This window comes from Vidua chalybeata, chromosome 1, assembly GCF_026979565.1.
Source record: "Vidua chalybeata isolate OUT-0048 chromosome 1, bVidCha1 merged haplotype, whole genome shotgun sequence".
Taxonomy (NCBI): Eukaryota; Metazoa; Chordata; class Aves; order Passeriformes; family Viduidae; genus Vidua; species Vidua chalybeata.
In genome coordinates, this window is record NC_071530.1 from 81,473,438 (window position 1) to 81,544,761 (window position 71,324).

Here is a 71,324-nt window from a genome sequence, read left to right on the forward strand (position 1 = left end):
TCATATACCTAGGTATTCACTTAGTGTTAACTCACAGCAGAGATCGATCACTGGACCACAGTGGCAAGGGAAGCTGAAGCTCAGACTCTAGAAGGTCCCTGGTACAGAAAAATTAAGTCTTGAAGGTCTTGAATGTAACAGGTCACTTCTGTGGAACTGAATTTCAAAGTGGCTAAATGAATCTGTTCAATTAATGCACATTTCTTTAGTTTAATATCACCCCCTTGTGCCATTTGGGTAGTTTTCGGGCAGTTTTCGCTGTTATATTTTTCCAAACCAGTCTTGATTTCTTACCTCTTCCCCCCAGTAACCTTGCAGATGTAGTAAGAGACACACCAGCAGCCATGGTCCTGGGAAAGTGACAAAGATTTATTTAGCTCAAGATGTGTATTTGTCAAGATGTATCCCAAGGAGTTGAGGCTTGGGATAAACAATTTTTTAAAGCTTTCTTTTACATCTGTCTGGAAGTCAAAAATGCAGCTACATACAGACAGTGATACAGTTGCTTCTACCTTCCAGCAGCAGAGTGCAATGTTTGGTAGGAACAATTTCACTCCTGATTTGTAGTAGATTGGTGAGAGGGAACAACTTAGTTGGAAGTAAGACCAGACAGATACTTTGAATGTTAATAAGTCACTTGGACTGCATGACATTTGCCTGAAAGTCCTGAAGGAATTCAAATGTGAAACTGCGAACTGCTGGCCAAGCTGCATAACCTGTCTGTCATTAGTATCTCTGTGCCTGAGCACTGATGGACTGCTGGTGTAACTCATTCGCTATTAAAAAATTATTGGTGAGTATGACTTCCATCCATAGTAAGAGACAGGTGTCTATTATAAAAGGTAAGACTGAAGAATGGTCTTGGTGATAGTCTTGTGAGAAAGACACAGTGTGGCTCCTGAAATCCCACATCATTGCCATGATGGTTTCTGTGAGGGTCTCAATAAGCACAGGAAGTTACTAAAGGTTTGGAGGAAAGGTCCTTTTGTGGAATGAAAGCTGAATAAAGGACAAGAAGTAAAAAGGGAGCATGGCACCTTTCTTGGAGAGAAGAGAAGAGAAGAGAAGAGAAGAGAGAGAAGAGAAGAGAAGAGAAGAGAAGAGAAGAGAAGAGAAGAGAAGAGAAGAGAGAAGAGAAGAGAAGAGAAGAGAAGAGAAGAGAAGAGAAGAGAAGGATTATCCAGTCCAACTACCTGACCACTTAAAGGTCAAAGTTAAAGCATGTTATTATGGGCATTGTCCAAATACCTCTTAAATGCTGACAGGCTTGGTGGCAGTGGCCACCTCTCTAGGAACCTGTTCCAGTGGTTTACCACCATCTTGGTAAAGAAATTCTTCTTCATGCCCAGTTTGAACCTACCCTGGCACAGCTTTGAACTGTCCTGTCACTGGAACTAAGGAAGAAGAGATCAGGCCCTCCCCTTCACTTCCCCTCCATAGGAACCTCAAGAGAGCAGTGAGTTTTTCCTCCAAGCATAGCCCATATAGAAGTAGTTTTATTCAGCAGCTTCATGGATGACCTAGGGGAGTGACTGGACTCCCTGCCTCCCTTCCTTGCAATTTTTTGGACAGCCCCAGAGGAGACAAGTGCAATGCCTTGATATTAGACAGATAGCAACACTGGGAATAGTGTCGCAGCAGCAGTGGTCCCTAGGAGCTGACTGGTGGAAGATGTTTTGCAGGGTGCTGGCCTTCTCTGTGCAGATGAAGCTGTAGAAATGAGGTAGGGTTAGCACAGAAGGGGTCAGCCTTCCTCAGGGAATGGGAGCCTTTGCCTTCCAGACCATTGCTACAGGCAGGCAAGAAGCTGCCAAAGAATTGAGAGGTAGGCAGGAACCATCGTTTTGCCTTGCTTCATGGGTATTGGTAAGTTTTGATGGCTCTAACCAGCCTCTCCTCGGTCTTCCACGGCAACATCTTCCCATGGGACCAAGAAACCCATTTCACCTCAACCCTGGGCTTTTAGTCCCTGCCTGAGCTGTAATGTGGTCTATCTTTCCCAGCCATGCATGGCCATATGCACTGTTCATCTGACCCTGGCAAATGAACAGACTTCCTGGCTTGGCCTCATACCTGCCTGGCAATCACTGGATTGTGACTGGCACTGATTGCCACTACCAGGAATGATACTGACCTACAAATCAACTTCTCACCTGGACCTTGGACCTGCTTTGCCACCACAAGCTCACCTGATGATCTGGACTCTCAGTTGAACCCAAGTCCATCCCTGGGCCTGCCTGCTCTCTCCTTGTAGGAAACTGGGACAAGACTTGGCTGGAGAGACCTTGTCCTGCCAGCCTTTTCTCCCTTGCCTCCTGGATCCCAAATGCTTAGGAGCAGTTGTCCCATCTCTCTGCCCAGACAGAAGAAAACTTTCCCAGTAAAATATGTTGTTTTACACCACCCAAGTCCACTCTTCTTATGCAAGTCTATTCTTTCTTCCTGCAAGATCTTACTACTCTTCTCTTCCCAGGATCTGTCATTAAGCCATCTGGAGCCCCAGCCAACTCAGCTCCTGGAGTGGCACTACCTTAAAAGGCTAGGGTGGGAGCTGCTAGCTGAGTTGCCTCCTGAACAGTCCCTACCTGTACCTGTGGTAACAAATAAGCCATTAAGTTTCAGGGAGAAGGCAGATCCACACCATGGTTACAGGATATTTTATATTGCTTTAAGCCCTGGAGAACAGGCTGGGAGAGATGGAAAAGGTTAAAAATACAGGTATTGTGGCTCCCTGTCCCCATGCTGGGGACATTGCTCTGAGCATTGCTCTGAGGCACTGGAATCAGCGCTCATGGATTCCATTAGATTAGCACTGCCTCTTGCAATCATTCTGCACCCAATGCACCTAACAGCAATGTGAAGGCAGTAGGTTGAAGTGGGACTGAGCAGAATGCTTTGATGCAGGTGTGGTGTTCAGTGGATAACCAGAGATTTCAGGTGTGAGGGGTTTTGACAAAGATGGTGAACATAGGTAGGAAGCACTTCTGGGGACCAGGCCCCGGGCTCAGTGTGACTGCTGTGTTAGCTGGGAAGTGAGGTGGGACATTGTACGGCATTGTCAGGAAGGCGGCCAGCAGATTCCTCAGTGATGGGATAGCACTGAATGACCTCAGAGCACAAATGGTCTGTGCAGCTGGTGGACTCCTCTGAGCACCCGGCCTGTGCCAAGGAGAGTTCAGGGCCCCAGCTCTCCTGGGAGGCAGCCCACACCTTGTAGTACCCTGCAGATTGGCTTGCCTGCTGGTCTGCTGAGGCTAGGGGGGAGGAAAGTGTTGGCAGCTCACAGAATTATTAACAGAAGAAGCAGAAGGGAAATGGGGAAAGTCAAAGAGTGGTTTCCCAGTGTCAGGCACAGAACCGGATCTGAAAAAGCTAAGCAAAATTTAGTGCTGGAAATGAAGGGGTCGTGACTACTCTGAAAAGCTGCTCTCACAGATGTCCTGAGTAAATGCTTGTGGTCAGCTTAAAAATATAGAGACAAACAGAACATTGTCATAGACTACAATATTAAAAGAGCAGTGTCATTTTAGTTCCTTTAGGTAAAGGAGCCTGATATTCATATTTCAGCAATTTTCTCTCACACATACCCCTGCTGATAAGCCTCCACACCTTCAAAGATTGCTCTGTTGGGTTCAAATGGCATCAAATCTTCTTCCTCCTCTGGAAGCCTCTGATAATATAGAATGGGAACTAAAGAGCTGTGTGGGGCTGGGTCACCCTGAAACAGGAGTTCAGACCTCACCCAGCTGCTGTGGAAATCATCAGTCATTAGCCAGGAACATTGTGAAAAATGGTTCACACTAAAGCCAACACTTGAGAAACTGAGCGTCCTGCTGAAAGTGTGCTGGGAGAGCTAGTTCCCTCCATGGTTCTTTGGGTACTTGCTGGAAGATGGTGGATTTCTCTTTGGAGGGGCAGTATTCCTTTGCAACCATAAATCTGGCATCATCTGACTATAGAGCACTCTCTATTAGGAGATCAGACCTCATCCTTTAGAGCTGTGTATGCCTGTACTTGGAGAACTGCTGCTGTTCTGATGTGAGTGAAACAGCCTGCTCTGTGTATGCTGAGGATGAGCAATAAGGGAAGAGAAAGAAGGATGAAAAGGAGAACCCTTCTTGATTATGTCCCTTTACTGTAGTTACTTCAGTCCAGCTGTTCTTCATGCACTTGCCACTGCTATGACTTTGTGTCACTGGCTCTTGGAAATTTTCATGCTCTGTTATTTTTCTGTGTACTGCCTATTCTGAGCCAGAGATGCAGGAGACAGGATATTCATCATGCTAAACCAGCCATAATTCAGAGGAGGAAAAGGACATATTTTCATATAGTATTTGTTACATATCATAGGCCATCCCCAATGCTTATGTGTGTCACTGTAATGGGTTGAATGGGTTGACTCTGGCTGGGTGTCAGACACCCACCAAAACTCCTCTATCACTCCCTCTTCACCGCTGGACAGGGGAAAATATAATGAAGGGTTCATGGGTTGAAATACGGACCAGGAGAGATCACTCACCAATAGTGTCACAGGTAAAACATGCTTGAATGAGAGATATTGAGTTTATTGCTAACAAAATCAGAGCAGGATCATGAGAAGTAAAATAAGACCTCAAAAAACACCTTCTCCACAACCCCCCATCCTTCCTAGCTCTACCTCCTCCACAGCCTGGGACCAAACTTTCCAAGACACTAAGGCAGTTTTGGTTACATCATGTTTCCATATTCTGTCAGTGTTGACTTTGACCAACATCTTGTTTGCCAGCTGGACAAAATGTGTGCAGTGTGGATGAGAGAGGTGTAGGTGTTAAATTACGGAGGTCCTGAAATGCACTAGTGTGGACTTCATTAGTAGTGCAGCAGCTCTAGGGCCTCCAACAGCTGTCCTGTGCCCAGTGCTCAGGGAGTGGAGGTCAGGGATTCTCAAATATGCATGTGATACACAGTACGTGACATATTCCCTGTTAATGAGGAATGCAGGACAAGCCCTGCAGATGAATGGCAGATCAGGGAAATGGCTACTTGTCAGTGCACTCCAGGTAAGGCTGTGGAAGAGGTCTCTTTTCTAAACCAAACCCCTCAGCAGGTGCCCATCTCAATAGGAATGGATAAAATAGGGATTCTGTCTCTCAAAAAATAAACTGGAAAATAAGGAATACTGCTGTATTTTGTTCCTATATCTGGAAGCATGTTTAAGATAGTGATTGGAGAGAAGGAGAGAGGGAGTAGGGGAGTCAGGGAACCTGGGCTGCTTTCCCAGTAACTGCATTGTTACTGTAAATTATAGCAAGTCCCCAGGGACATTTTTCAGTTCTGACTTGTCTCTCAAGTAGAGGCAACAGTCTCACACTTTCCACCAGAAGACTAGATTATACAGGGTCCCTGTTCCTGGAGAGCAGTGGTTACACTATACCATTTATCCCAGTGCTGAGTTCTTGGATAGGTTTCTTTGGTACGCTCATATCACCCCTAGCCGTAACGTTCCTTCCTGTAGGGACTTTGCACATTGAAGGCTATTCCCAATCACACTTTTCAGAATGTGTGTGAAGGCACAGGCTTGAATGGCAAAAGACCTTTAGGTCATCAGCAAAACAATCTCACTCCCTACCTCTTATCCAGAAGCACAGGGACAGCTGGGAGCCTGACTGGGCTACTCCTCTTGCCCTCTGATTTGCACCACCTCTGAGTGGTAGCAGACTGGCTCTTCACAGGCCTGGGCCAGCAGTCCAGTGCATCTCACCTTGTTGCCTCTCTGTGAGTGACAAGTGAGGCATGATTATTCTCCCTTCCAAGATCAGATGAGAAGCTTCAGTCCTGTGCTGGAGACCCAGAGTATTTATGTTTATGGGAGCTGCTCTTCTCTCTCCTCTTATACTGTCTTTCACCTCTCCCAGCCTTCCTCCCAGTTCTCTGACCTCAGGGAGTGCCAAGGCTCATCACTACAAGTGCCCATCATGGCTCTGGCTCTAGGGAACAGGGAGGCCAGTGCTGTGGCACACCCATGTCACAGCTGCATGCACTGCTGCTTCAGATACACAAACTGGTCTACTTCCTTGGGAAAAAAAAATAAAAATCAGTGCTTAAGAGCCAAGATTCAGGGCCTGCATGGTGTCCATGTATCCAGGAGCTGTTTTCATCTCCATGCTCAAGTGGAAGAAGGAAGACCTTGGCACAGGAGTATGCTCTGGGGGCAGGTACTGAGAATAGGTAAAATGTTCACAAGTGATCACAGTTATCATTAATAAGTTCAGCTTCACCACCATGCTCTGAAGTACCAGTGTGTGTGAGGACCCTGACCCACTGGCTCCAAGAGGGGTTCTTGAGCTAGCCATGGTTTGTGCCTGGTCTCTGATGCTCACTGGTACAGGCACCTTTGGTAGCCAAGGACAAGCACTGGCAGCCCATGGTCGTTCTGATCCCTGCCATCAGGAACGGACTCCTGCTTGGCACAGCCCTGGAGCAAGGACCTTGTACCAGCCCAGGGAGCTGCTTTGCTCCTTCAGCTGTAATGAGAGCCCGAGCTGGAGCAAAGGGCTGAACAAGGTGGGTCTGCCAGTGGGTTCCTGGGGGTTTATAATGCTATGGCTAGAGCAGAAACTACCCCACCCCGACCCCTGAAACACATCCCCCTCCATTAAGAGGGTAGAAGGATAGTTCTTTCCTCCCCGCTTTCTCGCTCTTTTCCCTCCCGGAGGTCACCTTCAGCAGGGAGGCAGTGTGCCCCCAGGCCCAGAGCCATGGGGACGGGGCGGAGCGTCACGCTTAGCCCCGTAGCTCCTGGCAGCCCCCTCCGGCTGCTGGCGCAGGCTGAGCCCGGCGGCTGTGGCGAGGGGAGCGAGGCAGTCGCGGCTGGCTGGCTGTCCTGCGCTGCTGGAGAAGGTGAGAGGCTTAGTACAGGCGGAAGGGAGAGTGGGAAGGGAAGTTACAGCAGTGGCAGGATGAAAGACACTGGACAGGCATGTAAAAGCGCACCCACCTCTCTCAAACTGGTTTTGGAGACTCGAGCGCGGTGTGCCGGCACAATGCGGAGCGCACCCACTTTCCCCAAGAGGGCTGATGGAGAGCTCGTTGGTGGCTTTGCCCTGGAAGGTCGCTTTGTGTCCACTTGTGGTCGGTGGGATGGTGCTGCGGTCCTGGCGGGCTGGCTGGGAGAAAGGTGTGATGTGGCTTGGTCCCAGTGAGGTTGCTGCCGGTTTCTGTCCGAGGAGGCTGCTGTGCGGAGGCTGTGGTGTGCTGCGTGCTGCCGAGAGCCTTACGGGGCTCTCCGGGGAGACTGCTGGGTGTCTCTGCCCACACCAGCACTAAGGAGTTCTGCTACCGGCACAGTCAGCCGTTCTCTGCAGCGACATTAAGCACTAGCCTGGTGACCAGTTTTAGAAAGAAGCTCATAAATCTACCAGCAATTAGGCCACAAGCAAATGTTGCGATAATCTATTCTTATCCCTTGTTGTATTAAACATGGTTTGCACCACAGTGGACCTTTTAGGGAAAAAAAAAAAAAAAAAGATGCCATTCTTGAACCAAAAGTTACGAAGATGGAAGGATATTCTTCCATAATGTTTGATGAGATTTTTAGGGGCAAATATCCTTCTTCACAGAATCTGCACTACAGCGGAGGTCTGAAATGGCCTCACTTCAGCTTCATCTATTGGTTTTATTATAATGCTTTTACCTAACTGGGAGAGCTCTTTTTAGTGAAATTCTAGTACTCAGAAAGGTGTATACAGATTGCAGAGTAACTTCTTCACACTCTGTTTGATAAGCAATAAAGATAGCAGCCCTGGAAATTTTCCCTGTAAGTTTCAGCCCTCTTGCCACTGTCATGACTTTCCCTTGTCCTTTTTCTGTCAAACTGGGGACACAAGTTTGCTGAACTGTGGGCTCATCGATATCATTAAAAAGATGGAAAACATCCAGTAACTGGTTCTGTTGATCTATCAGCTTCCAGAAGAGTTCAGGAAATTTACCCAGGCTTTCTTCATATCAATATGTTTTTAATATTTCAAGAAACATCATAAAAGGTAAATAAAGAAGAATACAAAGCAGAGCAAATGGAAAAATAAATTTATTATTAAAAATACAAATTCCACTAGTATATGATATTCTCAATTGTAGTGCAGAAGCTGTTAACAGGTGGCCAGCTCTTCAGAAATACAGCTTCCCTAACTCAGCTGATTTTTGGAGATTAAATTTCAGACTGTCTCATTGCATCTGTATGTAGGAACCTCTGCAGAAACTGGAGTTCACTGTAAGAGGCACATCGCCTCAGAACAGATATCTTCTTTTGTTACAATCATCTCAGCCTACGTGAAACTGAACACCTGTCTCTAATTTTTTTTTCTTGTTTGTTTTGTTTTGTTTACGGTGAAGCTTACTTTCTTAATTTAGCATCTGGAGAACGTTAGTTTGCCTCTCACTGCCAATATTTCCTGCATCTGAATCTTTTCAGACATTCTCTTTAGCAGAGTGAATGCAAATGTGGAACCTGTAACATCAGTAACCCTTGATCTGTTATGCTCTTAGACTTGTATCTATAACATTAACACGTGTATCTATATCACTGTAGATTGTTTCTACTGCAATTCTGTATCATCCAATGTCTTAAGGCCTGCAAAGATAGTGAGGCTATACCAAATCTACATTTCTGGATTTACATAGTGCCCATTAAGCAGCATGAAGAACCTAGATGTGTCTGATTAATATGACTTTTTTTTTCCATCACCCATCCAATGCCAGACTAAAATCCTGACTTCTTTTGTCATTTGAAATGCTTTTGTATCTGTGTATGTGCATGCACTAGTTTTACCAAGCAACACAGTCGACCCAAACCCTTTTTGTGCCATTTGCAAATATTTTCTGGATGATTTCAGTGTTTTCTTCTAGATCATTGACAAAGGTAAAAGTATTATAACAGAGTTAGGATTGAAAAAAAATTAATTGTGTAGGGTGAGAGCAACAATAAAATATGGTATTTTCCACTATATACTGGGCTTTTAAATAATTAATTAAAAATGTGTGTCTTCTTGGTTTAGACCAATGCGAGGATGAAGTCGTACAGATAACTTTCAGGAAATGACCAGTGAATGGGACATTTCTGGCAGGTGCTGTATGAACCCATACCAGGATGAGAACTGCTTCAAACCAACAATTTAGAGATTGGTGGGAAGTGCCTGCAGGTGGGGTCCTTACACAGCCCCTAAGCAGAAGTGCGATAACAACTGGGTGAAGTGATCTGAATTACTTGGTACACTGAATACATTTGAGAAAAATGTGCTTTTCTAAACACGGTGCAAAAATATTCATGTGGAAACCAGTTAGGCAGCACTAATAAAGTGACATTAAGAGGAAGTTAATTTCTTCCCCAACATTCCCCAGTAATCTGGAAAAACTCTGGACTCATAATGGATGTATAAGGTAGTGCAGCCTGTGTGTCATTCCTGCAAAAAGAGATCTTGAGGCCACAGCATGAGGCAGGGGGGAATCCTAGCTGGATGTGTAACAGGAGGCATTCCCTCCAAGACAGTTGGGGTTTTAATGTGGGGGATGGGAGGAGAAAAATGATGAGGCTTTAGAAAAGAGCCATGACACAGATCTGAGAGCTGGGGAAGCAGGCTGGACAATCTGAGAGCTTGGTCTGACAATTAGACAGAAAATTATTTGAAGGCACTGAACCAATAAGAAGACTGAGAGGTGTCTTGATCAGAGAGCATAGAGATGCTTATTGTCAATTCAAAATGTGACCACATTTTGTGGCAGCATCATGTCTGTTTTTTAAGTAACTGATGCAGGCACTGCAGAAGGACAGTGTGACAGATGCTTTGCAAAGCCTAAGTAAAGCATCAGTTAAATGCATCACCTAAGCTTCAGTCTGATAGTTTTACACAACCTAATTAATTGAAAATATGTTCTCATAGCCTGTGGTCAAAGGTATGACCACAGTGCATATAAACCCTGCAAGAGTCTGGAGAAATTTAACAAGTATTAGAAACCTCTTTTCTCTATCTGAGAAACTTCAGCAGCAGGTTAGGTAAATTCAAATTCAGATTAGGTTATCATACTAAAACCTAACAGCAAGAATGTTCACACCAGCATTTAGAACTGACCAACCGTCTTTGGATCAAGCCTGAATGACTTTTTGAAAGAGATGCCCCAGATGCTATTTGTTATTTGGTTTGTGTTAAGGCCCTGTAGAAGGTCAGACAAGAAAGTGGACCCCACATGCCATATGCTCAAGGCCATTTTTAATAGAGTATCTTTGATATGAGAAGAGGCTGAAACAGCTGAAACTCTTCAGCTTGAAAAAGAGAAGGCTCAGAGGGGATCTTATTGGTGTATATAAATATCTGATGAGGGTAATGAAGAAAAGGGAGCCAGATTCTTCTAAACAGTGATCATTGATGGGAGTCTCCATCTATGGAGATATTGAAGACCTGGTGGAACACCTTCCTAGACAACCTGTTTCAGTTGCTGCATCTTGAGCAGGGGACTTGGATTAGATGATCTCAAGAGGTCCCTTCCAACCTAAACACCTCTGTGATTCTGTTATCATAGCACTATCTTTGTTATACAGAGATCACACTGTCTTTGGCTTTTGACATGTATGAAGTGTTTTTCTGCACTAAATATATTAATAATTTTGGTTGAAGAACCAGAATAACATTACCTGGACTAAGACATTGTATCTCCATAGGTTAGATCCCCCTCAGCTTCTCATGTGGTTCAGAACTATCTCGTGATGGAGTAAAGAATGTGAGCTTTTTTGCTGCTGTAATTAGAGATTCTTTTGAGGAATTACAGTTTCACACAGTCAGCAGCCTGGAAACAAGAGCTCTAGCAGGGATGAAGCATGGAAAGGACAGTGGAGGAAAGAACAGGTTTCAATAGGACTCTGCCTGCTGCCTTCAGTACAGCACAGCCAAATGGTGAATGCATCCTGGCCAGGGCTCTGGTGAACTCTTCTTCAATGCTTGTCAATCTGCAAAGGAAAAATAATACTTTAGAAGGTATCACAAGCAGGTGCAGAGCACCCAGGCACACTCTATTCAGCAGTGACCCAAATTTGATCCTCACCTTCTTAGCTAATCGCAGTGGCATCTGAAAGAAAGACCTGACAATGTCAGCTATTTTCTCAAGTATGGACTTTCTCTTGTAGTTAATGACTCCAAGGGCAGCAAGGGCCAAAGTCTGCAAACTGTTCTGGAGTGACTGCAGCTGGGGGTTCCTTCATAAGGAACCTTGTGACCCGCAGGTCACAGGCCCTCAAGAAACTCTACCCATATCCTCTGGATGATCTGTTCTTCCAAGCTGGCTCATTCACTTTGTCGCTCTACTCTTGCAGAAAAGTAGGGCCAATTACTTGGCACTTCTGAATTGAACAAGATTTAGGAATGCAGTCTAGAAGAGAAGGAAGGGAAGAAGAACTTTCCCACAAATAGTCCCAGGCTCCTGTAGAAACCCAGCCTTGTCGTGGATTTCCCAGGTTTAAATAATTATTTTTTTCCAAATTTCTTTATTTTGAAGAATGACTGGATTTAGCAGCAGTGGGGTTCCTTTGCAGAAGAGAGATGTGGACATACTGGAACAAATCCAGACTGTGAAGACAGTTAAGATATGGGAGTATCTCTCATAGGAGGAGAGGCTAACAGAGCTGGGACTTCATCAGCCTCATGAAGAGAAGGCTGGAGGGGATCATCTGATCGATGCATATGAATACCTGCAAAAACACACAGCCACGTGTATCACAGTATCAGATGATACTGAGTGACAGAACTAGAGGCAGAAACAGAATTTCTATTTAAGCATAAGTTAAAATCTTTTTTACCACAAAGGTGATTGAACACTGAAACAGGTTACCCACAGCAGCTGTGGAGTCTCTATCCTTGGATTTAAAATGGGGCTGGGCACAGGACAATCTGCTCTAGTTAACCCTCCTCTGAGCAGGACGTTGCAGTAAGAGATATCCAGAAGTACCTTCTGGCATTTACCATCCTGTGACTCTGGTTCTGTGACTTTGCTCCAAGGCCAGGAAGAGCTCCCAGGGCCAAAGTGCCTTGTTCAGAGCACAGGGAGGTAGACAGGGAGAGAGTGCTGCCACAGAGGCCTTAAAATGCTGCCTTGTGGCTGGCTGGGAAAAGTGAAAAATCACTTCTCTGAAATAGGTCTGAAGCAGCTGGCTGTAGCTCAAAATGCCATTGATGTCCTAGGTTACTTCCTGTGTAAGTTACTTGGCTGCACAGATGCGTGACTTTTGGTCAGAAATGTCATCAGGCATGTGAGGTACTGAGTTCCCTTTGGCTTCCTCGGGACACTCTGCCTTTTGTCACATGCCTGTGCCTAAGGGACAGGTCTGTCTTGTCTGCTACCTCAAGGACTTTCTCAATAAGCAGTAGAGGTGGAATTCTGAGTAGAGAGATGAGGTCTTGCTGCAGTAGGCTAAGGAGAGCAAGAGGGGTGACTGGGTCACACTTGAAAATCTTGGACTCTGCCAATGTTTTTCTTGTTGTCTAATATTAGGCAAAAGGATTAGGGGGCTGGAGGAGGTTCCCTTCAATACAGACACCTTTTCTATGATGAGGGGCTTTGCCCAGAGATGTGCTGTATAAAAGTGCAAATTCAATTCTAGCACAGCAGCAAGAGTGCTCAGGCTCCAAGTGGCAGAAATATGCCTTGCCATGGCATGGTTTGTGTTGCATGTTTGATCTGGCTCTCTCTCTGTGTGCTGTGATGTTCCTGATCCTGGCTGTGGTGTTTCTGCAGCACTCAACGATGGCCGAGAGCTCAGCTCTGACTGCAGCAGTGCCAGAGAGAGAAGCACCAACCAAGCTAGAGGAGCTCCTGGAGATCACCGCTCAGAGCCTGGTGCGCGCCGAGGTGGCTGAGCACTATGAGGTTGTTCGGGAGCTGGGCAGGGGCAAGTATGGCCATGTGATGCTAGTGACCCACAGGCAGAGAGGTAAGGAACTGACTGTGCCCTGTGAACTACTGTGCCTTGTGTCCTCTCCACTCACCAGGGCATGGGGCATGGGCTGGGCTGGTGGCACATTGGGGCCAGACACCAGGCATGGCAGGGAGGATCCCCAGGGAGACCAGCAGGATGGGGACCTCCCCAGCCAGGAACCATCCCATTACATCAGCCAGGGACCAGGTGATGACAGGCGGCAGCACAGAATATCTGGCAAGATCATAGTGATAAGACAGGTCCAAGGTCAAGCTGGGAAGTTAACCCACAAGTCAGGATCAAGAGAGTTCAGAGCTACACACCAACACACATGTGATAGAGATGGAAACAGTAATCTCACTACAGGACTCAGTCACAGAGCCCCAGGCCTGAATTGAAGTGGTGCCCTAAGGCCCATGGACAGAGGGTGTGAATGAAGGTCCTGGCTTGGCCATTTGAGTGCCCTGACACTGCTCTTCCCCAGTAGTCCCAGCTCAGACTGATAGGCCCAAGTATCCTGAATGTCTTTACTCTGCCCAGGGCTCCGGTGCAAGCCCAGGGCTCAAAACTCACACCAGCAGCAGTGCCTGTTCCCAGACCTGGTGTCCACAGGGTATACCCACACAAACTTTGGACTAGAGACCTCCCTGCAGCTGTGACTGCCTGGATCTGTGGCTGCTCTGTCTTGCTTTGGTGTGACTTTCAGAGGAGTCAAACTCACTCTTCCCATCCCCAGGGACTCCTATGGCTCTCAAGCTGCTACCCAAAGCCAGTACCAAGCTGCACACCTTCCTGTATGAGTATTGTGTAGCACTGTCCCTCGCCACCCACCCTGCCATCGTCGGCATGTTCGGAATTGCCATTGAGTCCAGCCAGTACTATGGCTTCCTCTATGAACCAGCGCTGCACAAAGACCTCATCTCTATCATCAAACCCCGCGTGAGTGTTGCTACAAGGCCACGGGGACTGGGCTGTAGCATTTGGCCCCTCTAAAGGCTGGCTGGGTCAGAGGGAGGGAGATAAAGGCAATGGGCTGTGGATCTGTCTGGGTCTGCAGCACTGAAGCAGCCTGGGGCTTGCAAGGCGAGGAATGCGAAGGTCTTTCCCAGCACAGAGCACTGAGGTGAGAGTCCATGGGGCAGGGCTGCTGAGGTGCTCTGTGTGTGCCATCCCGCCTGTCTCTCTCCCTGCACAGGATGGGATCCCTGAGCCCGCCGCAAAGCAGTGTGCCAAGCAGCTCGTGAGCGCGCTGGAGTTCATCCACAGCCGGGGGCTGGTGTACCGTGACATCAAGCCCGAGAATGTGCTGCTTTTTGATCCCGACTGCCGGCTCATCAAACTCACTGACTTCGGCCTCACGAGGCCCAAGGGTACCAAGCTCAAGCTGGTGGCCGGGGTAATCCCCTACACTGCCCCCGAGCTGAGCAACACTGCTGATGCCCAGGGGGTGCCCATCGACGCCAGTATGGATGCCTGGGCCTTCGGGGTGCTGCTTTTCTGCCTGCTGACCGGCTACTTCCCCTGGGAGCAGAGCCTGCCAGAGGACCCTTTCTTTGAGGACTTCATGCAGTGGCAGGAGACAGGCCTAGAAAAGGACGTGCCCCGGCACTGGAAGCGCCTGACAGCCGAGGCTGCCGGGATGCTGCGGAGCCTGCTGGCTCTAGATCCCGCCAAGCGTGGCCCCGTCAGCGGGGTGCTGCGCTACGTCCACTGCCCTTGGCGGCTGGAGGGTGGGCGCAGTGAGGAGGCTGCCGTGAAGTCCTAGAGCCTGCTCTCCACGGCAGGAGGGAAGGAGGCTCTCAGCCTGCAAGGGGCTCCAGGGTTTGGGCACCATGGTGGCCTGGGCGTGAGAGGCCATGGTGGCCCAGAGAGCAACTTCTCTGCAGCACTGTCCCTGCTGCCACAGAGCCAAGCTCCTTCCCCAGCTGACGGCCCTCACCCCATGACTCAGTGCTGCCCAGTGCCGCCTCCTTGTGGCTTGAAAACATCTTTCTCCTGAAAATTATTGTGTGTGAAGCATCCGCTTGCTTCCTAGCCACAGGAACTCCAGGGAGTTATTTAGGCTGCAGCACCTGCCGTGCCTCAAAACAGAGCAAAATATGTACTTTTGTGTTTCTGTAAGCGTCTCGTTTCCCCTCATAATAAATGCCTATTGGGACCCACTTGCTTTTGGAAAGCAGGGAGCATGTCAGAACTTGCAGCTATCTCAGGACAAGCTGTCCAAGGCAGAGGCCATCTCTGAATGCTGCCTGTGCCTGTACCAGGACCCCTGTAGGGTGGCTTCAGGCTGGTGGGGTGGAGGGGCTGGGGAGATCCCAGCACGTGGCCATGGATGATGGCTGGGGAACGTACATGGTGTTGATGTTATCTCATGTCAGCCCAAACACATCTCTTCCCTTGCACGTCCTTCAGGTCCTAATACAATGTCCTTCATGCTCTTTTAGATGCCTGGTTACCTCTTTACAAGACTTTCCTTCTTCCCTTTCCTATCACTTCTTTAACCCTTCCCTTGACACACACTTCTCCTAATGCCCCGATAGTCTCCTAGGTGCACATTTTAATCCTGAAAATGAGTAGCAAAGAGGGGGTTATAGGTTAGTAGCCCTTTTTTGCTTTTGTCCCTCTTTTCAATCCCCAGGATTTTGCTGTTGGTAATAATCCCTTTCTGCACTTAACCTGGTCTTTTGCTGGAATCATTCACAGCTCATTTTCCACTCTCAGGGGCTTCATAACTTCTAAAAATGCAATGTCCCAGCACCATACTTTCTAGCATTTCAGGTTTTTTTTCATGTTAGACCCTTTCCTGCACACACTCTTTCTTCTCATGCTTCCCCAACCTCTAGCTTTTTTTTCCCCCAGTTTCTTCTCACCCACTGGCATTTTAGCATTACTTAACTTCTCTACTAACACTACCCATCACCTGGTAAACACCTTTTGCTCACTCCTTTCTCAGCAGCATCACCTCTGGACTACTATTTTGTGCTGTTCCTGCTCCCTACATCACTTATGCCTCGAGTCTTCCTTCCAACTCCCCAACCTAGCTTACCAAACAGCATTATGCTCACACTGTCCAAGATACAGATTTCTTCTGCTTACTTCCATCTCTTAGAATCTTTCATTACTTTAAATCATAATAAATGCTGCTCTACTGCTGCCTGCTGAGATTTGGCTTTAATTACTCTTTAATTGCTGTAGGAATATCAGAGGAATGTTAAGGTGCCAACATAGTTCCTGTATTTAAAGTGGAGAAGCCTTAAGGCCAATGGATCTAAAGGCTATGTAGCTGGCAGCTATCCAGTGAAAAATAATGGAAAATTTATTACAGATGCTTGCTAATGAAGAATTACAGAACAGGGATGTGGCTTTTTGGAAAGAAACATTCAATATTATAATAAAGTTGTGTTTGATACAGTAAATTCATAGTGTTATGGTACAGAGTTTTTGTGAGGCATGACCTATCGATAAAAAGAGAATAGTATGTTGTATTGATTCAGAAGATGCACTATGCAAAGTCCATAAAATATAGATTAAGTGGATTGAGAACTTTCAATAAGCAGAAGAGATAATTGTCTGCTTGGAATGCTCTATTTTGTTTGGTTTCTGCAGGAATCAGTTGTTAAATGAAAACTGGTTAACATTTCCAACCATGATTTTAAGGAAAGTACAAAACAGGTAAAATCCTACAGATGACATAAGCATGAATAGGGTGGTAGCAAGAGGAACAGGCTACTCAAAGAGATCTGGATAACTTGATAGGTTAAGTATATTCAAACAAAATACATTTTCTTACAGGCAGGAGAAACATAATCACATAAGGATAAAAGCTATCCTTACAAAAAGGCCATCCTTAAAAACTTGGCAAGTCACAGAGGATACACAAGATTACATTGTTGTCTTGTTAAAAAAGACAAATGGGCTCCTTGCATGGCTAGAGGTAGACAGTAGGGATGGTGAAATCTTCAGCAAAAATGGCTAACAAGATTCCTGCTGGCCTAAATATGAGTGTGGGAAGTAGGAGTGACCCATCAGTATTTGATACCTCATGGGGAAATCCTGGGTATGGTGCCACAATTACAGGCAAGCTGGAAAACTGGAGATAGCTCAGGAAAAACCATGGTGGGACTGTGGTTTAAGGCTGTAAGAAAGCCTTAAAGAAACTACCGAGTGAAATTATCTAAAATAGGAAGACTGGATGGTGAATTGATTATGGTATAGAATACTGAGAAGAAAATACCACCTACTAATGACCTATTTTAATTTGAGAATGATCCAAGAGCAGCCATGAGACGTTGAAGCCAAACACTCCAGTAGTGAGGTTCTTGCCTACTGACAGAAACCGTCATATGAGCAGAGGCTGAGAGAATGGGGAATATTCAGCCTGGAAGGAAAACAGTTGGGGTGGATCTTATATCTCTTTATACATCCAGGCACAAGTATAAATTGAGAGAGGGGAGGCATTTAAACAAAAGAAAAATAGCTTTATGGTGACGGTGGCCAAACTTTGTAACACTGGTCGTGTGTCTATGGCTTTGGAGATGTTCAAAAGATGATTGGATAAGGCTCTGGTAAACTTTCACCAGTTGTCTGTCTTTTGAAGGAGATTGGTGAAAAGCAATCTTCATACGTCCTGTCTGGTATCAACCATGCTGTGATTCCACAACATTTTTTTATTTTGAAGACACTCTGTGTTGTAGCTAAGGATGTTTAGGGCTCCCAAGTGTGTGTGTGCCATATGCAAAAAAGGCTTGACAAGAAAGGGTTAGCAAGATTTTAGGATTTATTCCAAATTAAAGTAAACCTGAACTGGTGGAAAACTGACATCTTTGGGGAGACAGATCAAGCTGCCCCATGCCATCAAGACCTCGGCTGTTTTTTTTGCAGGAGCCAATTATGCCAATGAGGATCAGGGATTCAGTGCTGCCTGACAAAGGCAATGTGACAGGCTAATGGCAGAAAGAAGTGGCAATAACCAGGATTATTTCTCTGTCTCCTTTGTCACAGAGGCATGAGACTTTGGTAGAAGGGGTTTCTGCTGCCACAAAGTTGTGTAATGCATAGTGAAGTGATGAAATCAGCACTGTGGCTGAAAAATGCATGTGATGGTGGTAGGGACAGGGCTGCAATGAAGCAAGCACAGATTTGAGCACAGTGGCAAAAAGCCCTGCCCTGAGCCAAGTCTGCAACTCAGGCTTCTTTTTTCAGTAACTTGTTCATAATTGCAGCTGGATTTCTTAAATCAATGAATAAATAGACCTGGCAAAGACTATCCCCTGGGGGTATGGAAAAGGATCTGGTTGCCCCCATCACCCCTGGAGCAGCTGTTGGGAGAGGCTGAATGGAACGGAGCTGTGTGCAAACACGCCGGCCCTTTGCACGCGCAGCCTCTGGCTGCAGGAGGGCTGGCCATGTGCCCAGCACTGTAAAGGGCAACCTTTCAGCTAATGTAGGCACGAGGGATGGGGTGGATCTCGTGTCATCCCCAAAGGGGCATCAAGTGGCTCTGAAGAGGAGGGAAAAACGCGGTACTTTGCTCTTCTCTGGGATGGAATGAAGAGATAAATTGGGTAATTACCGAGCTCACCACACTTTTTGAGTTCTGGCTGCAGGTCAGTCCAAGAAGTGTGAATCCAGGCCCTGGTGCCCTGATGCCTGCAGCACACTGCAGTCACGGGCTGAGACCATGGATCCCATGGCTTTTGGTGGGATGCATGCTCTATATTTCTGGATCCCCTTGTGCACCTCACTGTGGATTCTGTTTCCACTTCTGCACTGTACAGTCCACATGGCTCCTCAATAGTTACACTCAGCAGCAGCCCAGGGAATGTGGTGCAGATCAGAGACTGCAGGGTCTAGGGAAAGTAGGGGCCAGCAGTGCAGGTGTAAGGGTGATGGGTTGAGCCTGGATCTGTTAACAGAACAGATAGTTTGATTGTAACTCTTCTCCCAGTTAGAAGTGTTGTTAGGAAGATGTGAGAGTGAAGGCTGTTTGCCAGACAGAGATGTGAAAATTCAGGCAGATTTGAGAGTGATGACCTAAGTTGTGATAATGGTAAACAGTGCCTCAGATGACTCATATGAGATTTAAAATACTGAATGTTAAAGAGAGCCTTTAGGCAAATTATTTGGGCTAACCACAAGTCAGCAGTGTGCCCAGCACAGAGACTGTTTTGTTACACTGGCAGGGTAGGACCAAATTGCATAGTGGAGTCAATGTCATCTCCTCTTTCTACAGGAAGACTAATGAAAGTCACTGTATTGGAAGCTGGAGCAATGACTAAAGGCAGGATAGAGACCCAGCCTTCAAGGATTTAGCAGTTAGGGTTCTGGAGTAATTTCTAGAAGATTGCATATAACTTTCCTTCTGCCTTGTCAACTCCAACGCTACGTTACTTCCATCTCTTCCCACTTAAACCTCTTTAAGTATGATTACTGTGACTAAATCAGTTTCTTAGGAAGGGTGGCATTCTCCAGCATTCCCTGAACAAGACCACAATGCTGACCACCCTGTGTGACCTTTCCCACTCTGAATGAAAATGTCAGGACTTGAGACTGCAAAAGGACTGAGCACCAGTAACCCAAAATGAGTGGGGGAAAGCATCTCAGGCCAGGGAATATGACAGGGCAGATGCAGGACTGTATGATGTGTGAGCCTAACTCTTCCCACACTGCTTGTTCTCAAGTTTTGACTTTCACTTCAAAGACATAGCAGGCCAGAACTTTGTTAAAAACCATAAAATATGGCCCTGTTCTGAGCAACTCTCCTTCTTAGCACAGGAATGGGAAGAAAAAGTAACTAAGGAATAAAAATGGTGGAATTTTTTACCTTTCATTCTTACTCATGTAGGGGCATGTTGGTGACAATTGCAACCCAGCTGATGTCTTCTAGAGCTGCCTGTAGCTGAGAAGCCATGAGAAATCATAAAATGCCATTGTCATGCCAAAGAGCTGCAGGATTGAGAGTGACTGGAGCACAAGATACCTAGTCCCTGACATGGAGTTTCAGCTTTTAGCCTTTTTTTGCTTCTATCCTGTATCTATGGGTGGAGATGCAGAAACCATAGGGAAATACCTTAGACAGGAAGACCAAAGAAACTTCCTCAGTGTTTTTCACATCCTGTAGCTTGCACAGTACCTTGCTACCCCATACTTTAATTTTAGTTCCCCTTGTGCTGTACTGTGTTGCTGCTGACCACAAGAAGAGAAGTGACCACTACTAAATCCCCTAATGGCCAGTATCAGCCAGCATCCTAGACTTCCCTACTTAGGATGCACCGAGGTCTGACAGCCAGGCACACCAGCCAATAATCTGGGCTTGCCCATATACAGGTCTGCCTGTTGCTGTGGTGCATTTGTTTTCTTTCCCCTGGGCTGACAGGCAGCTGGGCATATTTATAAGCCCTGTGCCTTGGCTCAGCTTTGTGCAAGAGAGGGAGGAAAGGGGATTTGGCCTGGCCCAGGGTGGTGACAGAAGGCAGTCACGGCTGTCACACAGACTAATTGCACTTTTAACCCTCTTTGCTGTTTACAAGCTGCCCCCCACCAAGGACTCGTGTCTCTGGCTGGCACCTGTGTCTCAGGGAAGACTCACACAAGGCTCCAGCTTCCCTGGTAGCCACCTTCTGTGTGCTAACTCAGAGTGCAACTTCCACCTGTACTTTGCTGACATTTCTTAGGGGACAGCAGGAAAAATGACTCATGACTGAACAGATTTATTTAGGTGAGGTGCTCAGGAGAAAATTTATCTTAAGGGGTAAAAGACTAGATTTTTAAAGTATGTATCTGACATCTAGGTATACAGAGCTGGCTTCAAGCAAAGCAGTCATGTTACTGTGATTAGAGGTGGTGCAGATGTCTTCATGATGTATGAAGATTGCTTAAACAGTCCTGTGTCCTTGACCCCAGTGTCCCCCAAAGCCTGGCACAGCTGGTTGTCTTCCCTTCCACTGGTGGAGTAGGTGATGGAGGCAGAGCAAGGACTGAGACCTCCAGGCATTGGTTGACATTTGCTGAATCTGCTCTTTCCAAATCCAAGTAGAGAAAAAGTGGCAGCTTTCACATCCCCTTGTTCTGTCACTAACAGTTGTTGCAGCTGACATTTGCTTTGAGATATTATTTTATCTTCTTCTTCAGGACAGTAAATCTCACAGAGATTGCCAAATGCAGAGCTAACTCACAATTGTCTTCCCCAGGGGCATCCTGGTCAGGCTTAACTCCTGACAATTCCTTCAGCAGAGCCTCTCTCTGCTTTACCCTGCACTCCTTTCTGCAGTTGCTTCATGACCTTTGGCTGCTGAGCCCTCTTGGAAGAAACCAAAACACATTTAATTGTTCATACCTTTATGATTGATAAGCCCTTTGTTGCCTACAGGTCAATGCCCTGAGGTGTGGATTTGTTTACCTGTCCAAAGCCCTGGAAGTGAGCAAGATGAGCAAATGGTAGACTTCTATGTCTTTGAACTGAACAGTACAGATTAAGTGCAGGAATTTCACAATACACCAGATTTACATGATGGATCAAGCTACAGACAGACACATGCCTGTCCTAGTCCAGGACGCAGCACTGTTGTGTACAGCCACACATGTATCATGGAGGCATGATAGGAATAGCTGTGCTATCCTCAGAGGTACAGGTTATCTCAGGTGAGTGGTGAGAGCTGCTCCATGGATAGGAGGCTTTAGTGAAATTACAGTGCTCATGCTGCTGTGGACTAACATCTCTTACACTGAAAGAAAGGAAGTTTCCAGGGACTCTTGTCCTCCTTCAGCTCTGAGGAGCTTTCTGAGGAAGGGATTTTCCTTCTGTGATACAGTTTATTTGCTCTCCCTTTCTTGCACTTTTTCAGTCTTTCTCACTCTTTCAGCCCTGTTTCTGCATCATTTGTCCATCCACATTTTCCCCTTGCTGGGGTCATCCTAGTGCAAAAGAAACATCCCTTTATACCAAAACCTGGAAGACTTTATATTCTCAAGAAGCAGCACAGGGCACTCACTATACAACTCAGTAGCTCCTTTCACTGATTTGGGAGAGGTGCCACTCATTTGGATCAGTTCACCTCCTTGCCCCACTGATCTGGGGACTGTAGCAAGTGGCAGCATGCACTCGTGTCCTCAGGGTCCCCTTTCTCACATCCATACTGCTCATAGTACTTCAGAGAAGGCTGCAGTGCCTTTATTCCATCAGGACTGTTTATCCCTCAGCTGGAAACATAAGAGGACACTTGCACAAAGAGCAGCTGCTGTTTGGGTACTGCTGCTAGTGGGGTAGGAGGGGACTTCAGCAGGCAAGTTGGGTGGCTTCTATTCCCAGCGCTGGAGGAGGTGAGTGTGGAGGGAAGCTGAACCTCCTGGTGTTTATCTGTATGTCTTTCAAGGTATCCATTGCCTATCTCTGTTTGAGTTTACTGTTGCTGGGCTGCCCCAGGAGCTGCTGAACTGATTGGTCTTTTCTGTACTGCTCCATAATGGAAATCTGGGGATGGAGTGGGAGCTGTGATAGGCAGCCATTCTGCCCTACCCCTGTGCAGCCTGCCACCCTCCCACTGGCTCCTGGCTACACAAGGGCATGTCAGGAATTGGATAGGGCTGGCAGAGATCTGGCTGTAACAGGATGCCCCTGTCCTTTCCTTTCTTTCTGTGACAGGAGAGAGATGAGTTTATGGCATGTGGTGTGTGGGGGTGCCAAGTGGCACTGGCGGAAGGAATGGTGGCACCTCAAGAGGGTAGCTTGCCACCACCACCACAGATCTGTTTGGTTCAATGAGTGGAAACCTCACTGATAAGCAGTTTGGATACAAAGCAAAGTCTTGAGCTGCAACGTGGGTCACTCATCAGGCTGGAAACAGTATTTTAGTAATCCTGATTTCAGGTCTCATTAATCATTGGATGTATCACTGTTCTTCCAGAGTTAGGCAGAGAATTGCAAGTCATGACCCTGACTGCTCACTTTCCTTTCCACTCATTCATTCCCTTCCTACCTCCTGTTAGGGAAAGTAAGGACAATAGTGTCTGTATGGACCCAGTCCTGTTTCCTGTGTTTCCAGTTTTTGGCATGGCTACTCGTTTTGCCAAGCTTTGATACAGATTTTGTTGTTGCTCTTTAGTGGCTCTTGGGACTGTTTTCATCTTGCTAGCAAGGAGAGGACGGCTGGGTATCATCCTTATGTTAGAATTATGCAGCAGAGAGTAACAGGTCAGGACCAATGCTCAGGTTGGATTAGGCTGGATTTCACATCCCTGCTTCTAAATTTTCAGCTTCTCCTTAAGGTTTGAGGAAAATGGCATGGGGGAACTGCTATATAGGTAATACTAATTAGATGGTAAAGAAAAAGAAAGAGAAATTAGAAACTCTTTGGTAGAGAAGAGGAACCTTTCCTTACCAAGAGCAAAACCAGAGCACTTGCAAAGCTGTCTCACTTTAAGTTGGATACTGTTCTGCTCTTTTTTCTGGCTCTTCCCTTTATTCTGGGGTATCATGGGTACTGGAAGAAATTTCCATGCTGTACGCAAAGCTGTTTCTTTGCAAATCTCCCTCATTAGCTTTAGCTTCATTGTCTTTGTGACTTGAACGTGTGTTTACTTCAGAGGTAAATCTGGTCACCATTTCATTGACAGATAATTTTCTTGCAATTAGGAGGCAAGGGCTACTACCTGGAAGGCTGCAGACAAGGGAAGGGCTTATGAAGACACATACTGCTTAGATTAGAGGAGTAAATCTCACCCTTCTGTATAGTTTGTCAGGCAAGCGTCAGCACACCTGTCATATTTGGGCAGTCACTAAAGCAGACCATTTCTTGCCTGTGTCATGCGGCTGAAAAGAAGCATTTAAAAACAGAAAATCAGGCAATACATGTCTTGAGACAGACTTCATAGCCTCAGAGAAGAAGAATTTATTGGATTTTCTTCACACTCACACATTTTTGTTCCTTATAGTGCTGTCACTATGCTAGTGATATGGGAATAACTGAGAATAGTTGCTGAGGAAGGGGTTTACAGCTTTCTCAAACCTTCTCAATTTTCAGGCCTACAGTTTTGCATCAAGATTTAGTTATGTTAACATGCAGAGAGGAAAAATGTACATGTTTACTATAGGTGAGTAAATTGAACACTAGATAAATTCAGCATTAGATTAGGAGCTGGTAAACTGTGGTAGCATATAAACTGGGGTATGTGTGAACAATTTCCTGCACACCCTTTCTGTATCCCTCCTTCCCGATGGAGCACAGCCTGGGTGTGCACTGTTACTGGTGACTCAGGTCCTGACTTTCACAGAAATCCTGGCACGCAGAGCAGAAGCCAACAGGACCAGGTCTCTGATGTGAACAATCAGGATACCAGATCCACTGAATTACCTTCCCTGTGCTCAACAAGATCTCTGCTATCTCATCTGTGGCACTACTTAAACCCTCATAGGAGCTGGCCTGACTTCCTTTAATGACCTGAAGCAGAGACTACAGCTCAGATTTGGAAGAAAGTATTATACTCCCACACCAGCTACTGGTGGTGTGTGGTCCTGTCCCCATTCTGCCTTATCTGCAGAGTAATTTCTTGGAGGAAGGTATGATCTGATTTTTGCATTACCTTAAAGGGACTGTTTCACTACAGGAATTCTCACTGCCACATCTCAGTCCCTTGGATGCTCACACTGGTGCATTGCAGTAGCTGAAGCTTCCAGAGCTGGGAGGGTGCCAAGGATTCAAACACTCATACCCACTATAACTCCTGCCTCAGGAATCCAGATTTGCCTGGGACTTAGTAACATGACCTGTTTTCCACCACCTCTAAACTGCTCCCTCCAGAACTGAGTTTCATCTTCTCTCATACTTAGTTTCAGCCAAGTAATGAAATCACTGTGACAGCCTGTGAACTTTGTTGTCCCTGTTAACTTCTGCACTTCTACTCAAAAGCATTAATATTCACTGCTCAGTTTTGGAATAGGTACATCCTCTGTTCTCTGCTCTTCCTAAACAATCAGGAGCTGGAGGTTACGTACATACCAAAAGAGAAGAAATTGTGCAAACTTTCTTTTGTCAAGGAAAAGAAGGCAAGGCTGCGATGTTCTGTCCATCTCCTGGGCACTCACATGATCCCTGCATAAAATAGCAAGAGACAGAGCTTGACCCAGATCCTGGGGAGTCAGAAATGGAGCTCCCATGGGATTTGTAGCAGTAGCTTTTCTTAGGAGCGAGTCAACGTAGCTGAAAAGCAAGGCAACATAGCGAGTGTTAAGAGGATGTACCATTGCTACCTTGTATTGAAGTTACTCAGCTAAGGATGTTTCCTAAGTGGATTTTCAGTCATTTCAGTCACTCCTTATTCCCCACTGCTTACTGCACGTCATCCTCTGTCCCTCTGTGCTCACTCCCAATCACTAGCGCTTGCACTCACTTAACCTTAACCATTAGTGCTGCCCTTAAATCAAAGGCAGTGCTGGAAACTTGCCTTTCCCAGCCTTTGGCCTTCCTCCAATTACAGCGGACCTGTTAATGAGAAGACCTCATATCTAACTGTCTAGTCAAGGCACTTGCAAAATGCCAGCCAGCACAGTAGCTGGATGTGGAAAACAGAAACCAGCTAATGTCAGCTCAGAGCAAGACTCAAATTCAGAGCAGCAGAGGGCAGGGAGAATCCATGACCACTGGGGGTGAGCACATCAAGACATGGTTCGAGAGTCCTTGGAGAAGTGTTATTTTCATTGGAAAACCCAGCTGAGGGTGGGGACCATCAGCTCCTGCCAGTGGGTTTTGGGTACACACACCTGGCAGCAGGCAGCTGGGAGTTAGTGGTCCACATGTGGGGGAATGGTCTGGAGGTTGCAGAGGACTTCTCACTTGTGAGCTGGGTGATGAGAACGGTCAGTGAGTGATGAGTACAAGCAGCTGGTAGAGTTTCACCATGAGACAGTTCAGTTTAGAGAGTGGGAACTCAGCAATTTTAATGTTGGGCAGTTTTTTATGATACTCTGAGAACTAGGTGCCATAAGGCACATAAATCAAATCTTGAAACTGAGACAGTGTGAGACCCTGATGCCTGATACCCTGATGTGAGACCCTGATGCTCTGAGATCAGAGCAGCTGAGGTGACACTAGATAGTTCCCTGTGTCCAAGGACTCTGTGCCAGCAGGGAAACCACTCCCTCATGATCTGGAGTGAAAAGATAAATTACATTTTTTAGGAATCAGCTTGGTTACTTGTGAATTTTAGAGAAATAGACGATTTTCTTCACATGCTATAAAAAGGCACCAGACTGCACGAGAAATTAACTAGAAATTAACGAGTAACTAGGGTCAGTGAAAAGTCAAGATCATCAGGCAAGTCCAGCTTAATAAGGTAGGACTGAGGACAAGCCAGAAAGTCAAACCAGCATCATAAGTATCAAGGCACTGGCATAGCTGAGACATAGTTCAGGCAAGAAGCAAGGGCATGGGCTGAGTTTAAATGCAGCTCTGGAGCAAAAGAGGAAGAGCTTCTCCCCAGCTCTCTCTCACCCCCAGCATTTTCCCATGTTCAGTGAGCACTCAGGCACCAGAGCTGGCAGGGATCTGTTTCTCTCAGTGCCTGTGCTGCCATGAGCCAGGAGCCTCACCCCAACACAACTACTGGTCCCAAATAGCTCGGGGAGAAATTTCACTAGGAGCACGGATTCTAGTGCATGTACACTCGGCAGGTATCACAGCGCCCGTGTCTTACAGAGAATGTACTAAAGCTTTACTCTATAGTCACTTGAGTTTAACAAAGTGTCTCTCTTGTGTCACAGAGAGGAGCTGCTTATAAAGCAAACACTCGGTCCACTTAATTAGCTCTTTAACATTGTGAGAAATGTTCCCTGGCAGAGAGCTTCTGGGAAACCCTCCAAGACATGACATGAAGAGGTACTTCTGTGCAGGGAAGACCAACAAAGCTAGTCTCCCAGACCCAAACCTCACAACTGAATCATTGCTCCTCAGATGATGGTAAGTCCAGAGGGTGTAATAACTATCCCCATGGCCTAGGTACCAGCAATTTTTAATACTGTGAGGTGTTGGAATCCTAGATACTGAGAATTTTAAACTTTCTGTGCTGAAAGGCACAGACTCACAAGAGAGCACTGCATTTGACCTGAGGCTGTAGAGAAGGCTTCCAAAATTGATTAATAACACTGCGATTACGGGTGTGTAGTTATTTAGAAATGTGTAGTATCACAAGGTGGAAAACTTAAGAGTTTGGGGGTTTTGAATATAAAAATAAATATGAAGCAAGATGGAGGCTTTAGGGCAGAGGCAAGTTGTTCTTCTTCACCTTCTTCTTCATAGGTTTAGGTGATGTTTTGTAATTAGACAGAAAATTCCACATTGCAAGCTTTGAATAATCAGTTATTAGGTTAAAAGAGAAAATAATCTAAGTGTCATTTCTTAATTAGATAGTTTAGTCTTAAAAGACCTTGTAACAAGAGATAGTTAGCCATTTTGTATCTTGTTAATGAAAAGCTGCAGAACTCATAGTTGTGAAGCTGACAAGAAATAATAAACACCTGAGTCTGAACATGAAATGCTGTCTCAAGTACCTTCAATCCCAACCTTGGCAGAAGTGAAAAAAAAACAAGCAGAGAACCTACAGTGAGCAACAGTTCTGCCATCCTACCACAGAGTAGAGCAGCTGCCATGGTGCCCCCCTGTCTGTGCAGACCTAGCACAAGGACATACAGCCCAGGTAGGTTCTGCAGCCACTCTGATTAGATTAGGTAAGTAGGTATCCTAATATCCAAATGCTTGGTATCAGAGGGAGAGCTAACAGACCTGTGGACTGGCAAGACCTGCTTGACTTGCTCCACTAAAGATCCTATCCATAACCTGGTCACATTGGATCATTGGGATGGGAACTGTTCACATTATAAAGGCATCTTTCCCCACACAGTATGCAGAAATGATCAAAAAGTGAGTTATTCCCTCAACACAGAAAGAATGCATTTGTATCAAAAAGTGTCTGTAGAGAAAAAAAATTGCTTCACATCTCTGCTTAACCCTATTCCTGAAAAAAATCCACTGAGACTGTGGTGCATCCGAAGTCAAAAGCTCAGTCCCGAATGTATGGCCCCCCCAACTGCTGCAGTCTGAGGGAGTGAGAAGTGCCTTTGTGCTCCTGGCAGCCTTGCCTTGTGCCCCTGCAAAGACAAGTGTGTCAGCAGAGAGGTGTGAGATCAGGAGGAAAGGAGCCCAGGCTTGGGGACGCTGCAGGAGAGACCAACAGATGAGGCTGGGAAAAGGCAGCTGGTAACGGGGGAACTAGAAGTAGCAGGACATACAGGCAGGGCCAGGTTAAGGGTCCTAGAAAGATGTGAAAACTTGGATCTAAAAGGACACATGGAACTTAGTACTGAAATTAGTTAAAGTAACTAAGCCCTTGAGGAGAAGTTGTAAAGATTCATCTCTTATTGATGACATCTGTGTGCCATGCCAGTGATGCTGGGAAAGACCTGCTGGCTGCTTCAGCTTGCTTTTAGAAAATACAGATGCAGTCTGCTATAGCAGTGATGGGTGGATGTTGCCCTCCCGTGGTGAACCCAGCATTTTCCCAGGAGTCATGGAGCTCATGGACCTCATTTCCAAACACACGATCTGGCCAGGCTTTTATTTCCCAGTGCTTAGAAACGGACCATGATTAATTTGAACATCAGTGTTTGCCTCCCCCAACCTTGTTGTTTATTCAGATGTTTCCTGTTTTGTTTGACCAAACACATGCACAACTTCACTATGAGGTGAAAGGGGTACATTAGTACAAGAACACTGCTCCTTTTTAAGTTTTAGCTACAGCTGTTTTCCTTTTGTATTAGCAAACAAAGTAAGAGATGGCTCTACATGAGCCCAAGTATTTATGGGTTTTTAGAGTCACACTTACAACCCTGAACAGATTCAGGAGTCCAGAGCTTGGCAGCAGTAAAACTGAAACTGTGGTCCATTGAACTGCATCTAAATGAAGCTAGTTTGGGAAGAAGTAAAAGAGTAATGATGAAACACCCACTACTAATTCTTTATCAATGACAATAAAGCTTTGCAAAGCTTTGCTTTGCTTTTTTTATCTCAAACAGTTCTAGAAATAAAACTAGTCCTTTAATTAGTAAACTTGTTGTTTCTACTGTTCTTCTTCTACCAACACTCACTGAAGGGTTTTGTTTGACTCAAATTAGATAGTCACAGCAAAAACCAATTAGAACATGACCTGCTAGCAAACACTGGCCAGTAAAGAGCTTCCTCTGCCCTATGCAACACAAGTAATGCTGAGTTGGTATTTGTAGCATTTCTCTCACTTTTGAAATCTTTCAAAGAAATTGTACATTAGTTTTGGTCTACCACTTGTTTCTTGCTGATTGTTTCACAGGCAAGGCACCTTACTAATCAATTTTACTCTACTACTCTCAGGTCATACTGGGGACCTTTAGAGTAAGTGCACTCAACTGTGGTACTATAGACAAAGTTCTGGGAAAAACCCTCAGTTGGCTGAATGTGTATACCCCTGGAAAAAAGCCTTTCTTAACCCTCATACATCAGGAAGAGGACAAGGAGAAAAAAAACTGAAGCAACTGGGAGCATGGAATACAGTTCCTTTAAATCTTCAGACTGAAACGTCATACTTAATATATTTAACATATGAGAATTACTGGAGGCTATAATAAGTGGTTAATATTTAATTAATTAGTTTAAAAAGTGACAGACCTCCTAAAATGAGAATCTCTGGGCTTTCCCCATAAGGAACAATGGAAAATTACCCATTCAATTTTACTGCTACATTAATTATGCTTTCCCTATACATTCAGGAAGTATTTTCTATGAGTATTTACACCTATCTAAGAAAAGATGCAACAATACTTCTGAAACAAGTCTTGAAATCACCAGTGCTAAATTGTTTTATTTCCAACAACTAGCCATTACAGTATGTGAAACAAAAAGTGTCCAGAATAAATAGCTGAAGATGAAGCATCAGAATACTACCGTCTTCGCTACTGCTGTGGCCCCTTAATGTTTCTTGCTTTTCAACCTTCACTCTTCAGATTCTCCAGGCCTACGGATGTCATCAATCTTCAGGATCATTCTAACAACCTGAGTTGCCAGAGAAATCTGCTGTTTCTTACCAATCAAGGTTTCTATAACATGCTGCTGCTTCATATCTGCCAAAAGGAAGCAGAAGAATTAGACATCCTCATGATATCCATATGTAACACTTAACCTGTAAGTAATTAGTAATAGTAAATTTGACATAATTTCAAAGAACACTTTGAAATTACTACACTTGGCCACTGTCAACAAACACAATTTGTTTACATAAACATAATTAGTTTATGTTTACAAACATAATTTGTACAAACTAGAGTTTTACATCTGGGTTCTTACCAAAGATCCTAGGACATTAAGATACAACTCTTTTCCCAAGTAGATTGTGCTTTTCAAAAAAGTAATGCAGAATGGTAAAAAACTAAATTTCCATACACATATATTAAAAGCACCCTAAAGGCTGAGCAAATGCTAAAGAAGTGAAAGGTCAAATGCCATCAAACAGGAACATCTAATCAAAAAAGGGTTATGAATGCACAAATTACAGTTTGCCACAGTCTTTTCTTAAAAAAACAACAGAGTAAGAAGGTGAAAAGTGTAGATCCAGTTGAGAATAAGGTTTTATACACTGCCTTCTTAGTCTTCATATATTTGCTCCCAGCTTATATATGCTGCCATATTGGTGTGAACATCATTGTCTACAAGTATTTCCAGCCCTTTGTTTACTTCTTCACAAGCTGTTTCTCAAAACAACTGTTTTTATGACTGCAGGGTAACCTGGATCACTAAAATGGCAGTATTTAAAGCACAGTTTGCTCGCCTCATCCTAACAGCAGCCTTCTTTCCTGTACTATCAGTCAACAATATCAGTCAACATCTTCAGTTAATCTTGCCACCAAACAGAGGTTTTGAGACAATTAAATATTTTCCTCCTGGTAGACATAGATACACTCTCCAAGCACATTCCCATTTATTATGGCAAGGCACAAGAGTTAGAATAAATCAAGTGATGCACAGGTTTAAAAAAAAAACAGTGAGCATTTTGAGCTTTTGAGAAAGAAAAGCTTTTATGCTCTTCCTTCTCTACATTGCAGTTCTTACCATTTGTTCCTTTCTGCAAACAGTCAATGCCCAGGGCAGGATTATTTTCTTTCACCTGCCTTGCCCGCACTTCGGTCATTGTCTGTATTGGATTCATACCACTGTTCTCCGAGAGGGCCATGGGAATTACCTCCAGGGCATCTGCAAAAGCTCTCACAGCATACTGTTCCAAAGATGGGCACTAGAGGAAAAGAAATTCAAATTCATAAGCTATTAAGCTCCAATGTTAGTAAAAGCAGATTTTCATACTAGATATAAAATACATACACACAACAAACAGATTTTATTTGGTATATAGTAGCTAAACAAATACCTCTGAATGATAACCACTTGAAAATTAAAAAAAAATTAAACTGCTCCTAGCACAAAAGGAAAAAAAGTACTGGTAATGACTTTTTACAGAGACAGGAAGGACAACTTCTAACACTGGTTATCAGGGAATGTCAGAAAGCGCATTTTACGTAACTTTCTGAAAAAATCTTTGAAGCTCTTCTGGACTCTCTTAAGGCAGGCTCAATCCTTCATACATTAAAGGAAATCTTAACTGTTCCTTTCTTACCTTATCTGCTGCCTCACTGACTGCCAAGGCACAAGATATTTCAGCTGCGCCACCACCGTACACAATACGATTGTCACGAACGAGATTCCGGATTACACACAAGGCATCATGAAGAGAACGCTTTGCTTCCTCGATGATCTGGAATTACAGAACAGCGTGTGTTTGACAATACACACATCTGAAGGCTGTGAAGATGTGGAAACTGCAAATAAACCCTACGATTTTTTCATGGCTCCAGTGCAGTTCTACTATTGCTATGTTATACTACTTAAAACTAGAGAATGTTAGACATCCAGTGGCAAAGAATAAAAATACACACAAAACCACACCATTATTTGTTAAACCTGTAATTTGAAATAACAAAAACTGAAAAAAGTTCTTAATCTTGCATATTTACAAGACACAAAACACTGAACTTTAAATGCCAACATTATTGTCAGACTGCAGTTTCTGTCCACTTCTCACTTGATGTAGGAGATTTAACAAAAACGCTGACCTTTAAAACAGCATTTCTGCTTTTTTAGAAGAAAATTTCAGACTAGAGTATGCTCTTTTTTTCCAAAGGTTTTTCATTTAAAGTAGGACTTGACCTATAGTAAATATAATTTAACACTAAGTGTAACCAAAATCCAGTTTAAGTACGTAAGCATTTAAAGTGGTCTCAGTTCAAGGGGAGTGGGGGATATACGGTGTGGGGATATACAGTTTGCAGTAGTTTGGGGTTTTTATTTAAAATTATCTTAACTGGACTAAATCAGAAGTAATACAACTAGGTCTACAATAAAACCAAATCTGTCAAAGATGCTAATATATCTATACTCATAAAAGTGACCCTCTCATGAGAAAAAAAAATTAAAGACCATCCACAGGAAAAAGCATTTCTGTATTTATGAACTATATGGTCTAACTGAGAAAAAAGTAAAGTTTTAGTTTAAAACCATAGGATGCAAATCTAACAAGTTACTTCTGACACACAGTCCTGACTGCCTACAAGCCTTACCACCCTTTTCCTATTTGACGGTACTTCAAGGAAAATGTAGATAAAGTCAAGAAGAGTAAAACGCTTTACAAAGGACACATTCTGCAACTATGTATCAAAGCAAGCATCTCACCATTTTATTTCCTCCTCTAATGAAAATGGTCACAGCTCTGGAGTTCTGACACTGTTCGATGAGGAGCATCCTGTCCTTGGTTGTTCCAAAGGAGATCTCTCGGACGACGCCTGCAAAGCCCAGTTTCTCTGCCGTGAGCTCGCAGAAGCGAGGCACGATGCGCCCTCCCGTCGCAATGGCGATTAACTGAAGTTAAACAGCCACGAGTTACTTTAAGAGGATTTTTCCATGGTGCATTTCACAACACAAAATAGTGGAAAAGCATCTGTCAAATGCCTACTCCAAAAGGTTATCTTCCCATCTCTTCGAAGTACTTCAGCCAATGTTTTGTTTCTGCCAACAGCAGGACTAAAGCAGAAACCTTCCTAGACACCTAAAACTTTTATTAAGTAATATACATATGCTCCAATTATAAACCATAATCCCCTCCATGGTAGGTTTTTCTCTCAAATCCCCAGTGATTTTTCTCCAAATCCCACCCGTATACGCAATTACGCAGTGATACTCAGAAAGCCTGAACTTTTAGCTGGTACAGCTTATTACTTCATAAATGTTTTAACAACTGGTACAAAGCCCAGTTTTACTTACTTCTATTTCAGGTCCACCAACCCAACGAACAGCGGGCAGCTCATTCTGGAGCAGCAAGTGATTTGCCTCATCATCAAAACCCCACTGGCAAATCGCAAGGTTCGCACCAGTGTCTTTTATCTAAAAGCAACACGAATCATCAACCTTCTGATCAGAACTAACAAAGGAATGAAAAACACTCTTCATGGTTTTAATTCTCCCAATTTTCTCAAAAGACAATTCTCAAGAAGAACCCTCTGGCACACAGAGAGATCAAAATATATTTTAAACCAAGCTGGTATCTCTTTCTTACATTACATTATCTTTGATTCACAGCATTACAATTGCTTGTATGTTGCTTCCCACCAGGATTAGCAGCTCATTTGCAGGAACAAATCAATGCACTATGCTGTTTTTTTCTAAAGGCTATGAAAGACAAAGAATCAGAAATAAACCTAAAGGCTACCTGCTTCACCATCTCTTCAAACTTCTCTTTTTCATATTTCTGCAGTGCCTTGTAATCATCCACAGATGTGACATCAAGCTTATGTTTGGTTTTAGGCTTAGGTGGTTCAAATGGACAAGTAAGGATTGCAATTTTAGCATCTTTTAGCTCCTGGACAATTAAAAAAAAAATATTATTTTTGATCTCATGAACATCTATTTCTTGTATATGCAAAACATACACATGTATCTTTATAAACATAAACATATGAACAAATGTGAAGATCAATTGACTTATTCTAAAGTTAACTAAGTATAACTAAATAGTTCTGTCAATAGTCTCAATAAACCACTTAGAACAAATTCCATAGCTCCAAGACACTGTTTAAGCCCTTAATAATCTTTACCAGTCATGCCTTTTTATGGTTTAATGTTTAAAAAACAAAAGAAAAATTCAATTAAACCATCCCTATCCACTGCAACCACTGAGAACACTACTGGTCTTTGTAACAACTTTTCAACTATTACATGACTGTTATTTTCCACTAGTCTTCCTTTCTACAGGATAAACATTGTCACCTGCTAGATAAATATTTTAGAACAGTAGTTTTCTTGAAGTACACTGCCCAAAGACTTGGAGACCTTACCTACACCAAACATAAAACAAGGACAGTTTCTGGGGACTGTTTCAGGACAACATGGCAATTCACAAAGATTAAGAATCTTGACACTGCATTGCACTAAGCATATTAAGCATATCACACCCCAGCAATAATTATTTCTACGTAACACAGAATCCTGCACCTGTCCTCACTTAGCAGTACAGTAATTCCTCCCTTCCACCACAATTTCTCAATATTGTTGTAAATTCTAACTTGATCTCTTCCAATGTGAAAAATTTCATGCTCCTTGCCCCTTCCTCTGCTGATATATGTGTGAAAAGCCAAGCTAAACCACAAGACTGGGTAAACACTTAAGTGCTAGGGCGAAATTTGAGGTAGGCTAGACACTCTTACTTAAGTCATTACACACAAGACACACACAAGGACAGCACTTACTTTAGGCATCTGTGGATGACTGAAATCTTTATCCACAATCACTCCTTTAACCAACTGTGTATCTTCCAGTCTACCACCCACTTTGCCTTGCACTTTGATCAGCTCAAAATCAACATCTTTACGTTCCATGTCTGCTACTGTCAGTACAGCATTCACGGCAATCTCTGCCATTTGCCTGTGACAGCGGTTCACTCTAGGTTTGAAAAAGATACAATCAAGTTGTACTCCATTTCCACCATTTGGAAGGAAAAAGTGATTCTATCAATAGATCTTAAACAGCAAGAAGTACCACTACAGCAATCAACTTTTGCACGCTATATTAAAAGAGGGGGTCCTGCTTGTTTGTTCAGAGAAACAGAAGGTGCTGGCTATGGCAGAAAACCAAACACACAGTATGGCTGCTGTTAGGAGTCTTTGCCAATGGGGTCTCAACACAGATTTGGAACAAGTCAGGAGAACTAAACTACTAAGAACATTCAAGAAACAAACCACACGTAAGACAACTCTGCAAGGGAAACCCTTCCAGTGTCTAAATTTATGAACTACACATAGAACCCATAAAGGAAAATGAACTTCTGGAACCATCCTAAGTTAAATTTTTTTAGCAGGAAAAAACCCAAAAGATGACATGTTGTTATTTTTAACAGATTCAGATTACTTTTGGAACCTGCTATGATGCAGAAACCTGGAACTAACAGGTTAGAATGAAATTGATGCTGCAGCTATTCAATTTCATGGAATTGACCCTTTGGAGAAAAAGGATTCACAATTTCTTATCCTGAGACAGGAGTCCATGGAGGAATTAGCTAAAACAAAACACACAAGAGCCTTCAGCAGCACTCCAATAACACAAACACCAAGATTTCTCCTTTCCATGCAGAGGGTTTTCAATGGAAGGGTAAATATTCATTCAATATTCAGTTTTTGTGACTTACACTTTAGAGCCCAGAGTTGTCTTTGCTGTCTGGATCAGAGGCTCAATGTTCTGTGGATCAACTGGGAAGCTGTCACTGATTTTGTCTAGATGCTCAATAGCAATGCGTGCTGCCTGCTCATAACCATCAGCTATTCTGATGGGGTGAATGCCTCGGTCTAGCAACTGCTCAGCCTGTTCCAATAATGCCCCAGCCAGAACTATTAAAAAAAAAAAAAAAAAAAGAACTTTTATTCTTGATTGAAACATAATTTAAAGTACATTAACAGATTAAAAAACACATTTTCTGATTTTTCTGCAATATTTTAATAGTTCAAGGTTTCCTAAATAACAAAAAAACATGAAAACTCCTACTTGCTTTGCTTAGCAAGAGAACCTATGTTTAGGTTCTTAACCTACGTTAAAACCAACATTATGTTAAGACCAAAATGAAGTACAGGCATCAAGGCAAGACAAACAGACTACATAAGAAAATTATGCAAAAAAATTTTGAAAGTATCAAAGGGGCTCTCAGCACTACCTTAAAACGTAACCAGACTTCAAAAAGACACAAAAGACTTCTTCCCGATTAGAAGACTTCTCATACAAGAACTGACAGGAATACTGCAACAATAAATACTCCAAAAGAAGTGCTAAAGAAAAGCTACTGTTATTTCTCACAATTTTTTAATAGCTGAAGCAGCTTGATTTTAAACTTGAAAAGGGAAGCTAAATTTAAAACACTATCTTACCAACGACTCCAGTAGTTCCATCCCCAATCTCATCATCTTGAGATTTAGCCAGCTCCACCATAAGTTTGGCTATCTGGTGATCCACATCCATCATATTCAGGATGGTAGCACCATCATTTGTCACAGTCACCTCACCATCCTTGTCCACCATCATTTTATCCAAGCCTAAAAAACATACGTTCAAAGGATTAAGGAAAATTTTGAAAATTCCCCCACAACAATTACTAAGAGAGAACCACAAAATCTTTTTCATTGTTACCATTGGGCCCAAGGGATGTTCTCAGAGTACTTGCTACAGCCTTTGCTGCCATTATGTGAGACTGTAAAACAAAGGATAACAAAGACAGAAGTTAAATCATTATCACACATTCCAAAATCACAATATTAAGCTAAGGAAGACACAGGGAGTAGTGCAAATGTTGTAATTTAACTGACAACAACTACGATTGAAAAAGAATTAGTATGTGTGAATTGGTCTTATGACACAAACATTTCCTATGCCTTTTCTTGTATTGCTTGTGCTGGCTCTGCTAAAGCATGCAAAAGCAGAGCAGCCAAATGACAAACCAAACGCTCAAAGCAGGGAGCAACAGAAGCCGGCAACGCTAAAAAGAGAAGGCAGTGCCATTTTACCCATGACAGAATCACCACAGGATGGTTTGCCTTGGAAGGGACCTCGAAGATCATCCAGGTCCCACCGCCTGTCAGAGGCAGGAACACCTTCCACTAGACCAGGTTGCTCAGCGCCCCATACAACCTTCCCTTGAACACTGCCAGGAACGGGGCATCCACAACCTCTCTGTTCCAGTGTCCGCTCCCTTCTTCCGTCGGGATTTGTACCACCCGCACTCAGCCCCGGCCTTTCTTCGGCAGCCGAGCTTCAGGCGGCAGTCTAAGGGAGGGGGCAGTGGGGACCTGCGCAGGAGCCATGAGGAGGGCGCGCTGCGCCCACGGGGGTGACGGCCCCAAAGCCCCGCAGCTCCGGGGCGGATCCACGCCGTGCCGCGGATTCCCAGCCCCGGGGCGATGCCTTCTCTCCTCCTCCATCTCTCTCCCGCTTACGGGCCTAGTCCAGGCTCCATCCGCCCTGCGCCTCGGGCGGGGCTGGCGCTGAGCGCGGCAGCGCCTCGTCCCAGGGGCTCCATCCTCCCGCCGCTCGCGGCAGCACGGCACGGTACAGCACAGCATGGCATGGTACAGCACAGCATGGCATGGTACGGCGCAGCACGGCACGGTACAGCGCAGCACGGCATGGCACAATACAGCATGGCATGGCACAGCACGGCATGGCGCGGCGCGGCGCGGCCCAGCCAGCGCGGGCCCGCGGGCGGCCCCGGCAGCCGCCCCGCTCGCTCACCTTGAGCGCCTCCAACCCCATGAGGCGCGTCTTGCGCTCCTGGTCCTTAAGGATGAGGAAGGGCCGCCCATACTCGTCAAACGCCAGAGTGCCCATGGCCGACATGGCTGCACCGCCTGCTCCGACCGCCGCCGCTCGCGCGCACCTCCCGGAAGTCGCCGCGCCCGCCGCGACACCGCGCGCCGCCCCGCGCCTGCGCGGCCGCTACACCCGCGCCTTATTTCACGGGCGGGAGCTTTGTGGCGCCCCCAGCGGAGCCTTCTGGAAGCCGCCCGGCGCCGGGGGAGGAGCGCGGCGCTCGCGGCCGCACGCCCGGCTCACGGGGGCAGGGAGGGAAGGAGGGAGGATGTGCCGAATGGGCGGAGTACGGGCGTCCGGCGGGGCGGCAGCGGGCTGCGCCGGCTTACGTGAGTGCGGAGGAGGGAAGACAGACTCACGGTGGAAAAGTGTGCGCGGTGCTTCTCTCCGGGGCGCCTTCGGAAAGGTTTCGGTTCCCCCACCCCTTCATAGTGAACTGGTACAGCCCTTCCCTATGACTGTTACAGGCCGAGCGTAAGGCTGGGTTTGTCATTGGCGAGTCGGGGTGTGTGGTGGCGGGTGTCGCTGTGTCCCAGGGAAAAGTTCCTCCGCAAAGGAGGAGCAGTAACTCCAGCACGTGTCCCCGTGGCGGGGAGTTCCCTGCCTGCGCCGCCCCGGAGCCAGGGCTTTAAATGGGAACCGCGTTCCTGCCCCCGCGTCCCTCAGCTTTTCAGACGCTGTAGCGTTTCCTTGGGATTGGCTGAAGTGTTGTGGTGGTTTTTTTTCCCCCATCTCTTAACGTCGTAGCTCTTTGCTACAAGATTTGTCTCAAATCTTGAGCGAGAACACTGTCTGTCCGTCCCCAGGCGCGATGACCCAGGCGCTTGCGAAGGAGGTCCCGCAGGAGGAGGGCGAGGGCGGCTCCCGGAGGAGCAGCTGGGGCCTGCTGCTCACGGCCGGTCTGGGAGGGACCTTGGTGGCCCTCTACGCTGTGGCCACCCCCTTCGTGACTCCGGCCCTGAGGAAGGTGTGCCTGCCCTTCGTTCCTGCCACCGCCGCTCAGATCCAGAATGTGCTGAGAATGTTGGAAAACAGAAGTGGCTCCCTAGTTGACATTGGTAGCGGGGATGGCCGCATTGTAAGTTATGGATGTTGCCTTCCTTTTAGATCACCTCTTAAACAAGTGCCAAAAGTGCTGGGGCTGCGTTTTCTCACACTTAAAAATGTCTTGTCTTTGACATCCGGTGGTTGTCTCTGAGTCTTATGGAAAGGAACAAATCTGAGAAAGGTTTACATTCAGTTTTGATGAGTAATAAATAGTTTTTGCTGCAGTCTTACCTGTAGCTTGACCAAGGTAGGGGAGAAAATGGCATTGTGGTGACTGGAGGAAATCACAATACATTCACTTGAAAAGATGCTATCAGAGTCTTGGTACTGATTGACAAAGAGCTGTGATTCTACAAAGGTGTGTAGCTACAGCAAGTGAGGTTGTGAGATGCTTAACGTATAAAGGTGATAGAAGTGTAAAAAGAAATGGGCAGTGAGCAATGGATTATAAAAATAAAAATCCTGGTGTGGTTAGAACTGTAGTCTTCAAACCTTTGTGCACTGCTGGCTTCCCCACTTCTGAATCCATGTGGTAAAACTAGAATAAACACCAAGAGAAATGGTGAGAATCATGAAAGGAAAAGTGATACTGTGTTTCCAGGGTATTGCTTGAGCCCCAGTTTGTGAAATGTCGTGAGGATATAGTGGAAAATTGCATGATTTGGTTTTTCTTTTGTTGCTGTGACATTTTGTATGCTTTTTTGTAACTATCTGCTTCAAGTCAGATTTGCCAACAGGGTGGTGGTTTTTGATGGAAACACATGAGTTCTTGAATGCTACCTTTGTCCATGTTTTATGTGAATGAGTCAGCTATTTGTCCATGTAAAAAAAAAAATTGATTTGGAACCCCAAGTGTGTGAAGATTGCTTGAATTGTGCCTCAGTAGGAAAAAGACCAAAAAACTTAGGCATGAGGTAACTGCAATTTCTGATGCCCTCTCTGTTCATCATTGTGGCTGCTGATTCTCATCAGAGGTATTTAATTTCAATAGGTACTGTGTCATTGATTCTGATATATAGGTGCCTAAATGGAGACTGAAGACTATTTGGAAAGCCAGGTGCCTAAAAATGAATGCTTGGTGCTTCCTTGATGCATATGTCCTGAAAAAGTCTGTTCAAATGCTTTTAATTATTTAGCACTTACACAGGTGTAATCAGTAGATAAACATGAAGATATTTACCACACTTCCAAGTGTGGTAAAAATGTCAAATTCTTTCGGTCAATTTGCAAGTGCTCAGTGTGTGATGGAAGATGCATTATTTTAACAGTGTGAAATATACAGTCCAGGTAAAGCTGTTTGAGAAGTTCTGTTAAGAAATGTGTACTTTCTGATTTCACCTTGCTTGTTTTGTAATTGATGGTTCATCAGGCGACTGCTGATTAGAAGTCTGCAGTAGCCTTTTAAATTATGTCTTAAACCTTTATTCTAGAAATCAGTGCATTTTTTGATTTTTTTTTCCAGTGTAGATCAAGATTGCTTTCACACTCTTTCTATTGGTATGTAATTTTGGCTCTGATTCAGGAGCTGCTCAAGTGCCTATCCCTCACTGGTTTTCAAATAAGTGGTCTAATTTTGAGTGTTTTTGCTTGTGAGTTTCACTGTTCTCTCTGTGATCAATGTTGGTTCTCTTTAATTCCAAGACACTGTAATGAATGTGTTAAATTAAACTTTTATATGGATCACAGATGTACTGCAAGCTCACAGCTTTGCCCTGTGACTGTTTGTTTTCATTTTGTTTGCCTGACTATATTTCAGTTGGACTAGTAATAATAGTAAAATGTAGTTTTGAATTTTTGTTCACTATACAGCTGTCCTGTTGGGCGTTAAACCCAGAGTGACTTAGGAAAATGCTTTCCTTTGATTTATATTTTAAATAAAACTGTGAGCTTCTCCTTAGGTGAATAGACTTTTTATGTTTCAAAGTGAAGATTTATTTTCTTCCTTGTAGGTGATAGCAGCTGCAAAAAAGGGATTCCAGGCTGTCGGTTATGAATTGAATCCCTGGCTAGTCTGGTACTCCAGATATCGTGCCTGGAGAGATGGAGTACATCAGAACACCAAATTCTATATTTCAGACTTATGGAAGGTGGGTGGTGAATTACATAAGACTGGATCTAGGATGATTGAGAGATTTTATAAGTTTGGAAATACTTTTCTGAAAAAGCTGAAATGCTGTCTGACCACAAGGTGCTCTACTGGACTTGGAGCAAAGTACTTGTGCTGGGAATCTGGTTTCTTTGGGCTCAGTATGCTGTTCTGCTGCTTTTGTGCTTTATTCAAGTAGCACCTGAATAAAGTACTTCCTTTATCAGTAGAGGTTCCTTGAGCAAGCCTGGGCCTGATGAATTATGTGGGAGGGTTTATTTTGGCTGTGGGGGTGTTTGTGTTCAGAAAAGAACATAGGAGAACTTCATGGCACTGAGTGGAAGAACTCGATCATTAGAATGCCTAGGAAGTTTTTATAGCTAGCTGACATTGAACAGAAGAAGGGGCAAATTTAAAGCATACATGATTTTATCATATACAGGAGTTGTGAAAATAACCCTTCAGTTATTAGTAAAGTCATGTAGGTATTTTCTTAATTAATGCTTTCTGTGCTTCTAGAATTGCTATTCCATAGTCTTGGCCAGACAGTAGAAGTTTTTTGCTGTTCGGCAGTATAAAGTTTTCTTTATGTGAAAATTCTTGTGATGAAAAGTTGGTAAGGGATCTCCTTACATATTTTTGATCTAAATCCCTATTGAAAGAAGTGCAACTAGAGGGATTAGGAGAAAAGAATGGTGAGAATTTCTCTAAGTGCCATTTTCAATAAGATTTGTTCTAAATTTTATTTTAGGTTTCTTTTTCTCATTATAGAAATGTTGTTGTTTTTGGAGTACCTCAAATGGTAAGCTTGCTATTTATTTTTTGTTTTTCTTTGTTACTGTATTTTGTTTATTATACTAATTAATTATTTGTTACAATGTTTATTTATTTTAATGCCAAGGCATTCAGTGTCAGTACGTTAATCTGCAAAATGAATCAACCTACAGATGGTCAAAGGTAGTCAGTACTAATCATAGAATCATAGAATATTAAGGATTGGGAGGGACCTTAAACATCATCAACTCCAACCCTCCCTGTGCATGGGATACCTCCCACTAGACCAGGTTGCTCAAGGCCTTATCCAGCCTGGCTTTGAACACTGCCAGGGTTGGGGCATCCAAAAACTCCCTGGGCAACCTGTTCCAGTGTCTCACCACCCTCATAGTAAAGAATTTCTTCTTAATGTCTAACCTAAATTTCCCCTTTCAGTTTTTTTCCATTCTCCATTGTCCTATCTCTGCAGTTCCTGATGAAGCAACCCTCTCCAGCTTCATCAGGAGATTCTTCTCTGTAGGCTCCCTTCTGATATTGGAAGGTTGCTATGAGGTCTGCATGCAGCCTTCTCTTCTCTAGTTCCAACTCCCCTGCCATAAGCAGGGACACTTGACCAGGTTCCTCAGAGCTCCATCCAACCTGGTTTGAACAATTCCATGGCTGGGGCATCCACAACTTCTCTGGGCAACCTGTTCCATTGCCTCACCACCCTCATGTGAAGAATGTCTTTGTAATACCAATCTAACTCTCTTTCAGTTTGAAGCTCTTCCCCCTTGTCCTGTCACTACATGTGCCTGTAGAAGGTCCCTCTCCATCTTCCATCTTGTAGGCTCCCTTCAGGTACTGAGAGGCTGCAGTTAGGTTCCCCTGAAGCTGTCTCTTTTCCAGGCTGAAGAAACCCAATCCTGTCGTCCTGTGCTTGTGTATTGCTTGTTCCTTTGCTAAGGCAGGTGTGAGATGGAGTGAGTGAAGAGCTTTATGTGATGCTACACCATACAGCATACACTGAAAACATTTCTGCAGCAGTAACAGGAAGTGTTAAATCTTCCTATTCTGTGCTTTTTTGTTTGCTTGTTTGTTTTTTCAACGGCACCAGAAGTAAATCTCTACTTCAGATTTCAGTTGTAGTCCGTATTGGAAACTGGAGTGGGTATGGGTGGGATATTAGTGAGCTCCGGGATGTTCCTCGTGCTGCCAGCCCTGGCTGCTCCCTTGCCTGAGTTCCAGCAGGGGGCACTGGAGACGTTTGGATTTGCGATCAGGAATTCTGCCGTTGCACCGAGGGGAAAAGTGCTGGTGAGGAAAGCTGGCTCAGTAAACTAGGAATAAACAAATGCCCTGGAAAAATGTGACTAAACCCAGCAGACATACTGAATTAACTTTTAAATGTAATAAAGTGGGATACATTAGTAACAGCTGTGATAGAAACGGTAGCTGTAGGGCTCAGAATAACTTTTGTATATCCAGTAAATACTAAGTTAAATTCTTTCAGCAAAAGTACTGTCATAAATGCAACAGATGCAGACATATGAACCTCTGTGTTTCCTGAGCATTCGTTTGCTTATGATCCCCTTTGAATTTACTTTGGAAGTTCTTAATGCTCAGCCTCCTGAATGACTAAATTAATTTTCTAGAAACCTTAATGCATTTCTTCTTTTTTTACTGAGGAACAATAGATCTCTTTAGCCTTTTTAATAATGCTGGTCTGACTTGATGCTTTCACACAGTGCTTTTATTTCATATCCAAGATTAGCTTTAAAAACCTGAATTTATTGATCTTCAGGGAAGACTAAGACCTCTCTTGTTCCTGCTAGCATCTGGGGGGAAGGTGTGTTTGTTTCGGAGTAATTGTAGAGAGAGACTTACTTGTTCAGGGGAGGATGATGGAATTCTTGCCAGGTGTTCATGTTTGCAGCTCTTGTGTATTTTAACTGATTATATACTGTACAAAAGGTTTACTAAACTATGTATCTATGTTGACACACCAAAAAATTCCCCCAAACCCTGGCTTCACATAAGATACAGTATGATTATAACACCTAATGTAAATTATATATTTAGCTTAAAAACTAGTTTGACTGCTTCAAGGCTAGGATTCTTTTTGGCTAAACTTGGCTGAACTATTAATGATGTTTTCCAATTTGTGCTAATATGGACATGCAGTGTCACTAATTTTCACAATTACTCCTAAAAAATTAGTCCATGTTTATATTTATATTTTCTGTAACAAAAATTTTTCTGGTGCCTCAACTCAGTTTTAGACAGCAAAGTAGGCTTATTTTTCTAGTTTAAGTTGCTAGTAGGCTTATTTCTCTAGATGTTTAAGGCAGGAAAAGTGTTTAAATGCATTTGCAGTGTGGCTGAAATGAGATAAAATATTAAAAATATTTGGAGGTAACTCTTTGGTTTATTAGATCTATGACTGCAATTTTCCTAAAATATTCCATTGTTAGCTTAAATGTAGCTATAATAGGATATCATATCAAAGGCACACCCTGCATGTATGTGATAGTGGAAGCTCTTTACAGCCTTTGGTAATACCTTTTCTTTAGTCAGTCTTATTTTCTAATAATGTTCTTTTGGGTTTTGTTTCTTCTATCTTTTTTGTGAAATTTTGTGTATTTTTGTCTTTGTGACTTAAATTCAGCTATATTTGTAAATAGCTACTGCCCTTTTAATTCTTTTTAATATTTAAACATTACATCATGATAACCAAAGTAAATAGTGTTTTACATGTAACATAAGTAGCCTGTATAGTTTGCTGTTAAAATTTCTCATTCAGATATATACAATGTATAAGAATAAAAGGAACTCCAAATGGATGTGCACTGCTGATCTGCTTAAACATACCATCAAACTTTTCCAAAGGACAGATGTGGCAAAATCTGTTAGGTTTCTTTTTATTTCTTGGACATAATCACTATCTGGGATGGAAAAGAAATTTCTTTTAAAGTCTTTGTGTGTTAATTTATTTCTCACTTAATTCATGGCAGAATTTGCAAAGCACTTATTAGAAAAAGAGCATCTGACTGGTCAGGGGGTTGCTCTGTTCTAGAAAAGTAGTGATATTTCCCCTGACTTTCATATCTTGTCAGTCTTTGTGAATAGAGAAAAGCTAGACTGTAGGTATTCAACTAAGGACAGTTGTCACATTCAAAATGTGACACAGTTCCCCTCAGCATCCTGCTCTCTAGAGTGGGGAAGAGATGGATTTGGTGGATGGACAGTTCAGTAGATAAGGAGTTGTCTAGATAGCTGCATTCAGAGGGTAATGGTCTCAATGTCCAGATGAAGATCAGTTACAATTGGTGTCCTTCAGGGGTCTGTATTAGAGCAGTCCTGCTTAATATCTTCATCAATGGCATAAAGCACTGGGGTTGAGTGAACTCTCAGAAAAGTTTGCAGATGCACCAAGCTGAGTGGTGCAGTTGATGTGCCTGAAGGACAGGATGGCATCCAGAGAGACCTGGACAAGAAGTGGGCCCATGGGAATATTACAAGGTTTAACAAGACCAAGTGCAAGGTGCTGCACCTGGGTTAGGGTAGCTCTAAGTACCAACACAGGCTGGGGAATGAACAGATCAGAGCAGCCCTGCCCAGAAGGACTTGGGGATGCTGGTGCATGAGAGGCTGGACATGACCCAGCTGTGGGCACTCACAGCCCAGAAATCCTCACAGCCCTCACAATCCTGAGCTGCATCCAAGGCAGTGTGACCAGCAGGGCCAGGGAGGGCATTCTGCCACCCCTACTCTGCTCTGGTGGGACCCTACTTGGAGTGCTGCGTCCAGCTCTGGGCACCCCATCAAAAGAGGGATGGGGACCTGTTGGAGTGGGCTCAGAGGAGCTCCTTTGCTATGAAGGCAAGCTGAGAGAATTTGGGTTATTCAGCCTAGAGAAGACTTGACTCTGGGGAGACCTTATTGTGGCCTTTTGGTACTTGAAGGGGGCTTATAAACAAGATGGGGACAGACTTTTTAGTAGGGCCTGTAGGGACAGGACAAGGGGTAATAGTTTTAAACTAAAAGAGGGCAGATTCATATTAGATACAAGTAAGAAAAAATTTATTAATAGGATGGTGGAACACTGGAACGGGTTGCTAAGAGAGACAGTAGATGGGGACTGGATGGGGCTCTGAGCAACCTGATCTAGTTAAAGATGTCCCAGCCCAGGGCAGGGGTGTTTAACTAGACTACCTTTAAAAGTCCCTTACAATCCAAACCATTCCATGATTCTACGTTCTCTTTCATGGAATGCTGCTGAAGGGATTCACATGCCTATGTTAATGGGGTGTGGATTCAACTAAGCTCAATTTCAATATTATTTAACGTAACAGTATTTTACCATAGACTGACAGCAGAATGTTTGTTTTGGGTTGTTGTCTGTGTGATGTTTTGAGTGTCCCAGGATTGGTCTTGGTGTTAGATTGTAAATTTTGAGCCGTGATGACCTTTGAGTATCACACAATAGCTCATGAACCTTGGGGCGTCATAAATAGCATAAATTCAGGGGGCTGAACTTTCATTCCCTCAGAGAAGAATCCCACTGAAGAGAATCATGAATTGGAGCATGCAAAGTCTTTTTCCCAGCAGTTTTAGTTGTGATTTTTTTTTTTTTAATTTAAGCATTTAGCATTTTAATTTATGGGTTTTGATTTAATTTGAATTTGAAAATAACCATTTTCTGGTTTTAGATATTCTTTGTCAAGGCATCAAAGCCAAAATATATATCACGAATACTTTCCAAAGATTAAAAAAAAAAAAAAAATTACTCAAATAATGGATTTCTCTTGAACACCTGAATTAGACTCTAAAGAGAATGCTTCTGTTTTTTACTGTTTCTGAGAGGTCTTTCTTGTAACTCAACAGATGCCTCAGCTGGAGAAGAAGCTGGAAGAAGAACTTGAATGTAATGCGAGAATCATTGCCTGTCGCTTTCCTTTCCCTTGCTGGATTCCAGATCATACTACTGGAGAGGGAATAGACACTGTGTGGGCCTATGATTTGAAACATTCTAGAGGATGTGAAACAAAAAGCTTGGAAGTTACACCAGAGACAGAATCTTAAACATTTGGTTTCTTACAGACATTTTTAGCTTTGACTGGACCTATTGAAGATAAGATTAATGTGGAGAGAGCCCTGGCATATGAAGATGTGTGTTCACTATAAGAACTGAAGTACAGTGGTTGTCTGAAAGCACACAAGGTTACTGAAAGGTGTAGCTAAATGGCTTAATATGGTGTCCCAATTTAACTCCATCTAGCAGCGGAGTACCACACAGATGTTCACTCACCAAAGTCTGCAGACTCCCCCAGAAGGATAGGAAAGAAAACTGAACAAAAGGTCATACCCATGACCATGGATTGACATAGGAATAGTTTAATAATTGAAATAAATTTACTGATAGTAACAACAGCAACAAGAAGAGAGGAGTAGAACCCAAGAAAGATGAGAGATGCACAATACCCTTGCTCACCACCCACTGATGGATACACACCCCATCCCAGAGCAGCAACTGGTCCCTCCTTGCCAACTCTTCCCCAGTTTATATACTGGACATGATGTTCTGTGGTGTGGAATAGCTCTTTGGCCAGCTCAGCTCAGCTGTCCTGGCCATGCTTCCTCCTGGCTTCTTGCACACCTTCTTGCTAGCAGAATGTGAGAAACAAAGAAGTCCTTGGCTTGGAGTAAGCACTGCTCAGCATCAACTAAAACCATTAGTGTATTATCAGTGTTAGTCTTTTTTAAATCCAAACCACAGTGCTGTACCAGCTAATAGGAAGAAAATCAACTCCCAGATGAAAGCAGAATATGTTGTTAGTCAAAATTATGAAAAAATTTTTATAGAAGAGGAAAACTTCAGTATGGAAAAGGGTTTAGATCATCATTCACTACAGTTAAGGGGAATATATAAGTTTAAATGCTCAAATTTGTGAACTTAATATATTCATTCTTTCTGACCTTACAGAGCATTTGGTATTGGTGTTGGAATGATGTGCAAGTGTCTTCTCAAATGAGCTGTATTTCCAAAATGTCTGAATTTTGTGTGCCAAGTACATAGTGCTGCATTGACAAAACTGGTCCAGATGGAGTATGATGATGACACCAGTGTTTCACACCACAGCCTTGAATGTGTACTTTTAAAAGTTGACTATGACAAAATGGGCAAATATAATAAGTTGTTTGTTCATTAACACAAGTGCTGCCTCTGATTATATTAATGTTTTTTTTATTTAACTTGTGTTCTGTTTTAGCATCTGCTGGAAAATAAACTCCAAGTAAGCCACTTGTCCTTTACTTCTTTCAGTAAGGGAGGGGCAAAAGCAGAACTTGTGGGTTGAGGTAGCAATTTACTGAAAGCACAAAGCAAGAATAAGACATGGCACAGTAACAATAGCAATATTAATAGTAAAAGGATAGGTATTTTAGTGACAAAAATGGGTGTTCACCACTGGGAACAGGAATAATGGTGGATGCTTCCAGTAGATTGTGTCCTCAGACAAAGGCAGCATGATGGCTGGGCAGGCAAAATGGCCAACTCCCAGTGGAGCACCAGGGTTTTCCTTTGGAAACCATACCCTCCACTGATGGCATGTATGGTGCAGAACAACAACCTGGTCACAATGCTAAGCTCTGACCCCTTTTTGCAACCAGGACAACTTGTTACAGGAACACAAAACTGCAGGAGGATGCTTTTACTGAACTCTTACTGGTGTAGGCTTTTGTAGATGACCATAGGTTTTCCTAATCTTTCTGATTTAGGAAGGGTTTCAAAAGTTATTTACTTCACAGTGAAGTTCTGTCTGCTCAAACTTTGGATAAAGGTACAGATAAGAGTTGTCCACTTGAACACTTGAAGGCTGTCTCTGATTCCAGAGCTAGTTGTTCTGGCTAGTTTGGTTAAATCTGATTAAATTTCATTTAATTTATAGTGAGATGAGAAGGAAATTTTTCAATCAGACTTGTTTTCCCTTATATTTTTCCATACCATCTGATGAGATCTCATAAACTCATGGTGTCACTGTGTGTAGCTTTTCCTTGTAAGTGAACCAAGTTCTCCCTGTCCTTTTGTTTGCAGTGGGATACTGTCACTGCATTGGTGGTTTCCTTTCCTGCCATAGTTACAACACTTTTCTGTTGTATAGTGGTCTGCTTACTTGTTCTGTTTATCTGGTTCTCAGGTAGAGTTTTAATGTTTTCACCCATTAGCAATTAGTCAAAGCTCATAGTCAGCCTCCCCTGGTCCCAGTTAGCATACAGCCCGTTTGTTAAACAGTAACGCTGTACGTTTGTCTTTGCATATATGCTACCCATGGGATGAAGCTAAAACAAGCTGGGCATTGTCACCTGACTTCAGGGCAGTCATTACCACAGCTGAAATTAGCTCAGTCCAAGAGAAGTACTGAGACCCTAGAATTTGAGATAAAAACAAAGTTCTGACATTTTATCAGGTGTTGGGAAAGGAAATTCGGCTGGTGTATAGAATCTGACTTGAAGAGAAGTTGGGTGCTATTTGGAATGTGTAGTCTACAGTGATGTCTGTACCCATGCTTTTTGTTTTTGATGTGAGGGACAGGAAGAAGTTAAAATATAAACCCTGAGGATTTGAAATGGAGCATGGTTTTGTCCTGAAAATGTACACAAAACAGGAGAAGAAAGTGGCAAATGTGTCTGTAGTGTGCAAAGGAGAGGTGATTTCAGCCTTGCATGGCAAGGCACACCTGTGAACATGGAGACTGTGTGTACTGAAGAACACTGTCTGGTAAGCAGTTTGACAGCCTTTCACTGCAAGAATGCATAAACTATCTTGTAAAATTGCACTAAATGCTTTCTGTAATGATTTAAGTGTTGCAATCATTACATGGAGATAGAGTGACAGGACAGGGATAGAGTGGCTTATTCTAAAATGCCTGAGTTGAATACTCCAAGGCCATGAAACTGGGACCTCAGACAAATCTGAAATAATTTCTAACAAAAAGAGACTAATGAAGGGGAAATTAGCTAATTAAGCAAAGTTCTTCCCTGAATGATCATAAAGGAAAAGAGGAGGCAAAATATTTTGATTCATTGAATTGTGTGTGACTCTTCTGCAGTGCAGTGATTTGACCCAGGTTTCTACAATCTGCTTTCACTAAATTTAGTTTGTAGGAAATGAAGCAGTTATTTACTTTTCTCCTGTGTTTGACTATATATTTTTCTATTGCATTAACCTTTGCCTGTTAAAAGGTAAAACTGAATTTCTCATTTTTGCCTGTGATAAAAGTTTTGGGATGTGCACTTCCTAGTTACCACCTATTGCTCCAGGAATACTTTTTGAGGAGGGCACAATAGAATTAATGACATGATGACCTGAGCTTTAGGAGTACTAAATGCTGTCCTCCAGGCAAGGAGAGATTTATCAATGTTTCAAAGTAAAGCAGAGAGCTGTTTCTTGCTCTGGCTATTTACTTTTGGGGGCCTACACTGAATTAGGCAGTAGTCTGAAGGTTTGGGATTCCTTATGATATAAAGAAATGTGCTGTATTTCCTGTTTCTGCGGCTTAAGTATGAAATGGAAAGCAAAGTGTTCTAATTTGCACAGGAGGACTGGGAGATCATTTTGTTGACATATTGTCCTTTTCTATCACTTGCTATAGCAAGATATTCATTTGATAGTTTTTGAGATTAAATACTTAACTGTGACTTCAGTTATCACTGTATGGATTATTATGTTGATACACTTCCAATTGCTAATGTAATGTATTATGATTTTGTTGATATGATACTTCAGAATGAAAAATTGTTTCTTCTGAAAACCAGGAAAGAGAATTATCATAATCAAATTACAGTGTAGGTCTAAAGCCAAAAGGAGGAAACATTCAAGCTAGACATGCTGTTCAATACCAAAGTAATTTAGATACACAGAAAAACCTATAGTTTATCTTCATTTGTATCTTCTAGTAGAATCACTTGCCTTTTAGGAGGTGTGTTATTTTTTTCCTTGCCCTGCCAGATTTTAGCAAAAAAAGGTGTTACATTACTGAATGCCTAATGCTTTCCTGATATAGTGTAGAATTTTATTTGTTTGTAAATAGTAAAGGTCAGGGTCATACTTACAAATGTTTTCTTTGTTCTTTCCCCCCTCTTTTTTTTTTTTTTTTTTGTAGTGAGACACATTATGTTCATACAGGTTTTGTGATGCAAGATGAATTGAATAAATGCAGCATCTTAGTGCTGCAATTCTAATTTTGTAATGTTCCATTTCCATTTTGCAGAAATTGGCTTTGTAGAGAGAAGGAGGCAGGTATGGCTCATGGCAAGACAGCTATGAGACAAGCAGCTTGCTCAGTGAACTGCAGAGTCACTACAGCCACACAGCAGTGTCAGCCAAATTTGACCAGATTTGTTTGGGAAATGTACACTTATTTTGTGGGTTTTAGGCATTTCTGTATCACTGGGCATATTGAATTTCTTGATTTATCCTCTGGTCTGATTATATGCTTCTACTTAATCTAGTACTGCTCCAAGGAAGTTAATCCTCTGTCTCTGAGCTGCTGTTTGTTTCTGATTCATGAGTTGTAGCCAGGTAAGAAGATACAGAATCTGGTTTCAAATTAAGCACAAGCCAGTTGAGTAAGTATGGTCTGTGGAAAAAGAGTTCCAAATCCCAGGCTTTGGGGAAGTCTAATCTTTCATGAAGGACACAGCTCAGAAAGCAGCAGAGATCTCCTGAATTCATTTAACAATGACTTGGGCTTTGCTTTTCTCACGTGTGTGTTCTTCAAAAAGTTTGCTATAATACCATTTTAAGATCCGTAGGACAAGTAAGCAAAGGCAGCATTTTGGTTACCATTTGTATTTGGAGCTAAGGGAGGAAAGGAGAAAGGGGATTGCCCCAAGTAGGGCAATTTATTTTGATCTGTTTCTAAAGCATCATCCGTGTGTACATCTCACTGCATCGGAGAATCCATGCCACGACTGGGCTGTGAGCATTCACTCAGAGATGGGTTCATGTCTGATGCCATTGCTCTCGGATGAACACTAAGTATCGATAGATGGCCTCATACTTCTGCAGTTTAATTTTCTGTGGTTTACAGTTACTGAAGCATTTATTCAAGAAAGGATGTGAGTCCTTCAAATTCATAGTTGAATTTTGGATTGGCCTGTGCAGGGCCAGGAGTTGGACTTCAACAATCCTTGTGGGTCTCTTCCAGCTTAGGATATTCAATGGTTCTGTGGTTGAAGTGGGCAGCCTAACATCAGATTTAATGCCAGTAAATTCTGCTGTGAGTGAATTATTTTCTTTTACATTTGCCAAGATTGCAGTTCTGTAGTTTTAAAATGTAGCCCCAACTTGCTTTTCAGAAATAATATACATTTCTTCTAGAAGGTTTCTTGAATTCTTAGTAAGACAGCGTGGCATCTATGTTTAACTTAAAAATCACCCTTAAGCAAGATTAATGAAAATGTTAATTCTGCAGCTTTTTTCTTTGCATGATAATCTTTCTGTTAATCCTTGTACGTTTTACTGAGGGAGACGTACATGGAAAACTACTACTTTTTCCCCATTCTTTTTCTGAATTCTCCCTTGTGTTTAAGTGTTTGCTTTGATTTTTCATATTCTCTTTTCACAATTTTACTGACTTCATAAATGAATTGGTCTTCAAATTTCCTTTACAGTTTTTCCCCTGTAAATTAGTTTCCTTTCTTTTTTTTCTTTTCCTAGCCACTTTGCAGTAAGACTAAATATGTTAAGGAATGTTCTTTTTCTCTCTAATGTTTTAACATGTATTGAACAGACCTTGATTTATTTAGCAGTCTATACTGACATAGCCTGACTTTTGTTTCCAGTGAATGAAAGAAAAACACATCCACACCAATGGTATTTAGACTGAAAAATAGCCTTGGTCTATAACAATTCTGGCTATTAAGTAGTTCTAAGTACCTAATTTCACATTTTTATTGTATTTTATCACATGGCAAATGAATACAGGCCTTTTATCCCTTTGGTAGTTCTTTGGATTTGGGTTATTTGTTCAGGTGTGACTTTTGCTGATTTCTTTTTCTTAGTATAATGTTGGTATTTCTATTAGAGGCTTTGGTTGAAATGTCAGATGGGTGTTTATTCTGCAGGTTGGTGTGTAGAGCTGGAGCAATCACTGTGATGTACTCCTATGAATTGCTGGCATTGGTAAAAATTATGTGAAACCTTCTTACCAGTAAATGCACAGGGATATTTTTCAGCTTACTGTGTATGTTGTGGTTTTTTTTAAAGTAAAGGAGGTTCTTGAAGATCATATAAAACTTGTGGAAGAAAGAGGTCTTTGCAAGGTCAGAAGCAGTAAATTACAGGCTTTCAACCTGAGGTTTGTGGCTACCTTCTAAGGAATCCACAAAGAGTAATTTAAAAAGTAGATCTACTCTCAGCAGATACATTCGCTACCCGTGGTTGTGTTCTTCCACTGGAAAATTTTAATGTGTCTGAAATTATCATTTGAGAATCCCTGAAATAAAAATGTGGGTTTAGATAAGATACTAGCTCAGTGGAAAGAACTTATCAAAGTGAGGGAGGTTTTTTTCCCCTTCTTTCTGTTGTTGCTTGCCTGGATTGTTGAGCTTTGAACCTCTGCAGTGTACAAGCCTCTCTGTCTGTTCTGATGAGCATGTAATTTCCTATTCTGCTACATGAGAGCAGTCTCATGGTTTTGCATGTTCCCATTGCATTCTAATAATTCTTGCTTTTCAGGTAATTATATTTTTTGGTTTAGGATCTGCTTAAACGTTAAAATTACATCTTCAAAACACCTGATGAACTGCCACTGAAGCCTGTCTGAAAAGCCAACAGAGTCTGTGAAACTCCTTAATGCTGTAATGTCAGCAGCTGTCCACACCAAAGCTTTGGTTCAGAGAGGCAGAAACGTGTATCACTCTTGCATATGCTCCCTTGATTCTTGACATTTTTTGAAAATGTAGGTGTGAGGAGAAGACACAAAAGGAGTTATCAGGAGGATCAGTGTGAGACAAAAGAATGAGTGGTGAGTGATATAGCTAAAATCTGTGCCTTCTCTGTCCCTCCAGCCCTTAAGGTTTAATGCTGTCTTTTTTTTTAATTTCCCCTGAATTTTGTGTTGCTCTTCTTGAAAGTATACTTTTTTCTTTCTTTCTTTCCTATTCTTTTTTTCAGTATTTCAGAGTGTACATAAATCAAAGTAATCTATGTGTCCAAATGTGCCATTCCCTAAATTGTGCACAGGAACCCTCATCATCTGTGTTCATGTATATTTTATTGCTGCTTCCTTCTTTTCAGTACCCAGAAACCAGACTTATACTCTGAATACCTTTATGTCAATACATAAATAAGCCTTGTGGGTGTGATCAATACCAATTAAGTTTATTTGCAAGCACAGGTCTCATACTGAATCATTCTAAAAAGAGTTTGAGCAGGAATGGGACAAATAGCGGTCATCATGGGAAAATACTAGCCTTACTTAGAGATGGTGATGGAAGAGTCTTCTGCCACTGAGGTACTTTTAATTTCAGTGGGCAGTCTGATGTGTCAAGCCAAGTCAGGGAATGAAAAGGTAGTAGAAAAACAGCATTGTGTGGGGTGCTTTAAAAGACATTTATTTTTAAAGCTGCCTTCAGAGGCTGCCTTCTGCCTTCATCTAAGTTTTTAAGTACAGTTGTTGTTCTGATAAAGAGTATGTTGGTAGGAGAGTATTATTGGCTGAGCTAATATAGCTAGTAGGCATGTTGAGATATTTGTCCTGTAAATAAATAGATAAAAAATTCAGATGATTTCTTACCCTTTCCCCCATCCCACAAATGAAAAAAAACCAAAAAACAACAGCCCTTTAGAGTGACAACTTTGCTGAATTAAAACGGAAATTACCTTTATCATCCTAGAAATTAAATAGAAGGAAAAAAACTTTTAATATGAAAAAGTTGTCAACTTCAGCAGCTGGCTCTTATTTACTGGAGAGCATTAAATATAATATAGATCAGATCTAGAATTACTTAACAAATGGTTTAAGTTACTTAGAAGAAGTTACTGCTTCTTGTGAGTCTCCTGGACATACACTCTGAATTAGGCTGTTTGCTTATTCTAATAAAAACACAGATCAAATAGCACTCTTCTCAGTATTATTTGTCTACTGCAGGAAAATTAAGTAGTCTAAGCACTTTCCATGCACAGGAAACCTGCATGCTGGATCTGTCATGAAGTTTTATCTGTAGCTGTTTTCCTCATGCTCCTTTGTACTTTGTGAAATCAGATGATTGGAGTGAGGACATTTTTCCACTTGGGTCATACTTGCATATGTAAGGACAAATTAGATATTGAGCATACCTTTAATCTCTTTCAGAATATGTGATCAATAGTGATCCATTTTCTAGTATTGTTTTAGTCTGAATGGTAAAATTTTCATTTCCACAGGCATTAAACCAAATATTGCTAATCATTCATCTTTCTATTCTGTCATATGCCTGAAGAATCTATGTTGGCAATACAAGTGTATTTCCATTTCTGTGCAAAATACCCAGGAGATGTTTTATTGTCCTTGAGCACCTTTATTACTGTGCTGAGACAGTGTTTCTGTCCTGGTATTGCATATGCAGGTCGTTCACTGTCTGAGCTTGTAAATACTCATATTGTGAATGCTGCTGCTTTCTTGTTGGAGTGCTCCAAGCAGCACTAAACCCAGGATACTGGAGCTCAAGCTCCACAGCAGATAATCCAATAAAAGTTCGAACTTTGCTTTGTATTTATTGTTGTTAGGTCCTCCCTGATCACTACACCCCATCCCTCCTCCCCTCCACGAATAAACAGCCCCCCGCCCCAACCTCATCCATCAGAATGTGTTCATTTGCTGTTCAGCTGCTGGTACAAAGGAGCACATTCCTTTCCAGCTTTGTCTAGGCCATGGGCCTACTGAGACCTGCTCAGTTTATGTTTTGATAAGTAAGCTCAGTTTTAGCTTCAGCTGTCTCAATCAAGGGTCTGCCTAAGAAATCCTCAAAATCTTTGAAGGCACTGCAATGAGTGAGCTCAGGGTGCTGAAGATTTCCTGGAGCTTAGCATGATGGAACACAGCACCGATGTAGGCACACAGTTTGTGGTACCTGGGAGTGGGGCCGTGGCAGAGCCTCATCCCCAGTGGGCAACAGCTGTGCAGGACAGGTGACCAGCATTGAAGGTGGTGAGATATGGAGTGCTGAGTGCTGACCAATCACCAAAGGGTGCAGAGGCACACAGGTGTAAGACATGTAAGATGAAGGGTATTGAAGGTTGGACTGAAGAGCAATAAAGAGCAGATGCTTGAAGCCTTCTGAAGTGGTGTTACTCTGTATGGGCTGATGCTTTTTGCTATTGTATGGTGATTCTCTGTGTATTATGGCTGTCTCAACTGCAATACGTGCTGCGACATACCAACGATTTTCATAGGCTTTTATAAAGACTGCTTTAGTGCTTTTGAATTTTCTCTCTCTGCCCCGTTTAGCAACTCTGCTAAGCAAAGGCAAAATTCACTCTACTCTGACTAATAGTGGTAGAATACAATTCCTTAATTTTACACTGCTCTTAGTTTTTGGCATAGTCTATTTATAAACTTTCCTTCACTGGAGGGCAAGACCCTGGAATCCTTCTATTCAGCACAAACTTATGAGCAAGGCTCTTGGACTGAGGGACTTCCCTTTTTCTCTTTGGAAAGTCTCTCAGCAGCACAAAGATTTCTATACCACTAGAGACTGGAAGGCTTTCTCTTTAATTCCTGTTGCTGATACAGATGCTTTTTGTCAGGACCACAATTAGGAACATCTTGGTTTTCCACCAAGACTTTGTATAATTACCTATGGCTTAAGGTTAGTCCAAGGGGGTTGATACTGGGTGTGCTATGGAGTCTTGGAGTAGCAGAACTTCATCTATTTGCCTTTTGGGTGAATGTTGAAAACCAAGTTTTGGTCCTCACAATAGCATATTTTTTTTTATATGTCAGTAAAAATATCCTAATGTATTGATATAATGAAAATACAAGAATAACCTCCTGATACTAATACTCTGGGAATAGACTAAGCTAAATACTACTCAGTAGAGATTTCTAGGTTGGAGAAAGAAATTTCTAGGTTTCCCTTCAGTAAGTATGTGTTAAACCTATTAACTTTAGGGAATTTGTTTGTATGTATTTAAAAGAAATAAAAGTAGATGTAGAAGACAACAGTTGGAATGCTAATTATTTGTTTGCATTCAGCCCTGAAGTAAAATGCAATGTTTATACAGCAGTATTTATTTTCAAACTGCTACTGAGTAATAAATCTGGAAACACATTTTTTTCGGATTGGTTCATATTATCTTCACCCTTTACAACTGCAAAAATTGTAGCAAAGAGCTAATTTGTTCAAGAACACAAAAGAAATTGGTGGCAATGCTGTGATTAAAATGAAGCCAGTAACTGCATGCCTGTGTCTGCAGCTGGAAGAACATGTTTTATAAATTGCTGCTCCTGAGGGTGGCAGTACCTGTGCGCTTTCACAACTGATGGAGACATGGAAAAGGCAGATGCTCACTTATGCCACATAGTGCTTTCTTACTGTTTACATCTACAAGACAAACCATCTACAGTGGTTGTCTCTGTCAGATTCATCATCGTGGTTTTGTTTCTTTGGTCTTATCTTTTTATTAGCTCTTACTAGATTGGATGTCTCATAGTTACTGCTTTTAACTGCGTTTGGAGTCTTCTGTCATTGTTTAGACTTGCTACTTCACAGCTAAAGTTATTATTTGTACTGAAGTGTACAACTTTGTGTTTTGTACGACATCCTGGTCTTTTTTTGTGCGAAACTTTTTTAGATTAGATTATTTCTATCTTTTGTGACAGAAAAGTTCCAGACTTAAATCTGTTGTTAATGGAAGTATTAAACATAAATTGTCTCCAATCCAGCATAGGTGTTATGATTTTTGTATATTGCTATTTTACTTGCCTTATAATTTTTTTTTTGACCTTTTTGCATGGGCTGTGTCTTAATTCCCTGAGGATACTTCACTATACATAAATGAAACTTGATTTTGATGAAGTCATTAGATGTGCCATGGCTGATGGTAGTTGCGCCTGGCTCTCGGTGGCCACGGGATGGAGGTTGGCTGGCTTGCTGTCCCGCTTGTGGCTGCAGGGCAGGCACGTGCGTGGCCACTCCCGAGTTTCTGCCGAGACTGTCGCGGGTGGCGGTGATTGCTGCGGCGTGGGTAGCGCAGCAGAGGCACAGGGCACGAGGACACCGAGGCAGAGGAATAAGGGAAGGACACTTGTCTGAGTCTCCAAAGATTTAATCTCGAAGTGGGGCAGAGCAAGTGACAAATCTGAACCTGAAGGGGCTACTTTTATAGGGTAGAGGGAACATAGGGAGGACACAAACTTTGACCAATAGGAGGGCATTAGGGGAGGGATGCAGGGTAAGGGCTCCCCAGTAGAAACCAACATGGGGAGGGAGCAAACCTTACAACCCAATTCTGCTTTGAGGAAGGGATGAAAGACAGGGAACAATCCAGAACCAAAGGAGTGTGCTATCTTTGACAGACAGGGGTAAGACAAGGGAACAAGGGAGGTATACAGGTGGATTGACATGTGGATTGACATACATTTTGGCGGGGAAAACTGTGGTAAACAACTCAGGACTGAACCATTAGGGAAGCCAAATGGGGTACATAGAATGAAGCATTACAAACTTGTAACAAGGAATATTAAAACCTACTGCAGAAGAACAAACTGTAAAATAACAGACTACCACAGTTAGTAAGTCTACATGTTCTTACTACTTGTTTTTATTTCTATATTTGTTTGTGGGTACAAATGAGATGATCTGAGAGAAGAACTATTTTCCTTAGACCTTTAATAACTTTATCCTTTGTCAAAATGACATGTGAAATGGAATAAAAAAAATTTGTGTTGGTGTGACTCATCAACAGTTCTTGCTGATGTAACTTTCTGTCATGACAATTCCAAACTCATTTTTACCTGACATAAGCATCGATTTTAAGTACAGTTACTATCTTGATCTTCTGGTTTAGGAGTGATCAGCTTAAGCATCACAAAGCCAGCACTGGAAAAACAGGCTGCTGACATGATGTGTGGAATCTGGCTAGATTATTTGGTTTTTCTGATTTTTCTAAAGTAAGACACAACAATTTGACACAATTTCTAAATATGAACAAGCTCAAGACAAAATACTTTCTTTACCATTCCCATGAAAATGCATAGTAAGCAATACATTAACAAATACACTACCTCTACCATGGCAATCAAATACCTTGTCTATTAATTAAGTAAGCATAGTCAAAGTTTGTTAGTGCAGAAACAATGCAGCAAAAAACATTGCTGATTTCAGCATCTGATCACTGAATCCCAAAAGCAATCACAGATCAGTCATGCCAAATAAAAAAGCACTTCAGAATGGGTATATAAAAATGCTTCTGGAGACTGTTTTCTATGCAGTAACATGAATTATTTGGTTGAGGCTTTTTCCCCCCTGATTGAAAGATCAGTGACAATGCTTCCCCAGCCCTGAGACTGAAAGATTTTCCTCTGCATCACGTTATGCAGCATACTACTTTTGTTCAATATGTTAATAAATGTAATTAATATCACTAGAATTACATTAAATAGGAAAAGTTGCTGGGGAGAACAGTAGTTACTGACAATTAGGTGGTGTTCTCTAGCCATTATAAGTCTTGGGTGTTCAGCCTGTACTTCTGTCATGCCACATCAGTACAGCCAGAGCGCTAAGATCAAATAAAAATCAATATGCTTTTTCAGCCAGGGCCAAGATGGAATGGGCAATGCAAAAAGTCCAGCTGAACTGAGAAACATTAAATCTTCCCTGAAGAGCAAGAACCTTCTATGGTAGCTGCTTTCAAAATGTTTATTGAAAAGTGATAGAGAAGAAATGTGTATCTCTTCATTTAAAGTGTTTTCCTTATTACAAAATTGTTACACCATCTATTATATCTATATGCTTTAGGGAGTATCCTTTCTGAAGGATTTGATAAATATATATATTATATATGTTATATATATATTATATATAATATAATATATATATTATATATATTATAATATAATATATAATATATATATTATAATATATATATATATTATAATATATATTTAATAAATGCTTTAATAGTGATTATGCTGATTAAAACTATTTGAAAAAAAGTGTCCTACAGTTTGCATAAAAAACTGCTAGAGCAGTTGAAAGCCTCAGTCCAATGCATATACAACAAATGAGGAGAATCCATTTGCTCACACAGGGTTTTCATATGGGCATCTGCCTCTTCTGGAAGGATCAAGTTCTTTTAACTGATGTCTCCTCCTATTTTTTGAAACAAGCTGGGTGTGTGTCAGCAGGCCAAATCCAAACATGAGATGTGGTTACAAATACTACAAGATATTATGAGAAGGCTCAGCCTTCTCTAAAGACCATGCAGCAGAACTGGCTAACAATGTGCCAGTGGGTTCAGAGCCTTTTTCTTGCTAGTGGTAAGACACTTATAGTGGGCAGTGTTCTTGTGACTTACAAAGGAGAATTAGCTTTCTGTCTCCTGAAATAAATCTAGGTGGAGTCAAGGTATTAATTAGCCTTTCCTAGTGATAAATCCCCCTGAAGTGTCATTGGTCTGGACCTACTGCTCTTTCATATTTGCTGGCTTTTAGCTGATTGAACAGTTCCTTAGCCTTTGGCCTATTGAAATTGAAGCTGATCTCAGTACCAAGGTTGAAGACAGCTGCTGTGCATAGGGATTTACATGATCACATGCAGCTATGCTGAATCCTACTGAGCTATAGTGAAGTCCTCAGATTACTCTGTCAGAATTCAGTGGAACTGTAACAAATTGGAAATCCCACATCTCAGTAATCGGTACTGAAGGACAGCTTTCGCAAAAGGATTCTAACCAATGATGAAGAAATTTCTCTGCCACCAGAGGAGTAATCTTCTTTCACCCCTTGTTTCCCCTGTGTTCCCCATATGTTCAGCAGCTCAGGCTGTCCATGCATTATTGTGGTGTAGAAGGGATATGGAAACTTCTCTATCCTAGAGAGGCTTTGCTCCAGCATTTCCATCATGTTAAGGAAACTTCCGTGTCTGATCATCCAGGAATCACGCTGTCAGTCATTCTCACACCATCTGACTGGGACTGAGGTCCCTTCTCCACTACACATCCCACACCCACACAGTCAGACCAGGTTTCCTTATCTGCTCAACCCCTGGTTTCCTTCAGCAGTCTCAGATGCCCAGATCCTTCAAATAGCTTAATCTGAGGAGGGACCCAGAACACAGGGCTACCTGCACTACACTTACTCCTCAAAACTTCACTCCCATGGTGGGTGAGGAATGCAGGAAAAGGTTTCCACCAACACTGGGCGTGGTTGTCCTTGTTTTGTCCAGGTCTCAGATTTTAATGATGCTGTTGGTGATGAGGGCAAACTTCTTCCTGAGACTATTTACAGAGCTGCACAAGCTGCTTGTTCAGGCTGTGGGAGGAGATCCACAGAATCACAGAACATCCTGAGTTGGAAGGGAGCCACAAGGATCACCAAGTCCAGCTCCCATCTGAATGGTCCATTACAAGCATCAAATCCACAACCATGGCATTATTAGTACCATGCTCTAACCAAACCTGTTGACTTTATGTCTGTCAACAGTTTAGGCAACACTAAGGCCGTGTTTTCTGTCACAGTAAGTCTTTCACTTTTGATTTAAATGACAAACAAGAGACAGATAAATGTGTTGCTGTCCAGTAAAGTGTCACTTTGGATCATGCCCTAAATTCATATAGCTCTGACTACCAATTATGTGGTATGTTTAAACTGGAAAAGTAATCCTCATCGCCTGATCTTACAGTATGAATAAAATACTCAATATAAAAACTTAAATATGGAACATTAATAAAAGCTTCTTAATATGCAGTCCTTTATTATGTGTTTTATTTTACAGTCTCTTGCAATGCATAACTCAGTAATAAGTCATTGTAGCACAGTGAAAACTTGCAAGTGTACTTATTGTAGTCCACTATATTTTAAATATGTGGAATTTTTTCTTTCGCTTTTGAAATAATTTATTTTTTTAATGAGTTTTGGGATGACAGAGACTAAAACGTGACAAAACTTTAACTACTACAGTGTTACAGCTGGAAACATTCCAATTTGTAGTAGTTAACTGAAAAGTCTGTTAGTTCATCTTCAAAATTATTTGTGATACTATCAAATATCTAACCTTTTTGAGGCAAGAGAGTGATGAATTTTGATTGAATGTGTTTGATCAGTAGATGGAACTAGGGTGCCTGTTTATTATTTACACAAGTTTGCATCTTATATTCGTACCAAGAAGGTGAATGAAGTATTTCATATTTCATGTAATTTACTTGAAAACTTTCAACAGTTTATCATCAATTCCTTTCCACAAATTGAATTCAAAATCTGTGATTGAACGACACTCAAAACCATGATGTTGCTTTGTGAAGATGGATGTTATTTGAAAATTAATAAACCCTGATGCTAAAGAGAAGAGAGTTTGAGGTAAAAATTGAAAGACTGAGAAGTATGTTAAGATTTCAAATTGCAGTTATTGTAGCAATGATGTGACTCTGTGAAGCAAACAGAATTTCAGAGTAAATATGCTCGTCACATCAATGTAAATGATAAGAGAACAAAACCAGAATAATTCCAAGAAGGCTATAATTTGAAAATAAATATTGCATCTCAGTTCCTGTGTGCTGTAGTGCTTGCTATTTCTTATGTGTTCCTATGTAAATCCATTTATAGCATAACTATTTTCACTTAATTTGCTCATCTGACAAAGACTTTCTCGTTGAGCATTTGCACATCATGAAAAAGCAATGAGGATTTGTTTACAGAGTCATATTTTTTTTTCTGCAATTATTGATAAAAATCTGCAGTTGCAAGGTTTTCAAGCAGTTACGCCTTTTGGATTGTTTTTCTTTAAATGAAAAGTCAGTAAGTGTAAATGTATTTCTAAAATAGAAGTATTCATGCAGTTTATCACCTCATGTTTTAGTCTTCTGGTAAACAGCTTTTTCCAAAATGAAATATTAAGGAAACCTTTGCCGTAACAGCAATGATCTGAGGTTATGTATACGTATACTTGCAAAAAGTTCATTTCAACCATTGCCTGCTCAGTTGCATTTTTTGTAGTTTATTTTCCATGAAATTGTGAAACCACATTGACTTCAAACAATTTACTGCATTCAAATATGATACACAAGGAAAGGTGTCTGTTTTGATGTTGGTGCAGGGAAACAAAGGATTGTTATTTCTGAAGAGCAATTTCAGTAAGGTGATTTTTCTGTCTAAGTTGTTAAGTTGTCCTTGTAAGCACAACAGTTGGAAAGAGTTGTTGATTTTCTCTCTGCAGAAAAATCAATGGGTGCAACTTAAAAAAAGTAAAGTTTAAATATCAGCTTCCACATGAGATTCCTTTAAATTTTTGTCAAGTTACTTTTTGTACTTTTTCAAAAAGTATGTTCAGTTCTAAAAAAGTGAATAACCACTTTTTTATGGTTATTAAGGTTTTATGAATAACCATAAAAAATAAGGATGACATTATAATGAGGACAAAAATAAGAACTTTAAGGTTTTTTCCCTGGAATGATGGAAGCTTATCACAATATCTTCTAAATAATGCAAATTTTATAACACCAGCTGTTGTTTTCTTAGTACGCTTGAGGATAATCTTTGATATAACCAGAAATCAAAGCTTTTAGTTGTATTTTGGAGATATGAGCTTAGCCAGTGATAGATATCATCTGTTTTTAACAAAATGGTTGTCTGTCAGAAAGCAGTTGTGTCTGTGTTAATGCTCTATACTTTCATGCAATCATCAGAACATTTCAAGCATGTTTAATCTTTGAGTGCAAAAATGCATACAAGTAAATAAAGAGATAACTCTGTGAGCTTATTGGAAAAGTGAATAGAGATCATCATCTGAACTCAGTAAACTGTCAATAAGGTGTATGATTATTGAGTTTGTGTTTATTTTATTAGTTTAATTTATTTTTAAAGATGAAGATAGAAGATTACTTTATGCTACTGCAGGCGGGTGAATGCACGTCAAGTAAACCATTAGTAGTATCAGATGATTACTGAGATAGTGCTATGTCTTGCAATTTGTAGTCTGAGAGGATAGTAATTAGTAATTAATTTAAAAAATATAATTGCTCTTCATATGTCTTGAATTTAATTATGTAAGTATGGATAAAATTATACTGAAGTTCTTAGGTTCATTATTTTTTAAAGGCCTAAATTTCAGCTGTGGGCAAATAACTCCAAAAAGCATAACAGCAAATACTTAACTACTTGCATATGTTTTTGTCTTTCATTTTTTTACAACTTATCTTTGACATAGTTCTATAAAAGTCCAGTGTTTTTCTTATGCGCTCATTAATTTATTTTACTTGGACCTCTATTAGGATGGTTGGTAATTCTTTGGACATTTTAAACTGTAGTGGTACTTGCAGAGAACACAAAGGTTATTGAAGGTTTAGCATCCTCTTCAGGAGTGATAAGCATTAAACTCTCCACAGTGCCTTCTGACTGCTGTAAAAAATCTGCAGAGGCATATCCAACGGGAATTACAGGTATTTCTTTGGCAACCATTGGTTTGTGGTGCAAGTTCTGTCAGTCTCCTCTGTGAAAGCCTCTTGCTTTGGTCATTTAACAGTCTGCTCCAAAGATTCTGCTGCCCACTCTTTGATTCTGTTGTGGTACCATGGGGTATGTGGAGAGCACACAGCCTGTGACACACAGATTTGAAAACAGGAAAATTTTGGGACACTATGTTTAAATGCAGGAGTAAATGGTCTAGCAATTATATTTAGACAAGCGTTTTCCTGCGCTGATTATGATATATGTTAAATGTTATACTTGGCTTAATTTCACACACCACCAGGAGCTTTATGTTTTGTCAAGTACTTTGAGAGGCTGGAAATAATTCTCACCTTTTATTGAGAGCTATGTATCCCTCTTTGAAGGGATGAGAGTGCCCCAGCTTCCACTGACATCAACTGAAACTGTGAAAACCAATACTCAGTCATAAATGTAATGTATTTTACAAATTTTACATGCCCAATGGAACCAGGTTCAGGATTAATTTGAATAGTCAAGGGGAAGCATGGCCTTACTAAACAAATCTTCAATTAAAACATAGGTATCTGGAAAAAAAGTCATTTGGGAAAGCAAAACCTCTTGCCTCAATATAAGATTATATCCTTTAATATATAGAAGATAAATTCTGATCTGTAACCAGCAAAATCGAATGATAGACGTGTTTACATAGTTCATGCATGTACAGTTTTTGTCTGATTACTTTGATTTTTTTTTCTTAAGATGGATTTTCTAACACCATTTCACTGATGTTTTATTAAATTCCAGGTAATAGGAATTTAACTACAAACTTTTTGCCCTTCTCTTCTTATATTATTCTTCATTATTTTCCTTCTTTACTGTGCTTGCCTTTTACTAAGGAGCCTCCAACTCTTCCAGTCAGTAAGATGCTGTGCATCTTGAAACAATGGGACAGCTACAACTAGGCCAGGCCATGGCCATTTGCCAGGCCTTGAAGTCAGTAAAACTGACTTCAGTGAGACTGTGTGCAGTGTCCAGCAATGAATTTGAGTGAGCCAAGGTGGCTGTGCGTTACTCCAGGATGCAACAAGCCAACGCCAAAGATTTCCAAATGCATTTAAATATAGATATATATATTTGTTTGTTTGTTTTGTAGATACATTAGTCTGTTGTATGTAGTCTTCTGCTAAGAGAAATAGTTCAGATTTTAGCAGAAGCTTTAGCCCAGCTAAGCTCTTGCTTTTTCTTCTGAAGATTGTCATGGGAAGGGGAAAGGTTCTTGAAATTCTTTGCAGCTGGAAGATGTGCTGTTGAAATGTTAAGTGAGATTTTCCTCTTAAACCTAGAATGTTCTAATTGAGTTTTCCTTTTAAAGGTCTCTAGAAAGATTTACTGGTGGTGGTTAGCATGAGACAGAGTAGATGCACTCAGCTCTTTGAACCACAGTTAACAGCCTAAGACCAGAGAATGACAGGATCTTGCTGGCATTGACTCCCACAGCATATCCATTTCGTGGTAATTAATACAACACTTTCCATTTAGTTTTCTGTCAGTGCAGTGCTATTGCCTGAGGCTTCATTTGCCATGCTGCTCAATCTTAAGAGCAGCTGCAGCCCAGCTCGCAGCTTTCTTGCTGCAATTTTCTGATCAGTTTGTGGGACAGGAATGGGCTTGCAGAAACCTCAGTATTCCTGATCTCTTGAGAAAAGGGTAAATTTATACTTGGAAAGCAAACTCATTTTCCTGATTCAGCTTCCTTATTTCCCCTATTCTTATTTTGCTTGCAACCAGCATTCAGCTGGAACACAGAGACTTGTCTATATATTTGAACTTTGCCTTTCCTACAACCCTTTTTACTCCTGGGTTTTTATAGCATATATTTTATAGTATATTTCTGTGTTCCTGTAATTTCTATTCCTACTTGTTTCTATGTTCTTTGCTTAGATTCTGAATCTTCATCTTCCAAAATGCTTTGGTTTCTCCAAAACATTTACATTTTCATCTAAAAATATCTTTTGAATACTTTCCAGTGTTCTGCTTTTTCTTAGAGCTATGTGTCTGTGGAGACCATTAAATGCTTCCCTCAGGTGTTTGTAGAGCTCATTTCTTCATCATCTTTGTTTGCTTCAAGTAAGATAATGACACTAGTAGAAATTTGACTTCTAAGTTCATCTACATTTCAAAAATTATGTCTGTGACACCCACACTTGCAAACCAAACCAGGAGTTGCTATTGTCTGGCACCACAAACTAATTGCTGAGGAGCACAACATGTTAGCATTGATGGTATAAATAATAATGTTAGGTGAAGAGAATAACTTTTTAAACTCCAAAATGTCTAAATTCCACAAAAGGTTATGTTTGGTGTGAGATTCATCACATGTGATTTCAGACTGGTGTAATGTTTCTTTTAAAATTTCCCAAAATTGGTTCATCTTTCTTTTCGCTAAATAATTGCATGAATATGGATTCATGGGAAGAGCTAGAGAAGACTTACCTCAATTTTTTGTGCTCAGGGAATTAAAAAACTCAATTTTTGGAAAGATTAAAAGGTTTGTGATTTGAGGAGGGGAAGACTGGGTCATTGTATCATCACATTGTATTCTGTGAAAACAATGTATTTTGGTAATGGCTAATTGCTCATATGCAATAATATATTTTTTGGTGTAAAACAAATGAAACATGCATAGCTTTCCAATTAGATTAATGCATAGAATCCCAGCATATTTTTGCATTAAAAAAAATATTATTTGAACATTACACTACCTTTCAGATTCCCCATCATTCTTTCATTTCTAAAGAGACATCTCTGATAGGTAATATAAATTTTTCAAGCTGATTGTGTGATGAATAATTGCTCTGCCTATTTCAATAAGATGCTTTTTTGAACCACCTTTCTGTTGTGTGTCTCTATATTGGATTGAATTTAGTGTGTTGAGGGTCAAGCCAAACAAGGCATATACTTAATTATGTTTGCCTCAACAGTTTAGATGCAGAATGTGGCCTTTGTGTTGTGCAGCATGTTGTGCCAGCTGATGGATCAGAAGAATAAATATCAAACCATCATGCAGGTATGAGAATGCAAACCAGTAGCTGTGATGAATGTGCTTTTTGGCATTTGCTGATTAATTTAGCTTGTAGCAGTAGTAGTAGATTTGATTGGCTTGCAGTTAACTTGGTAAAAATTAAACTGTTGTATAAGGGAATGTGAAAATGGTGAAGACTAAAGAAAATGTAATTTCTAAAAAATCCCATGAACATTTTCCAAATCACAGTTAGACCCCATGGGCAGATACTGAACTTTTGATATTGTCCCTGTGGGGAAAGTGTGATGGATGGGATCATAGCTTACACTATTTTACCTTAAACTCCTTAGAAACCTCTGTTGTCTCAGCTATTGAAATTCACCAACAGCCCTGAAATGCATAAAGTGCTTTCTGTAATAAATATGACAACATAAGCAAAGCTTTTTTAAAAAAAAAAAACCAAAAACAAACCCCAACCTTCTTTATTTCAGTAGTATTTTTCCAACCTATAGCTTGTGTTGATGAAAGCAAAATTACAATTCAAACCTTTAGTTAATTATTAAGCATAAGCAATGCAGCTAGTACCATTATTAGTGGCATTTATATAGCTTTGTATTATGGGCTTTTTGCTTATTTGTCTAAAAATTTCAGCTTTCAACTTGTCATGGATATTTGTTTACAGCCAATAATTACATTTTAGTAAGTGTTGGGGGAAAAAATGTAGGCTTCTGTAATTCCCAGTATGGGATTTGCATTCACAAGGTCAGTTAATGCTTTTGACATACTTTTTCTTTTCTCTCAGAAAAGAACATAAAGGTGTTTTATGACATCAGGGTACTCTGAACTTAATTTCCTATTCTGTAAAGTTTTAAGTGCACCCACTTGCCTGTTCTTCTATTGGCTAACATAACAAATGGATGTGTTAGTTGTTTGTGCTGAATTATTAGCCATAAATTTAACAACGCAGAATGGCACTGCTGTTGCTATAAAATTAGCAGCGGAATACAAAGTTAACATTGTATTCTGTGCTGAGCAAGTCATGGCTATGTAAACCTTGCTCTGCCCTCACTCCCTAGTATCTTTACAAGCTGAAGAAGTTCCCATTTTACTTTAAATGTTCTGTGCTACATTTGCAAGGTTCTGTGTGCAACCATTTAGAGTTACAGCCAGCATTTAGAGTGCCACTTACAATGAGACAAACACATGACCAGGCTGCTACTAATTGATGTTGATGGTGGTTCTGTGTGTCTGCTGATTTACCTTCAGAAAGCTGTTGCATAACTTCCTAATGACCAATATGTATTATTTTGTCGATCACTACTCAGTTGTGTTGAACTTAAAAAAAAAATCTGATGCACTGATAAATAGTCTCAGAGCTGAAATTTTATTCCACTCTCATTATTGTCTTGAATACAAATATTAGGAAGATAGAATGCTTTTTGCATTAAGGGAACAGAAAGCCTGATGATGAAAGCTTGTATGATGATGTTAGATGTGAACCTTTACATAATCCAATGTTTCCCATAAAGAAAGATCTTGGACATTGTTAGTTTATTTGGTAAAATGCTTCTTTTGCTTTTGAGTTAACTCAAGCTTCTTCTGAGCTATCTGGAGAGACCATTACTCTGATAAGCAATCCAGGCCACTTACTAACATGCTGTAATGAAAAGGAGAGAACATGGTGGAAAGGGAAGATCAAGGTCTATGTAAACCCCCACAAGTTTTACTTAATGAACTATTTTTTTTTCTACTAGAGACAAACAAATGAAAGACCCCAGCTTGTATATGGATGTGTTTTATTGCAACATTAGCCTTATTTTCCAGCTTTGGGGAGATAAATACAATTCCATGCTGAAGATAGAATACAAACCCATGCATTAAGGCAGGTATAGCCAATTTTCCGGAGTCTGTACACTGTAAAACAAAGTCTGTGAGTCCCTGAGAAAGCTAAAGAGGACTTAGCACATGATTCGTGGGTAGGGAATAGGAATGATTTCCCCAGTTCTCCACTTCACTGTAATGGTAGGGTTGGACATGCTGGAGCCAAGCAGTTTATTTGTGTTTGATCACTGGTTTCTTGTACAATGGGAAATGCACTGAAAATTCCCTCTATTCCTTTTTCTTTCAAAATTTCCCCTTCTCCTTTCATGTGAGTAAAAGGCAACAGTTCTACATAAAAGTATTTTTTTTCACCTGCATAATTAATTGTTTTTCTTGAAGGATGAATAGAAAATGGATGTAAGGTAAACTTTAATTCTTTATCTTTCTGTGCTGAAAATGTCTAAGAATGTTCATTTAATCAGGTATTTTGAAATGCTATGATATTGTATATGGCTTATATTAAGAACCCTGTCACATGTTCTTGAACAAATTTCCATGCCTGACATTGTTTTCAGCAGGAGCTAGACATGTAAGGCACTGGGATCCAAGTCCTGTTAAGTGTCTGACTTCTACTGGTGCTCCTGTTGTTGATTATGTCATTAACTGTGCTTGTCTTTATCCAGACTTGTCAGTAAAAATATAGAGATATAAGAAAAGATATTTGGAAAATACTAAAATGCAAATTATAGTAGTGAGGAAAGCTATTTTGAGATGTTACCCACTATATTTTGGGAAATCTCATTTTTGCCTTTTTACAATAGTCTAACCTTCAATTTGGATAACATGTCAAATAAATTTGAGATTTAATTGTTTTCTAAACAGAACAATAAATATATTTTTATATTACTTTTTTTCCTTGAAGACCTGGGAAAATATATTTAAATTTATTACAAAATGACAGCAAATTGTGACCTTTCCTGGAGCATTAATTCTCCTGGACAAAACATCAGGTTTACTTTGATGAAATTAATTTCTTCAAAATATGTAGGACATGATTTTTAAAATGGAGCAGTATTTATATAAACTCACCTTTCGCAGGTTTATAGTTACCTGTATGGACATGTTTTTAAATATCCTGAGACACTGTCAGCAGTGACTAAGTTACAAGGGATTTGTTCATCTATCTGTAGTTCAAGAACTTTTAGACTTACCAAGAGGGGGGTTTTGGTTGATTTTTTTTTTTTTTTTCCTAGGAGATCCCATATGGTCTTTTAAAGGTTTGACTTACTTAAAGAACTGATTATTCATTTTTCTACAAAGAACCTGGAAATGGCATTGATTCATTGATCTTTGGCTGAAATCTCCACTCTCCAAATAGTAAAACCCTTGGGTTTTTGTTACTTTAGGATTAAAGTTTCCTTATTATCTGAGTTCAAAGGCCTGAATCTAACCACACTCATATGAACGTGATTAATTTGCTTGTTGCATGCTACCAGTGGGTTTCACGTTATCAGAAAGACCCTTTTGTTGACTGGGAAACAGACAAATCTCATATAATTTGAAGAAGGAAAATGAGATAGGAGACACCTCTTTCTCTCCAAAAACACCATCAAAATCTTGAAGAAACTTCTAACAGGGAAAATATTTAGAGTACAATGCTGCATTTTTATTTGTTAGCTGAATTGGGTGTTTAGGGAAGGAACAATTCATTCTGTAGGAATTTTTTTAGACATCTCCGTTTCACTTGGGTTCTGAGTTCCAGTTACAATTTCTAACTGCAGTTTTTCTTTTCCTATGAGTCCAAGTTCCTGCTTTGCTCAAAAATGCTACAGTTTGGTTAATTCATGAGTTGCTGCTGAGATGGAAGTTTGGGTTGAGATGTATTAGTCAAACCACATGGGAAAAAAAGCACATTTCCCTCCTCCTTCCTCTTTTCTGGTTTTGCATTAAGTTTTTAAACGCTGACCAAACTCCTCTGAGGCTGCAGGTAGTCCCAGACACTTCCTTTGCAAAAAGGAGATCCAAGCAAAACATACATATTTTCTATCAAGCTGCTCAGTCCAAC

The 71,324-nt window shown here is 41.7% G+C and overlaps 3 protein-coding genes across 7 annotated transcripts; 2 read left to right on the forward strand and 1 right to left on the reverse strand.

Annotated features, from left to right (window-relative positions):
- The first annotated feature begins 6,737 nt into the window (after positions 1 to 6,737).
- LOC128786802 (serine/threonine-protein kinase SBK2-like) lies at positions 6,738 to 14,702 on the forward strand. Its single transcript, XM_053940480.1, is given in 5 exon segments — positions 6,738 to 6,785; positions 6,787 to 6,878; positions 12,738 to 12,952; positions 13,674 to 13,876; positions 14,133 to 14,702. Coding segments are annotated over 5 exon segments (1,128 nt in total).
- Positions 14,703 to 29,789: 15,087 nt separating this feature from the next.
- On the reverse strand, positions 29,790 to 37,978 carry CCT5 (chaperonin containing TCP1 subunit 5). The gene is made up of 11 exons (XM_053950866.1): positions 37,822 to 37,978; positions 36,724 to 36,784; positions 36,465 to 36,629; positions 35,735 to 35,933; positions 34,800 to 34,992; positions 33,764 to 33,913; positions 33,319 to 33,438; positions 32,731 to 32,916; positions 31,619 to 31,756; positions 31,060 to 31,240; positions 29,790 to 30,074 (listed from the first exon to the last, which is right to left on the reverse strand). The coding sequence occupies exons 1-11, from the start codon at positions 37,924 to 37,926 to the stop codon at positions 29,947 to 29,949; spliced, it is 1,626 nt and encodes a 541-aa protein (XP_053806841.1). The 5' UTR covers positions 37,927 to 37,978; the 3' UTR covers positions 29,790 to 29,946.
- A 208-nt stretch (positions 37,979 to 38,186) lies between these two features.
- Positions 38,187 to 48,089, forward strand: ATPSCKMT (ATP synthase c subunit lysine N-methyltransferase). Of its 5 annotated transcripts, none has more exons than XM_053951052.1 (5): positions 38,187 to 38,228; positions 38,706 to 38,977; positions 40,896 to 41,033; positions 41,784 to 41,834; positions 46,673 to 48,089. In XM_053951052.1, exons 2-5 carry the CDS (start codon positions 38,711 to 38,713, stop codon positions 46,868 to 46,870), a joined length of 654 nt encoding a protein of 217 aa, XP_053807027.1. In that variant the 5' UTR covers positions 38,187 to 38,228; positions 38,706 to 38,710; the 3' UTR covers positions 46,871 to 48,089. The 5 variants fall into 5 exon arrangements, with proteins under 5 accessions (XP_053807027.1, XP_053807163.1, XP_053806951.1 ...); XM_053951188.1 differs by lacking the exon at positions 38,187 to 38,228 and adding an exon at positions 38,250 to 38,305; XM_053950976.1 differs by lacking the exon at positions 38,187 to 38,228 and adding an exon at positions 38,256 to 38,338.
- The last annotated feature ends 23,235 nt before the right edge of the window (positions 48,090 to 71,324 follow it).

Excerpts from the sequence above, each read along its gene's own strand:
- ATPSCKMT (XM_053951052.1), top strand. The coding sequence starts at position 38,711 with ATGACCCAGGCGCTTGCGAAGGAGGTCCCGCAGGAGGAGGGCGAGGGC. Across the intron at positions 41,034-41,783 it reads ATATTTCAGACTTATGGAAG|GTTTCTTTTTCTCATTATAG; the intron begins GTGGGTGGTGAA and ends ATTTTATTTTAG. Across the intron at positions 41,835-46,672 it reads TTTTTGGAGTACCTCAAATG|ATGCCTCAGCTGGAGAAGAA; the intron begins GTAAGCTTGCTA and ends GTAACTCAACAG.
- CCT5 (XM_053950866.1), bottom strand. The coding sequence starts at position 37,926 with ATGTCGGCCATGGGCACTCTGGCGTTTGACGAGTATGGGCGGCCCTTC. Across the intron at positions 36,785-37,821 it reads TGGGGTTGGAGGCGCTCAAG|TCTCACATAATGGCAGCAAA; the intron begins GTGAGCGAGCGG and ends TTTGTTTTACAG. Across the intron at positions 35,934-36,464 it reads TGGAACTACTGGAGTCGTTG|TTCTGGCTGGGGCATTATTG; the intron begins GTAAGATAGTGT and ends TTTTTTTAATAG.